At 41.6% G+C, this 60948-nt stretch overlaps 1 protein-coding gene across 2 annotated transcripts; it reads right to left on the bottom strand.

Moving 5' to 3' along the window:
- Positions 1 to 27695: 27695 nt before the first annotated feature.
- LOC133413135 (SLIT and NTRK-like protein 3) lies at positions 27696 to 59572 on the bottom strand. Of its 2 annotated transcripts, XM_061697111.1 has the most exons (7): positions 59490 to 59572; positions 50428 to 50719; positions 49319 to 49570; positions 48328 to 48443; positions 46952 to 47875; positions 44329 to 44548; positions 27696 to 30831 (listed from the first exon to the last, which is right to left on the bottom strand). In XM_061697111.1, the coding sequence occupies exons 2-7, from the start codon at positions 50650 to 50652 to the stop codon at positions 29824 to 29826; spliced, it is 2745 nt and encodes a 914-aa protein (XP_061553095.1). In that variant the 5' UTR covers positions 50653 to 50719; positions 59490 to 59572; the 3' UTR covers positions 27696 to 29823. The 2 variants fall into 2 exon arrangements, with proteins under 2 accessions (XP_061553095.1, XP_061553096.1); XM_061697112.1 differs by lacking the exon at positions 59490 to 59572 and having other exon boundaries at positions 50428 to 50734.
- Between the last annotated feature and the right edge of the window lie 1376 nt (positions 59573 to 60948).

A 60948-nucleotide genomic window follows, 5' to 3' on the forward strand; every position in this document is an offset into this window, starting at 1 on the left:
TGTACGCAATTACGTGTTTCTATTGCAAATGGTCATTAGGCACCGTTTCCACCAAGTAGTACAGTTCAATTCAGAATGGTACTACATGCGTTTTTGTCGTCTTGAAGCACCATTTAGTATTGTTTGGTTCAGTTTGTTCAGAATGGACTGCAATTTCGTGTTTGTATTGTAAAAGGTCCCGAAGCACAATTTCAGTTCAGTGCAGAATGGTAAGCGTGTTTTGGCCTTTCCAGTTTCAAGTGTCCTGAAGCACCATGTCCACCAAGCAGAACTGTTCGGTTCAGTTCAATTCAGGATGGAACACAATTTCCAGGCTCTATTATAAACGGTCCTGAAGCGCAATTTCCACAAAGCGGTGCAGTTCACTTCAGAATGTTATGTGTTTTTGGCATCTTTAATTGTAAAGAGTCCTAAAGCTTAGTTTCCACTAAGCTGTAAGTTCAGCATTTTGTGGTAAAATGAAGCTTTTTCTGTGAATCATGCGTATGAGTTAATGTTGCTTGAAAGCATCTGAATTGTTTTGACACAGTGCATGACCTTCTCCGGAGATATTCGTGCAATACGAATGTGCCAATGGAAATAACTGGCACTTAGTCACCCAAAATAACTGCTGGGAAGCCAAGCAACTCGTATTATCGTCAAAGTTGAAAAGAAAAAAAGAAATCACAACACTTCTCCACGCACGCAATGAATAAAATATGTTCGGGGACGAGCGAAAAAATACGGTTTAATTTTACAGTTTCCAGACGAGGTTCCCGACCTTTTTTCTCAACGTAATCCGCATTTGTACGAGATCCCTCGTAGGGACGCTTGCGTGACGGATTAGGAGGTGACATCAGATAAGACGACACGGGACGAAAGCATAAAGAGGGAGACAACATCTCAGATGCACGACACCTTAGGCCAAATCTGCAGCGACAGATAACCACGACGACGCAGGGCGTCGTCGCTCTGGTACGAATGTGACGAGATTCTTATCTCTTTGTTGTTGTTGACATGGTCGTCCGAGAGCCTGTCGCGCCGGTTATTGTGCTGAGTGGACCTGCCATGACGCCGCAGTAATACCATTTCATCAGTGGCGGTCTGTGGATTTGGTACTCGGCCTTCAGGAGGGACTTACCTGACTTAATTTACCTCTTAATACCACCACCATCGCGCCGCCATAAAAGAAACCGATACGATACGAAAACACCATGTAACTGCTTTTAACTGTGCCCTGTATATCATCTGGATCAGTTCAAATTCAATATTTCTCTAACTCAACAAAAAGAGTTGAAGTATACACTTTGTGTTTAAAACAACCAAATGACTTTGCCTTAAGAATAGCCCCGAAAGCTTGATGCTAACACATAATGGAAAGCGCCATTTATGGACTAACTGCGTAAATACTAGTGGTGTTATAACTCTTTAAGGAACTTCTATTTGAACACAAACGCATGCAGACTGACTATCACAATACTCAAGGGAATATATTCGTCCTCTACAAAAAAAAATTACAAATATTGCCACATCTGACTGACCTATTTAAAGTAGTAGTAGTATAAGTACTATTTTTAATTTGTGTCTATACGACTAATATTATACTGCCTCCTGGTGGCTAAGGCATACACACTGGGAGCAGCACAATTAATTGGATTGCAGCATAAAATCAGGCTGCCAAATCCAGGGGAGTAGAGGGATAAATGGCACAAATATATTTATAATGTTGAATGTAACAGTGGTAGGGATGGGTACCAAAGTCGGTACTTTTTTGGTACTACAGAGTACCGATTCACGTAAAATCAATCGTTGCAATCGATCCAGTTTCACGCCTGTATTTGCTTCCGTTTCGTAAGTGGCGGGGGTGGGCGTCGTGCGCGTAAGCTAGGCTTTAAACAGCCGAATCGAGCCGCCGCCTGATTGAAACGCTGGCAGTTTGTTTTGTGTTCCATTTAGACGCCGCGGGATGCGGGCTCGCGACGCCACAGAGGAAGCAATGTCGCGCTAAACGGACTGAGCCCTAATAAAGTTGAGCGCGGGAAATAAAAGCAAGGTCGTTTGGATAAGAGCAGAGAAACTTCAATGTACTTTCTGACCAGGTTAGGGTTAGCTGTTTATTGTTTTATTGTTGTTAGCTTCATCAAAGACGAAATTGTCTGTAGTTATAAATGTCAGTGCGAATACTTATTTGTCTATATGTGCCCTGCGATCGGCTGGCGCTTAGTCCAGGTTGTGCCCCACTTCTTGCCCAGTCAGCTTCCTAATAATGAAATGAATGTAATAGAAACTGGATGGCCCGAACAAAATGATTGCTTCTGAACTGAAACTAAAGTACTGTATCTCATTCCAGTCATATTGATTTCTACCAGGGTTGCTCGCTCAACACTGGCATGAATCGTATTTTTGTTTTAACCCCGAAAAAAACAACAAAGACGAAAAACCCAGAATGTTGTCTGATCTCATATCCTCCCGTGGACGGTATTGATCTCCTATCGATAAACAGCTCCGAGCTCTGGTTGAATGCGAAGCAGGCAAAGAGTCGGGAAGGAGGGGGAGAAAAACAAATTACAAGCTTTGCTGTTGAGATAAAAAGGAAACGCTCACCCTGTGTTAGTTTGGACTTCTGACTCTACGCTTCCTACGCACTCCGAAATACACCTTCCACTCAAATCCCATTGCTGGAAATTGACAAAAGAGCAAAAGTACATTTTTAGAAGTGGGTGCAAGAACCATCTTAAGCACATCTTTATCACTATTGCTGCTGCTTTTTTTTTTTTTTTCTGGAGCCAGAAGCCGTGTAAAGATACAGAGGATAACAGGCAGCAGAGGTCAGCAAACCACAAAATTAAAGGGGCACGGGGTTTGCTCCTGTCGAGCCCTCTCCATCCGGAAAATTGACCTTCATCCGAGTTATTTGTGCGCCATTGATAAAATGCCTGCGCGGGTTCCCCGTCAATCAACCTTCGTCCGGCTGTTTGTCGTCACCTCCTGCAAACACGGAGACGTTTTTACAACTGCGGCGTGACTTACCACAATGGTGATTCATTTAAAAGGAGAACATCGGTGGCACTTAAGACTCAAGGTCAAAACGGAGCATCACTCTTTTGCTGTACCTCTCTCTCTCTCTCACTCTCAACAAATAAGGGAGTGAAAATGCGATGGTACATGAAGTATGGAACAGTAGGTTGCAAAAGTGTGAGAAATTACAACAAAAAATGGCATGGCTGTCCATCAATGTCCCCACACAAAGACAGTTGGCAACCAACCAAACAAGCACGTCCAACGTCAGGCAATCTTATGTCTTATTAAATGATCCCATAAGATTGTCTTTGGTTCTGATGTGTGTTAAGAGTGGATTCGTCCCGATTTTAGGGTCCGAAACAGGTCGGGGCCAACAATCGTAAATATTTATTAAATTTTTAGGACCAAAAATCTTTGTGTGTGTGTGGGGAACGCCGACTTCTTCCGAGTCATGACGGCGAGAATTGTGAGGTGGAACGGAATGTAGCCAATCAAAGAAGCACCTAAGACTGAGAAATACGGAAGCGACCGCAAATGAAAACAAAAATGTCTTACCCGATGTTGTTTTATGTATAAAGGTGGGTTCCCCGGACAGCTAGAAGTATTGTCCAAAGCAAGTCGTTGTTTTGAGAACACCGCAATTTTACAATGCTCTCGGCTCCGTCAATCTTTAGGAACACTCGGGCAAATATTGGCGCGTATCCAGAAGGGTTTCTTCTTCTTCGGTTTTGTGAGATCACGTGTGATCACGTGAGACTTCGAGATCGGCGATACAACCGAATCTTTGTGTCTGGTCTGCTGTGTTGAGATTCTTGGAGCACACCACACACATGACGACCAAAACTGTTGAGACCGATTATTATTATTTTTGTAATCTTTATGTTTGGGGTCTGTAGGAGATTAAAAAAAAATCTTTTAAGGGTGGAAACATCTTTATGTGTGTACGAGGCCTAAGACACAGAAGTAGGAAATAAGGCTATAGATCGGACTTCTTCAAATGGCGGACCCCGGTCCGAACTGAGTCAAGGTCTCATCCGGACCCACGGTCAATTGCCGTTAAATGAGGATAATGTGTCATGCGGCATTTTTTTTCTCCCACTGCCAGGCCGCTGTCACAGACTGTGTACGAGCATTAAGGTAGCTCCTGTTGTGACCACGTGAGCCGATTAAACCCTTTGTTTACCAGGTTAGGGAAATTTACAGGAGAAGATTGCGGGCGGCATGGCCCGTTTCAACGTTGGCAAAGTTGACTCAGAAAAGAAGAATAAATAGACGGGCCAGTGCCTTTCTATTCTTCCGGAAGTTGTCTCAAAACCGTCGCATATCATCTGTTGCGAGACTGTGGCTTCCAAAGAAAGCGGGAACGTTAAGCAGAACTTCCAAATGAAACGCGAATCCTTCGGCCATCCACTGAAACCGGTGGCAGTTACTCGCCAGATAACCATCTGGAGACTCAAGAACAGCAGAGCCAACAATTGAACTAATGAATGTTCGCTTCGGATAGCGGGGATTTTGGGCAACGTAAACGAGAATTTTACGACGTTTCGGTCATAAGGGAATGTGTCAATGCAGCTGCAAGACTTTGTTGAAGGTGAACAAAACATTTTTTTTTTACTTGAAACGTGCATTTGCCTGTTCTGATTTATGTAAAAAGATAGGCTGTTCAGTGTTACTTGAAATTCATGGGCTGAGATGCCTGTGCTGCTTTCGAATTGTTTTCCAGCCTTTTTTTGAGTTGCCTCAAAATACAATTTGTGCTGAAATGTAGGCCTGACGCATTCGTGGCTGTTTACTAGATATTTATCATTGGTGTTCTTTGTTTTAAGATGGGATCTGTTTTAATAGTTTAGGTTTGTGTGTTTAAAAAAAACAAAAAACTGTTTCTGTCTCTTGGGAAATACATTTATTCTTGTTCATGCATCGTTGACCTTTAGTAGGATCAAAATATTAATTTATGGTGCAGGCAGATGATTTTTGTTCTTTTCTTTCATGGAAAACAAAAACATTGTAGATGCAAAACAATGTGCTGTTTTGATATTGTTTGACAGTTTGGCTACGTAATGGTATGGTGGCCGACTGGTTGGCACATCCACCTCACAGTTAAATGGTTGTGGGTTCAAATCTGGGCTCCAGCCTTCCTGTGTGGAGTGTCCATGTTCTTCCCGTGTCTGAGTGGGCTTTCACCAGGTACTCTGGTTTTCTCACACAGTCCAAAAACATGAATGGTAGGTTTACTGAAAACACAAAATTGTCCATAGGTGTGGATGTGAGTGTGAAAGGTTGTTTGTCTATATGACCCGACATCCCATAATTCAGTTTGATGCTTCTTAGTCTTGAGGAAAATGAACATTTTAATCGTGAACAATTCCCCGTCTCGTCGTAAGCAGCAACAGCGGCAAACACCGACTGTGAAGTGCGCAAGGTTTCGCTCATGAAATTTAGACATGCACGCGTTAAAGTCCAATTTATCCTCGACTAATCAGAAAGGAGATAGGACTGGCTTTGGTGCGTGTTGTCGAAACCGTAATTACGCTTTTATTGTAGAGCTGACGGTGTGTCAAATGACTTGCTCTTGAGCCAGCAAAATGCCTCATTATGATGTCGTCTTTTGTGTTGACAAATTTGGGTGACGACGAGTATTTAAAGAGGGGGCATCTGCACAGAAGGCGTGACCGACAAGGTATCACTTATTTGCCGAGCACTCGCAGGCAAAGTCCCGTCACCGGCACAACCCCGCGGTCTCGTGCTGACCTCTTAGATTGGCCTTAGCCGCTTTACTGGAATTGTTTTGGAATATGTAACTCTGGGAAAGAAGAAAAAAAAAAAAAAAAAAAAGCCCATTACTCATTTGCTCACAACTTGGCAAGACGAGCAAACAGAAGCAGAGCGACGGGACCTCAGGCAGCTGAGAGGATTCAGGAATGATGCAGAATTAGCAACATTTCTGCACGAGAGGTACAAATATCACCTCTTTATGATAGTTAATTGTTAATGTATGTCATCACTTGATGTGCAGTCTTATGCTTGTGCCACAGTGAGTCACGAGGACGTCCCATTCAACTTACACATTTTCAACAGTCCCAAAATTTACTTTTTGAAGTCCACATTTTCAGTTAAATAAAAAAAAATATATATATATATATATATAGGCAAAATTAACAGATTTACTTCAAATCCATCTGATTTAAATCGGCTTGCTCCAAAAACCCCACTTTTTCAAGATTCCCCCCCCCCCAAAAATCCTACCTTTTGAGAAAATTCACTTTTTGAGATTTTTTTATTCACCTTAAATGCCTTATTGCTGATCTGATTCAAATCATCTTTAAAATGTTCAATATTCCAAAGATTCTTTGTTTTTCAGGATGTCCCCAAATTAACGAAGTTTAATAGCATCACCTCAAATTCCCAATGTTTTTTTTTTTTTAGTTTCAACATTTGGGGAAAATAAATATATATTTTTTTGATGTTCACATTTTCAGTTTAACATTCAAGAATAATAATACCCTGGTACAGACTTAAAGAAAAACGAAATTCCCAATAAAAATCCCAAATTAGTGGAGAAATGTAACAAATTCACCTTTTTGTGTGTGTGCTTGTGTGTTCAAATCAACTTTAAAATTTTCAGCATTCCATAAATGTTTGACTTTTTCCAGAAGGCCAGATTTTTTTAAATTGAAAAACTATCAGTTACAGTTTCAGTTTTGGAATGTGGGAGGAAGTCGCAGCCCGAGCTTCAAACGCAGAACCTCGGAACTGTGAGGCGGACGTGCTCCCCACTTGTCCGCACGGTGCTGTCCACCCGCAGTTTAATGAAACACGATCGTGAGCGATTGGAGCCGAACGTCGGCATGCTTCCTTGACCAAATCTGCAATCAATCAATTGCTAAATGTCAACAGTTTTCACGGGTGTGATCGTGGCGTAAAGTATTACGTAGTTTGTTTTAATCATGTACACTAAACGAAAGCAGTGACCTTTTCACTTTGTGAAGGTGTCGTAGTGGAGATTATTCTGAGTGATTATCCAAGATGCCAAGAAGTATGCCAATTCTTGGGCATGCCAAGAAGGTTTTTTTTTTAATGTTTTTACATTTTTTTATTATTATATATTTTATGCTAAATGATAATCCTGTGTTGGGAGAGATTATATCGTTGGCATGCCTCTCATGGATAGACCCACAAAAAAAAACCTCTTTAAGAAGCCATGCCTGCAGCCAGGCAGGAAGTCTGAAACCTTTGAAGTGACCACTTTAGGTTTATTTTGGCTATTTCCAGGGGTCCGCCAAATTTGAGTTGACGGACGTCAACGCGCATGATTTGCTTTTGCGGGCCACATACAATGATGTGTCGGACCAGAACTGGCCCCTGGGCCTTGGGTTTGACACCTGTGTAAAGTTGGGCCTCACTAAATAGCAAAGAACTGATTTGTACCTGTATCAGTGATGGTTGGTGGAATTTATTTTATTTTTTTTACACTATTGACAGTGGCAATATCACCATCATCATTGTTGGCATCCTTGCTATTTAAGCGCACAAGGACACATATAACGTGTGTGCGGGATATAGTGACTTTTTTTTTCTTTTTTTCCCATTCTACCTTTCTGTTACTCTTAATCAAACCCCGTGTCGTTATTGGCCCAGCGAGAGCCCGCCGCAAGACGAGAATGGAGCAAAGCGGCGGCTGATTTATGCCTGGCCACTTTCCCTCCCGCTTTTCACACTGATTAAACGAAGTTCACCATCAGTTTTGCCAGAGCTGTAGGACGAGGCGGTTGTACTCACAAGACTCTGGGCCGGGCTGATCAGTGTTGCGTTGGTCAAATGTATTAAACATCCTCCTGTCATAAGCATAATTGTTAATATTTACTGTTGCAAAATTGTATCAAAGTTGACCTCTGGTACAGAGATGAAAAATACTTTAATAGCGCCTTGGACACCTTTTTTTTTCTATTTAATGATGGATCCATAATGTAGGTTTTTAAAACTTTGAGTGGAGTACTTCAATCCAACTTTTTTTTGAACTAACAGTTATTATTTACATGATTAAAAAAAGGTTAAGTATCCCACAATGAAGGCTGATGGGTAAATGTGTGCAATATATCTGTGATAAGTGACTTTTCAGTTCACTGACATGAAATTTCGCAAAGGCCTTGCAATGAGTTTTAAAGTGTCAATAATTATTTTAGTGACACTTTAAATGTAAAATAAGGTTATAAGTGTCCCATAATGTAAGGGTGAATGTTGGAAATGTTAGATGTTGAGTAAAAAAATAACTGTGAAATGTAATATGTAATACATTTTTTGACCAAAATTCTGTTGGTCTGCAACGATTGTCCTCCTTTGGCTTAATTGAGTCCATGTTTGAGTACGGGAAGTCTTTTTAACCAACTGGTCCTTGAATGCAACTGCAGGGCGTTTTTGTTGTTGTTGCTTTCAGAAGGAGGGCGCAAAGGGGGACGAATTCATCAATAAAATCCCTGCCCGACACTGGTGCGTCGTATTTGCAGCTCCAGTTTAATAATAGTGGGAGTAAGGGAAGCTGAGCTCAGTGCACTTTCCTCCTTTAAATGTCAAGACACGCTTGACACACACACACACACTCACACACAGACACACACACACAAAAGGACGTACATACTTTTGCAAACGTTTAATATTCATGCCTTTTACATAACCTTTACGTAACTATGGGACGTGTTGCGATGGGTGTTTGTGTCGGTCTCTCCTCTGTAGTTTCCCTCATTATGAGAAAGCTCTTTAATGTTGGCGTCCCAGTGGAGGAGAGAGAGGCTGTGTGTGTGTGTGTGTGTGTGTGTGTGTGTGTGTGTGTGCGCGCGTGTGCATACGGGCGTGCGTGCGTGTGTGTTGTTATTGCAGGGAGAAACGCTGGGGCGGGAGCCAGACAGACACTCCTGCTCATGCCGCATGATCTCGACCATGATGACGCCCATATTCGCCTTGCTCGAGTCCATGCGGGGTGCCTGCATACACACACACACACACACACACACATTGCTTACATGTAAATGTAGAAAGATGAGAATTACATGCAAACTGTGCATAACCGTTTCCCCCCCCCTCAATAGTTAGTAAAACATCCCCTCGTTATATTACAATTTTATGACAATAACATTTTCTCATAACATTACAACTTAATTCTAGTTAAATGATTTATTCTCATAAAATTATGGAATTGTTCCCTCATAACAATTATTTTTTCCCTCATCAAATACAGATTTTTTTTTTCTTATTGTTTTTGTTCCTTACAATAATGGTGCTTTTCCTCCCGCAAAAATCATGTTTTTCCTCTTAGTATCTTGACTTTTTTCTTGTAAAGTTACGACTTTTTTTCCCGCTCATTTATGATATTTTTCTTATGAAATTAGGATTTTCCACGATAAATTCCCAGTAAATTATCACCTTTTTCCTGTAAAATTTACTTTCTTCTACACACGCTCTGACATCATTCTCATAGAATTTCATCTTAATTCCTATAAAATTATATATTTTGTCCTTCAAATGTTAACTTATTTTTAGGGTTGAAACTAACGATTAGTAATCAATTAATCGGTCAATTATTTTTTTCGATTAATCAATGAATTGGATTAAAACTTTTAAAAAGGGACTACTTCCAATTGACAGTGCAGAAAATTGGACAAACATAAGTTGATCATGATTCAGTTACTGGTTCGGTCCGTAACATGTCTGAAAATAGTCAGAAATGTTGATTATTTTGCAAAGTAAAAGATGTTTGCGAATGTCTTATTTCGATGAAACAAAGATAATCAGTGTGCTTTATTATCAAAATAAATAGAATTATTGATGGCTACTGCTTTATTGTTGGAATCAATATAATTATTCGTGTTCACTGTCGGCGGCACGTTGGCCGACTGGTTAGCGCATCTGCCTCACAGTTCTGAAGATTTGGGTTAAAAAAAAAAAAAAAAGGATTACACGTGTGCACATTTGTACTGCATGTGTGTTATTTTTGAGGTGTGCGCGTGCTCTGTTTGCCACTGATAACCCCCGCCCCCAGCAGCAGTGTCAAGAGTCATTCTCTCAATCACGGTCCATCTGCTTCTCGCTGTCCGCCCTGTCTTACCTCGTCTGCTATCAGTGGACTCCATTTAAAACGGCTGAGTGGCACGCACAGTGGAGCGGGGGAGGTGAAGTGGTATCCCGAAGATCAGGAAGAATCCCGGGGTCAAGTGTGCGACTAACAGGAACATTGTGACCGTTACTTGTGCACAGTCACTGAGCAGCCAGCTGGAGCGCCAGGAGGCGTCTTGGTAGACTGCAGACCGACCACACACACACACAAAAAAAAAAAACACTGAAAAGGGAGTACGGACCCTCGATAGGAACCCTTAAAGCACTACACAGTCAGAAATACATACATATTGATGGCCTGGAAGGTGCAGATCAGTATTTTACATTGGATGCGGTATTGGACCCCAGTCCCCTGCAAGATTAATGCTAACATAGAATGGAAAACGCCATTGACAAGCTAACAGTTCAAATCTATGTTGCAGCAACGGATATTTCAACGCAAATGAGCAACACATGTAGACTGACAAAACGGGGGCTACGGCAACCATATGGACCATGAAACAATCAGATTATATCTAGAAATGCCTCTGTAAGTCGCTGAAAAACTCACCTACTCGCTGATTAATAATATGAAATAAAAGTATTACTTTGGCACCATCTTGTGGCATCTTGACGTTGAAGAATAATGTTGAAGTGAGTTGAAGAGTCATTTAGACAAAACCGTTCTTTGTCGCCGTCTCATGGAATGGAAGTGTGGAAGAAATATTTTGAAGTGAGTTAAAAAGTTTCAAACAAGAATTGTGCTTTCCCACCATCTTGTGGCATCTTGGTGCCAATAAACTATGTTAAAGTGAGATGAGGAATTTCATTTTGACAAAAATAATAAATAACTATGTTGAACTTAGTTGAGGAGTTTCAATAAAACAAATAGTTCTTTGCTGCTGTCTCGCATAATCTTGCTGCGAAAGAACTATGTTGAACTGAGTTGAGGAGTTTCATTTAGACTGAAATAGTGCTTTCCTGCCATCTTGTGGCACCTTGGTGACAAAGCGCTATGTTGAAGTGGGTTGAGGAGTTTGTTTCATTTAAACAAACGTCGTGCGCTGCCGCCATATCGTGGCATCATGGTGTCAAGGAGCCATGTTGAAGTGAGTTGAGGAGTTTCACTGAGCGCAAAACTAGCATGCAACCATTCCCAGAGCTGTTTGCACGCAAGGTGTCAGAAAGACGCTTTCCTGCACTGTGATACGCTTTCCGAGCAAAATACAAATGAGACTCGTTCAAACACGCAGGGGCACAACTCATTCAGCCAACATTCTAATCAGAATGCGCGTGGAGATGATGACTTTCTTACTAATTAGCTCAGGTGCTTTGGGCAGTCAATTATAATTAATGCAGAGGACGCGCCACACAACGTTGATTGCTCTCAATATTTCACTGTTTTGCATGCAGAAGTGATGAATTTAGTAGTTTTTATCAGGCAAGGGAACATCTCGGTATCTTCAATTTACCACAGAAGAGTACCGAAGCACAAGAAAAGGGTGACGGTTAGCATCGAGGTGGCGCACTTCGGAATTTGACCAAAAATTTAAGGGAAAACATGCCCGGAAAGACACACAAATTTTGCTGTTGTGCTTTTACTTTGGCTTTTTACTGTTTTGTGATGTCGCCACAGAAGGGTACTAGTCATGGCCAAGAGAGAAAGGGTGACAATAACCATAGAGTCAGAAATTGTCGCCTTCCGGGATGGTGCGATTCAGAACTTGGCCAAAAGGTGCAGGAAGAATATTCAGTGAAAATATTCCTTAAAATTCACACAAAGCTTTGGTGACATAGAAGAAAAGGCTCAAGCGGCAAACGGCTGCCGTGAGGTGGCAAAATTATGAGGATTATTCTTCAAAATGTGTCCAGAACATCTTACGTGAAATGAACAGCATGCAAGGGTAATTGGTAAAAATAACATTGATAAAGTGTTATTAACTAACGACATCATGGCCTGTTGTTTATGGGCAGCCGGCACCCCCCCCCCCCCTTCCCCATCTTATTATCCCACTATTGTTAATGATAATGTCACAACTGAAGGCTGTCATCTCCTTTGTGTGTGTGTGCGCGTGACCCAGCAGCATCCCCACTGGTCCGGCGCAGGGATAACACCCCCGTCGGAGGCGACACTCATTAATCATCCCATTGAAAACCCTACGGAACGCTACCTATCCGCCGTTCCTTTCTTCCTTCCTCCTTCGTCCTCTTCTTCCTCTTCCTCCTCGGCCACGCAGCGTAATGGGGTCACTGCACCCATTTAACGGAAAGGATGGAGCGTTTGTGTGTGTAAGTGTGTGAGTGAGTGGGAGAAAGATTAAATAATAAGTAACAAAGTGGGAAGGACAGTGGAGTAGGCAGCAATAATAAAAAGAGGGAGGAAATAATTACAGAGGGGGAGGTGTTTAGAAAGTATTGAGAAAATGAGGGAGTAATGGAGGATTAACAAAGGACGGGGTTGTATAAAAAAAATACCACCACCCCTTTTCACATTGTCACACAAGGGAAGGTAGATGTTTTTTTTTTTATTATTTTATTTAATTTTTTTTAAAAGCTATGCAGTCGCCCGCATAGTCATTTGAATCCGTCAAAAAACCACACACACACTTTTGTCTGCTCCAGGGTAAGCCCTGTACTTGTATGATCTGAAAACTAATGCTTTGCTAGTGTTAGCTTGTTAATTGATAAGGCTGTGCGGCCGGCCGCATAGTCAGTTGAATCAGTTTTCGACTAATAATGTAATTTCTGCACTTAATCCTACTAAACTGTACTACCAATCGTCCCCGCGGTGTAAATTGGTTGATAGGCTATTTGGCTTGTCAAGATTTGTAATCTAATGCTATGCCTTTGTTAGTTCGTTGATGGATGGATGGATGGCGAAGGCGATGCGGTTGTCCACATAGCCGTCTGAATCGGTCAGAAATCAACAGGAACACCACATTGACGACATCAAGCAACTACATCGGTGCCTTGAGATATGGCTTTACCTTAAGAATGCCCTTGCTAGCTTAATGTTCAGACATTATGGAAAACACAAGTGACTGGCTAACACTTAGCATCGATAGTGGTGGCGTTTTAGCCCTTCAAGCAACAGATATTTGAACATAAACAGTGGCGCAACAACACATACACTATATATTCTTTAGCTTCTACGAAAAATGACTAGTATTGCAGAAGCTTGCTGAGTCACAGTAGTTGTGAAACTATTCTTCATTTGTCTGCATGATTGTATAATACTGCCCCTCGGTGGCTAGGGCGGTCACACCAGGAGGAGCAGCACAATGAATTGAATTGAAGCATTAAATCATGATGCACAAACTTTCATTATTTGTGTTTTATGTAATCATTTATTACTCTGTTTTTATGAAGTACAATATTACAAAGAGCTATTTGTCTTATTAAACCACTTTTGTTGTTTTGTGTGTGGGGTGGGCATGAACTGATTAATGACATTTCCATTCATTTCAGTGAGGAAAGATTTAAGATGAGTGTTTTGAGTTCAGAGCGTGGCCGCGAAATGAAGTGAAGCCACATCTAAAGACACCACCGTACTTGTATTGGTACGTTGTTAGCTCGTTTATGGACAAAGCTATGCAGTCGTCCCTATAGTCATTTGAACATGAGCGAGCAGTCGGAACTTTTTTATGGTGGACTCTCAAAGATGTCTGAGCTCATTTCTAGGATAAAGGGATGAAGATTAGGTCCTGCAAGGCTTTTAAGGATTTGTGGGGCATTATGCATTATGGATTTCATGTTGGGCTTTCTTTTTAGCCGCCCCCTTGTTAGAGAAAGGTTAGCCGTTGTTCCGTCATGCTCACTGCTTTCCGCGGCGATCCGCGGCCCGCAAAACGTCCTTTGCAGCCCTTTGAATATTCTTTTTAAACACTTTGTTTTTGCACAAAAGTGCCCTTTACTACTTTCCTATGAGATGTTATTACATTTTTGACCAAGTGATACATAAATAGTCCAGTTTTACTACTTGGTAGCACCCCGCTGAACGTTTCGAAAGTTCAGCCCATGAAACTGGTTTCACTTAGCAATTCATTTACATACAGTAAACTTGACTAATTGGGGGGTCACTTAGATGTGTCCTGTTTTTAAAAGAGAAGCACTATAACATTAAATTGATCAGAAATAAATTCTAAACATTGTTAACGTGGTTTAAAAAAACAAACAGTTTTTACAAAAATGACATTCCCAGGTGATCCCCCCCCAAACTTTGGAACGGGAGTATATTTATACAATTGTGTGTTTTCATGGAAAACATTTAAGCATCCCTAAAACGTTTTCCCCCTTGGTCGCTCACTATGAGTGTAACGGCGATAATGCAGTACAGAAAAAGCTGCTTACAATATGCTATCATGCGGCCCAAAAAACAATTACCGTAAACATAACTTGCCCAATTACTAACGTTTACCATAAGATACCACTTTGCAACTGATACATTGTGTGGACAAGAACAAAAATTTAAATTTTAAAGTTCAGCCTACTTACTGTGTAATTACATACAGTGTACAATCCAGGCCAAGTGATGTTGCAAGAAAATTTACATTGTAACTACTTTGTAATCACACAGTAATTACCATGTAATGTCAGTATAGTTACATACAGCGTAAAAGCCTTGTATTAACAAGTTAAAGCACAAATGAAAATACTTGACAGCACGACTAATGAGAAAAATGAAAGCACATCGTAATTGTAAATACATGAAATAGCTGTTTGAATCCCTCAAACATCAGCAGAGAAGTCCTTGTCTGCTCCAAGCTAAGCGATGTAGGTGTCTCATCTGTATAATAATGCTTTGCTGTTGTTAGCTTGTTAGTGGTCGTCCACATAACATTTTATATCAATTCCAATGGAGTTGGGACGTCAGCTTCAGGACAACTTAAAAAACAAAACAAAAAAAAACATTGTCAGTTCATTGCTACATCTACAATGGAAGTTGAAACTCTACTCTCTCAAAGAGAAAACCATATATCAACAACATCCAAGCGAAAACCATAAATCAACAACACCCAGAAACACCGCTAGCTTCTCTGGGCCCGAGCTCATCTGAGATGGACTGGCGCAAAGTGGAAAAGTGTGCTGTGGTCTGACGAGTCCATGTTTCAAATTGTTTTTGGAAATCATGGCCGTCGTGTCCTCCGGGCCAAAGAGGAAAAGGACCCTTCGGATTGTGATCAGTGCAAAGTTAAAGTTTTGGAGCAACATATGCTGCCATCCAAGCAATGTCTTTTTCAGGGACGTCTCTACTTATTTCGGCAAGAGAATGCCAAGCCACATTCTCCGCATGTTACAACAGTGTGGCTTCGTCGTAAAAGCTCCACAGAACGGCAGTAATATTAGTCGTTCGCCATGCAGGATAAATAATGTATGCCTGTGAGTATTGTTATATCATCTGTATACATGTGTTGCTCCATTGTTTGTGTTTAAATATAGTTGCTTAATGGTTTATAACACCACCACATTGATACTGTTCTTTAGCCCGGCTATCGCATTTTCCATTACGTGTTAGCTTTAACATTAAGCTTGCGAACTTAAAGGTTAAACTATGGGGTTGTTTTAAAAATGCAGTGTTATTCGCTTTGTTTTTTATTCAATATATATATATATATATATATATATATATATATATATTTATTAGCTATTTTTCAGTTTGACAGTAAATTTCAACTGGGAGTGGCAATAAACAGTTTATGCATCTTTTTTTGAAGAATTATACTCTCATTCTGTTTGGAAAACTGCTGTTTGTTGGGAAGTGAGTTGGGTCTATGCTGTTGTTAGCACGGTGATACATCAGAATCAGAATCATCTTTATTTGCCAAGTATGTCCAAAACACACAAGGAATTTGTCTCCGGTAGTTGGAGCCGCTCTAGTACAACAGACAGTCAAAAAAAAGCTATACGGTCGACAGCCTAGTTATTCGACTCCACAAAAACATAAACATACCTTTTCTACTAATGACTGAATTGTTTTATTTAGGCTAATCCTACTGAATTGTACAAAGAATAGACTGCAGGGTAAGTGTGTTGACAGATTCACGATGATTAGCTTGTCAGTCAGCAGTTGTTGTTCGTTTAAATGTTTTCTCTGCATTTGAATGAGGATTAATTAAGAGTAGAACACGCTGTGAAGCTAACAAAGACGCACAGTCGCTGATATTGTGAGCACGTCGTGCTATTCGTTAACTATTCAGTAAAAAGGGAAACCATCCCCGAAATGTTCCTTGAGTTAGTTTTATGTGAGTAAATAAGTTTTTCCAAGCTACAGATTGGCTGGAGCTGTAGCTCGTGTTGCTGCACACTCCTCGTTGTGTTGAAAGCAATCGTCAAGCATTTATCTCAATGAGGAAAGCTGCATCGGCTGTGTGAATGCGCATTTTGCTTCGAGATCTATCCGAAAGGCACAGGCGAATACGTCTGATTCCTCAATTTACCAGCATCGACTTGTGCTGAATATAATGATTGACGTGTGACAAATTAGCCGACCAATGGCTGTTCAGGAAGGTGGGGCGTTAATAAATGGCACGTGTTCACAATGTCATCATTTTTTTTACAAAATTCTGCCCCAAAACCAGTTTCACTTAGCAACGTGAAATTTGTTAGTTATGTCTATTATGTTTAAAACCCTCAAAAAGTCTCAAGAACCCATGCCTGAGAAAACACAGGAACTCAGCAGTTTTTGTTTAAACAGGCAAGTTTAGGCTCAGTTGGCTCAATTGCACCCAACCAGATTATTATTATTATTATTATTATTTTTTTTTTTTTTAAATCCGCTCCAAAGCTAGATTCATTGAGGAAAAAGAAATTTTGTCTATCATAAGCGGATGCACAAAAAAGTCCAAGAACCCATTTCTGAAAAGATGGAGGAAGTCAGTGATTTAGTTTGAGTTGGCTCAATTGAACTCAACCAGATTTTATTATTTTTTATTATTTTTTTAAAATTCAGCTCCCGCAGCCAGTCTCACTTTGGTCGACGCATCTGTCATAAGCAGACTCACAAAAGTGTCTCAAAAAGCCATGCCTGAAAACACAAGAAGTGTGCCATTTTGGTTTGAAGCAGCTGATTTTGTCCAAATTGAAACCACATACAAGTAGACAGGTGGATGACGCTAGATGCCGGCAATTTGATCAATCGCCATAAAACCGGAAACTCTAATAACGAAGCGCCACAAGGTCAGAGCTTGACCAAACGTCTTGTGTGTGATGAAAGTCCCAACCCAGAAGAGATTGATGTTCTTGGATATCATCAGTCTTACCTAAGAGCAGGTCCAACAATGTCGTTGTTGCTGTCTCAATTTGTACAGCAGCAGTCACGTTTCGTCGCCGGAGCAATTAGCGATGACAAAGTACAAAATTTGTATCAGCCCTCATGAGTTCATGCGCATATGTATGAAGGAGCATGTTTGACATTTAAAATGAAACCTTGAAGGCACAGCATTGACATAATGCTTTATGACAAACAGCCAGGGACCCTTTCTGTGTTCCACCCACGTGCCTCCTCTTGGCTGTGTGTACCATCAAAAGACAAAAACAATATTTTCCAAAATGAAGCCTTTTATCTGTGGAGGGCTCTCCTCCGGTTCTCGTCTGACAAAGCCACACACACACACACAAATCAATTTCAGGGTCGTCGTGTTCCACCTTGACAGCGACGATGGCATCGAGGCGGCAGGCAAAACCCCCAGCAAAACTTGCTTGACGTGATCACTAAATCAAGTGTGAAGTGTCGCGAGTTTCAGATGTTTGATTCAATAAAAACGCCGACGTAAAAATACAAAGAGGCCCCGACGCATGAATCACACACAAAAAAAAGAAGATACATTGAATTATTTGCCTCCTCACCCTCGCCGCATAAACATGTTGTTCCAAAACACGGCGGCTCCAAAGCCGACTTAAATGTCATCGTAAATGAAGTGCAAAGTCAATTTTCAGCTCTCCCCGCTAAAAGCTGCGCTGTTTTTAAGGCGGTGATGGGAGATGCGCATAAGCATCTCGCAGGCCTCGCAGTGCTAAGGTAGCCTGTAATCTGCCTCGCTACTGACAGCACGGCGACAGCAGGGGAGCCCACCGATCCCAATTTAGGTCCGTAAACACAGTCGGGCTGCGATATGCGTATTGTGATATGTAGTCTCGTTTAGGGATGGGGGAAAAAAAACATCAATATTGTGATGTATAGTAACGTTTAAGGATGGGGAGGGGAAAAATCAATATATAGTGTTGTTTAGGGGTGTAACAAGATACATATTTTAAGATTTATAGTAACATTAGAGGTGGCAAAAACATCAATGCAGGGGTGCCTTGAGATAGAATTTTCATTTGTTCAGTGCTTGTAACTCAAAGCATTCAAATCATCTTTCCCCACTGAAATGAATGGAAATGCCATTAATCCAGTCCAGCACCCCCCCCCCCAAAGAAACTAAAAACATTTGTCATGCTTTTTGAGGAAAAATAGCACTCTATAATATTCTACTTTATAAAAGCATAGTAATAAGATGATTACAAACCACAATTCCCATGAAGTCTGGATGTTGTGTAAAACATAAATAAAAACAGAATACAATGATTTGCAAATCCTTTTCCACCTATATTTAACAGAATACATTACAAAGACAAGATATTTAATGTTCAAACTGATAAACTCATTTTTTTCATTTTTGGATTTGATGCCTGCAACACGTTCCAGAAAAGCTGGGAAAAGGGCAAGTTTACCACTGTTTTACATCACCTTTCCTTTTAACAAGACTCAATAAGCATATGGGAACTGAGGACACTAATTGTTGAAGCTTTGTCGGTGCAATTCTTTACCATTCTTGTTTCATGTACAACTTAAGTTGCTCAACAGTCAGGGGTCTCTGTTGTTGTATTTTGCGCTTCATAATGTGCCACAAAATTTCAATGGGCGACAGGTCTGGATTGCTGGCAGGCCAGTCTATTACTCGCACTATTATTACGAAGCCACGCTGTTCTACGTGCAGAATGTGGCTTGGCATTGCCTTTGTGAAATAAGCAGGGATGTCACTGAAAAAGACATTGCTTGGATGGCAGCATATGTTGTTCCAAAACCTGTATGTTCCTTTTTGAATGGTGCCTTACCAGATGTGTGTTACCCATGCCATGGGCACTAACACACCCCCATACCATCACAGATGCTGGCTTTTAAACTTTGCACTGATAACGATCTGGACGGTCCTTTTCCTCTTTGTCCCGGATGACACAACATCCATGAGTCCTAAAAACAATATGAAATGTGGACATGTCAGACCACAGTACACTTTTCCGCTTTGCATCAGTCCATTTCAGATGAACAGGGACCCAGAGAAGCTGGTGGCATTTCTGGGTGTTGTCGCTATATGGCTTTCACTTTGCATGGTAGAGGTTTAACTTGTATTTGTAGACGTAGCAACGAACTATGTTAACTGACAATGGTTGTCTGAAGTGTTCCTGAGCACATGTGGCAATATGTGTAGCCCGCATTAGTCATTGGCAAGTTTGTCAAGGAAAAATCACTCTTAACACACCCCCACACCACAGGATAATCGCGCAGGATAATCTTTTAAAGACATCTGACATTGAGCCTTTGCTGACTTAGATAAGAAGGGGAGGGGACTTAATTTAGGCCCATCTATCTTTATGTGTGTAAATCCCCTGTTGTGGCTAGTCCTGAGGTTCCTTAAGCATTTTTAGTTTGTCATCTTGTGTTGATGATTTTATGAATTAATGCTATTTTGTACTTCACTACTTGTTTCTGTATTTGAGTCCTCATTTGGATTTTGTGTATTTGATCTCAAAACCATTTTGCAAATGTTCCGAGTGTCCCCCTCCAAGGAAAATGAAAAAGAAGAAAACTCATATTTGAGAGTACCTATTCGCTTCAGGTGCTTGCTTGATCAGCAGCTCATCTTCTTTAAGCATTTCCTCCCAATTTCAGCCAGACAAGCTCCGGTAATCGGCAGGACACTTTCTGGGATGTGCGTGACGTGAAATCCCAAACGACGAGGAAATGAAACCGTCGTCATCGTCCGTTCTCCCGTTTGAAACGTCACCCCGGGCCCGGCCCCTGCCGTCTTAGCGTCGGCCCGCCGGCTTACAAGTGACACGCTGACAGATGTGCATCAGCTTACCAGAATAAACACCTTCACACAGCTGCCATTTTGTGTTCGACAAACAGCCCGCCGTCGTGTTTTTCTGACAAAGGACGTCATTAAGCAGCATACACACATACCCATTTTTAACATTTTGTTTGATTTTACTACTTTCAGCTTGTTCAGTCAATTTTTTTTTGTTTTGCTTCTTTTACTGCATAACGTTTTAAACTGAGACCACTTTTAATCCTAAGTATAAAATACCCTTTCATTTTTATTTTGCAATCCTTCAAATTCCAGTTTGTTTGCACAATGTCCAGGTTGTAAAACAACCTGAAAAAAATGGCAATTGTATATACTCTCAGTACCACTGTTTTTCTCATGTTAGTACAGTATTGTCTTTCTACCGCCAGCAAAGAGAGGTTCCAACACACAAAAAAAAAAAAAAAAAAATATCGGAGAATGCATCTCGGAGTCGGCCGCGAGCGCGCAATGTTAACCAAAATGTTTTTGGAATGTACAATCAAATAAAAATATGATGGGTGATCAACTTACCTGATGACTCGGTGAGAACGGTTTTTATATACAGTGATTTGGTAAAGATGCATTATTTTTAAAGTGCTCTATAAAGAAAGTTGACTTGGATTGTATTTTACCGTTTTTGTCCGTAACATTCTGACAATGTGAATGAATAAAGCAATATAAATAATACACGTTAATGCATTTGGAGCAAAAAAAAAAAGATAAATAAATTGAGGAGCCACTTGCCAGCCGAAGTAAATCAAATGCCAATCACTAATTCAATGAGGCTGCTGTTTGTGATCAGGTCTGCAGGAAGCCTTCACTGAAAAAAAAAAAATATTCCAAACGCATTCCCCACCACAGGATTGTTGCTAAAGATCGTCTTTGAGAGACATAGGACATTCGGGCATTTGCTTTATTTGATCATAAGGGAGGAAAAATACACAAATTAGGCCTGTTCATAGGTACTGTAGGTGTGTACTTTAGTCACCGTCAAGATCAGGGAGGAAACTATCACTCTTAATACACCCCAGGATAATCGCCCAGGATCATCTTAAGAAAAATCACCCTAAATACGCCACACCACAGGATAATCCCTCACAGTAAGATTCTTTAAAACTCACCCTAAACACATCCCACACCGCAGGATAATCACTCCAAATGGTCTTTAAGACACATCCGACAATCGGAATTTGAGTTGGGTCCTGTCAGAGGCATCCTACTACTGGAAAACCACTCAAACCGGTGTTTTGTTTCAAATAGCGTAGGCTCTCTTTTCGGCCTGCCCACCTACAGAAGCTTGTCGTCCTCTTCCTTCTCCTCTTCGTCCTCGCACAAATTAGCGAGTCCTCGGGCTGCCTTAAGCCAGCGAACGCCGGCTCGCTGATCTCTCTCCTCCCTTTTCATCTCCTCCTCGCTCAAATCTCTTCGTATCCTCTTTAGTCCACCTTCTTATCATCCTCTTCCTCTCTCATCTGTGTGTGCGTGTGTGTGTGTGTGTGTGTGTGTTTCGCCCATGCCGATGTCGTCCACAGAGCGATGGTCCCGCTACTGCAATGCAGAGGCCATTACACTATTGTGCTTGTTTACCGGCGCGTCCATGTGGCAGAGCCGATACAAGAATGTAAATGTTTACGTGAGGGGATGACCTGCTGTTTGTCATATACCCCCCCCCCCCCCCGACCCCCTCCACACCCCCAACACCAAAAGCATCCGCAGCGATGCACCACCACAACTGTGCATTTGCATTACAGCAGCAAAAAAGATTAAGCGTACGTTTATAGAGAAAGGGGGTCACAAAATATGTGATTCACAGGAACTTTCAGGGGTGGAATAAAATACAGATGTGGCAATGTATCTCAACTCGCTTCACAAGACAGGTAGACGTATAACAATACTCACAGGCATATATTCTTTATCCACCATGAGAAATTACTCATACTACAACTAACTAAGTCACAGTAGTACTCAACTTCTGTGACTCACTTAAGCCGCTGTAATATAAGGCGTTTTGCACAGAGAATAAAGAATATATGCCTGTGACTATTGTGATATTGGTGTGTTGTTCATGTGTTGCTAAACCTTTTGTGTTCAAATGCTTAAAGTGTTACAACACCGCAACTATGGATGCTAAGTCTTAAGACCATCAAGGGCGTTTTCCATGTTGTGTTAGCATTCAGCTAACGGGCATTCTTAAAGCAACGATTTGGGGTTGTTTTGGATTCGCAGTGTAATTTTCATTGTTATATGTTTAGTTTGACAGTAAACCTCAACTGGAAGTGCCAATAAACAGCTCAAAGCCTTTTTTTTTTTTTTTGAAGAATTGTTACTATCTACCAAAATGCTGCTTATTGTGAAGTGAGTTGAGTTGACTGCCACCATAGTGGTCTTAAGTTTTGCAAAAAAAAAAAAATATATATTATAAATAATAAAGACTGCTCTTTATTTGTTACAATCCCAAAAGTAAGTCAAATCTAACCTCGGTAAAGTCTTCATGATTAAATGGTGGAAAGATGAAATTCTACTTCCATTGTTTACTATGGGGAAGTAATTTAGAAATGTGGGAATAAAAATCTAATTGACCACAGACAGAAAGACCCCCCCCCCCACACACACACACACGTCTATTATGCAAAATGTCAGTGTTTTAATGAGCATTATCGTCTAATTGTCCAAAATGTCTCGAGTCATATTTTCCCTCATTTTCCAAGCGGCATTGCGGCGGCTGGAGGACGATCAGAAGGTGACGTTTGAAGTCCAAACACTTTCATCCTCCGCTCGCCCAAATGAAGTATTTTTGTTTTTCTTCCTTCCTTTTTTTTCTTCTTCCTCTTTCCTTTTCCTTCTGTGCACACACAGTGATAGGATGCTTCTGACGGGACCCAAAAACATGAAATATGGCGAGGCTGTCGGATCACTCACACGCACGCAATGTATGGTAAACACACACAGTGGTGAGTGGTCAGAGCCAGCAAGGCCTTCTCTGCTGTCCTCAACACTATCAGAAGCACGGACCAACCTAAATTGTAATATTTGTTGCATGAAATTGCATTCATTTATTCTCAACCTTGTATTCTCTTCATTTTTTTTCCAATTTATTTTGGCTGCACTGCTTCCAGTACGTGTGTGTACAAGGATGTTTATTTTTATTTTTTTATTTTGAAAAACATTAGAAATGGGACTGTTTCTTTAACCAATCAGATTTCAAATTCGCCCTCACAGGACCAGCACGTGGCCACAGATTTGTATTTTGTGTGCACGTTTTACCTTACATACCATTAGTATATCGTGGCCACGATTTAGTACATTTGTATTTTACATGTACGATATACCTATTAACACATTAAGTGCCATTGACGGATTTAGAAGTCAATTATCCATGTTAACTGGGAAGGCTGTCAGTGAAGGAGTTAATGGACTCAAATTGGTACTTTGTAGTTGCATTTTGTGCAGATGTTGTAATATTTATATTGTGGCCACAGTTAAAAAGTTTTCTCATGAATGATGTTAAATCACACAAATGTGGATATTGCTATTATATTGTAATTATAGCATTTTGTGGCCTCAAATGTGTTTCATGGGGACATTAGATTTATATATTTTATGTATTTATGGTTACAAATTAATATATTGTGGCAACACATTTGTACTTTGTGCGCCCATTCTACCTATTTAGTGGCCACAAATTTGCATTTTGTGGGCACGTTATATTAGCTGTGTATGTGTATATGTGACCACAATTAAAAGACGTTTACCAATTAATCATATTATATTAAACCCACAGATTTGCATATTGTGGCCATAATTTTGTATTTCGTGGCCCCATATTAGGATTTTTGTGTGCTTTTCTGCAGCCATGTCGGCATTGCAAATAAGAATCTGTTGTCAGTTGCCTTACCGGGATAATTAAAGGTTGAATAACAGAAATAAATAAACACTTTAAACCCACAAATTCGTATATAGTATCGACAATTTAATATTTTCTGGCCCCAAATGAGTCTTTTATGAGGACGTTAGACCTATTTTGTGGTTACAAATTAGTATATTGTGGCTACAAATTAGAATACTGTGCGCAGATTTTATCTCTATTGTGGCCACAATAAAAAAAACAATTACCACGTCATGTCTGGGGCACTGTAGAAGCGGGTCCAGTCGCAACGGAAAAAAAGAAAAGAAAAGAAAAGCAGTGAGTGTTAAAAAGCCAGGCAGGCTGCTATAATTAGTCGTTTGTCGCTTTAACTGCCGTTAAGTTGTAAGCGGACGCCTTTGTCTATCTGGATAATGGAGGCCGATGCGGCGTGCGTCAACTACACAGCTTTAGAGGATTAAGGCCGAGGCGGTGGTGCCGCAAACTCACTCACTCGGTTGGCCGCCATGTGCAAAAAAACCCCAAAACAAAACACACACACACACACACACACAGTTTTGAATGCTGTAAATGAGGAGGCATCTGAAGAGAGGCACTTACTTGAAGGGTCGCAACACACAAGAGTATAGGCTCTACCGCAGCAGCATCTAATGCAACGTCAAGAGAAGCATCTAGAGAAGCAGAACATCTAACATGTTTTCTAAAGGAGCATCTAGAATAGCAACTAACACCGTATATAGAGGAGCGGCTGTAGGAACAGAACAGCAGCAAAGACAGTTTCTAGACCCACATCTAGAACATAATGTAACAAAGTTATCTAGAGGAGCAGCTACAGAAAAATCTAGGACAGCATCAGTATGGTATATAGAGCAACATCTTGAGGATATCTGAAGGAGCACATAGAATAGCAACTAATACCGCGTCTAGAGCAGCAGCTACACACATATTTTTACAGCATCAAACATGTTGTATAGAGCAGTATCTAGACTGGAAAAAAAACTGAATCTAACAGGATATCTAGAGGAGCACCTGGAATAGAAAATAACACAGTCAAGAGAGGCTCATCTAGAGAAACATCTAGAACGTCCTTTAACACGGTATCTAGAGGAGCATCTAGAATAGCACCTAAGACAGAGGCTAGAGGATCATCTCCAGAACCAAAAGCGCAACTAAAGAGCATCTAGGTGCATCTCGAACAAGTATTTAAAAGGAGCATCTACAAAAAGTTTAGAAAAGCATCTAACACGGTATCTAGAGGAGCATAGAACACCACCTCGAGAAGCATCGAGAGCAGGTCAGAGAGAAACATCTACGACAGCATCACAGTAGCTAAAGGAGCATCTAGAATAACATCTCGAGGTAGAATCTAGAGCAACATCAAAAATGGCGTCAAAAACGCAGTTTCGGGAGGAGTATCTAGAACAACACAGAGAAGCAACTAGAGCAGTCTAGAGGAGCATATAGAGATATTTATAAAAAAAAAAAAAAAAAAAAAAAAACAGCATAAAACACAATCTCGAGGAGAATCTCGAAACATACTGAAAATCATCTAACACACTATATAGAGGAGATTTTGTAACGTTTAGAACTGTATCCAGCACAGTATATAGCGCAGCAGCTACAAAAACATTTAGAAGAACATCCAACACCACTTTTATAGGCCATATAGAGTAACATTGATAAAAGCATCTGGAGCGATCACATATAGACCAGCAGCATCCTGATAAGTAATTCTAGTGATAACATCTAGAGTGGTGGCATCCAGAAAAGCATCTTGATCAGCAGCTTCAATAGTAGATAGAGCATAGGCATTAAAAGCGATAACATATAGGGTAACATCTAGAAAGGCATCAAGTGAAGGCGGGAACAGCAGCACCTTGGAGTTGTACTTAAAAAAAGCATCTAGAGCAACAGGTGTTACTATGAAGAACGACATCTCGATCGCACGTTCGGCAGCATCTAGAAAAACGTCCAGAGCAATAGCAGAGCTGATAGCCTTTATAAATTGAGACCCAGGGAAGTCAGGAAAAAAATGAGAGGGTTAGTAGAGGAGGGAGAGTAAATCATAGGCGGAGAGAAAGGTAAGACATAAGAACGTATGCGGTACACAGGACCTTGGCCACACCATCTTACACGTCCATATCCACAAGTTGATTGTATTGATTGTGAGCTAATGTGCTACATTTCGCACATTTATCCTTCAAGATGGAGAAGAGTGTCTGAATCATCTTATACAGTCAAGATAGTAACATGATCCCTTACAACAACACCGGCGACAACAATAAAACAGATGCAATTTCTAAAATGTCTCCATTAATTTGGGGGTTTTGCCATGGAAAATGTGGAATATGGAAATATGTGGAAAGATTTTTAAAGTATAACAATTCTCAAGATGGTTTGAATGAGCTGAACATTTGACACCGGATTGGTTTGAATCGGGTGAGAATTGTGGAAAGATTGGGGCAATTTGTCAAATGGCTCTGTTAATTTGAGAGTCCTTGGAAAATATGGGCCTGGGGGCATTTTTGGAATGTGAAAACTAGTTCCCAATGAGGGTTGAACCACTTCAGATTTTTTTGTAATCGACGCTAACTTCGGGTAGACTTCGACTAATCAATAATATTGATATATTTTTTTTCAGTCACCTTTGTTCACTCACTCCCCGCGGTTCTCGGTTGCACAGGCCCCATCCTGTCACATCCGATCACATTTATATACCTTCATGGCATCAATTAACTAACATCAATTCAGGTTACACAACTGCAGGGTTCTTACCCGCTTGAGTATATCATAATAGTACATACAGTATATAATTACAAAAAAAAAGGAGGGAATGCTCTGCAATGTATTGAAAACAAATTAATCAAATAACTCAGCTAAAAAAAAAAAAAATAGGTCGATCCAAAATTTCTGCCTCGGAGTTCAGCCGGGACCCCCAAAAGAAAAAAACAAACAAACAAACAAAAAACATTCCGCTTGGAACCATGTTTGTGCCGGCCGAACCCATGTTTCACACGGACATTTATTCCAGGCGGACGCAGTGTTGGGTCAACGATAAACTTTCCCAAAAACGCATCTGTAAGTGATTTCTAAGACACTGTTCGACGTTACATTTGACGATAGACTTGCATATTTTGCAAATGACCGTGCTATCAGTCGAAATAAAGTCTAAATATATATATATATATATATATATATATATATATATATATATATATATATATATATATATATGAAAAGGTCCATACGATTGAGGCACTGCTGCTAGATTGCTACGTGAACACACAACCTGTTGGCGCCGTGTTGTTACAAGAACACGTGATTGCCGATTAATCGGGCCACAAGCTACAATCGTCATTGCGGACTGGTAAAGTCGACATGTCCACAAACTAGTCTGCTCAACCCGTAGTTCCCAATATATCTCCTAAATAAACAGCAGAACGCATTAAAAATGAAATGGTTTGAGTTGGTGAAGAAATGCGGAAGGTTTTGGGAAATCTGTCAAATGTGTCCTTTAATTAGGTGAATTTGGAATGTAAAAGTGAGGAATTTTTGTAAAGTGGAAAATAGATGTTTGGTGTTTAAAGCGGTCACACAACGGCGGTCACGTAGCACCCTTTATTGTACTTGTCGGGTCGGCGGGAAGCAGAAGAAGAAGAAGAAGAAGAAGAAGGCGTCTGAAGCAGATGCAGAATCATACTATACAGTCAAGATAGTAACATGATCCCTTACAACAACCCCCCAAAAAAACCAAAGAATAAATATATTCACAACTGCCTCTACTATTTGTAGGAGATGAGCACGTAAAAAGGTACCTTGGTAAAAGATAATCATCACTACTTGTTAGGTTTTGTCCTTTCTTTTTTTTTTTTTTTTTTTTGTTAAAAAAAAAAAAAAAGTTCTGCTTTTGGTCCATATTGGAGAAGAAAAGAAAATTCAATGAAAACATGGAGCCGAGGTTCTTGAAGAGAGCCCAAATGAATCCACCACCGCAGTGTCCTTCCATCGCAGGCCAACAGTCAAAAACAACTGAAGTACTCACAAATAAAATGGCATGTCTATCAACAAAATGGCGTGTGAATGCTAAAGAGCCGATGGTGAACTGAAAGGCTGTAGAAACTTTTTAAAATTTAGGGAATGTGGAGATGTTGGAAAAAAAAAATACTAACCCTTCCTTCCTAATCCATCTCTTTATTCAGCGACTATTTTTGATGAGAAATTATCAAACGCTAACATGCTAGCAGTTGGTATGCTAACATGTGGCAAAATAGCGACTCAAGTACTGGAGATAAAGCGATTATGTCCTGAATGACCTGAGCAGTTTGACGCTGGAATGGTTTGAATCGACTGAGAAATGTAGAAGGACTAGGACCATTCATGGAACGTCTCCATTCACTTGAGAATTTTGCCATGGAAAATGTGGAATTCTGGTGAAAAGTGGGAATTTTTAGGGAATGTCAAGAATATTTCACAAGCTGTCCTGAATTGGCAATTGGTATTTTGAAGTTGGAATGGTTTGAAGCGGTCAAGAAATATGGATGGATTAGGTACAATTGTAAAATGTCTGCATTTGTTACAATATATATATATATATATATATATATATATATATATATATATTTATCGCCATGGAAAATGTGGTTATTTGGGGAAAAATAGTTCCAAAGACGTAAGACTTCGACGCTGGAATGTTTTGAATTGGTTGAGAAATGTTGATTTGAGAATTTCATCATGAAAAATGTGGAATTCTGGGGAAAAGTGGGAATTTTGGAATGTGAAAATAGTTCCCAAGATGTCCTAAATGAGCTAAACCATTTCACGTTTGAATGGTTTAAATTGGGTGAGAAATGTGTAAAGGTAAGGTAAATTTCTAAAATGTAACCTGGAATTTTGTGGGAAATGTGGGAAATTTTGCAATACGAAATTAGATGTCTCAAGATGTCCTGAAGGAGCTGAAAATGTTGTGAATACATGGAGAAATGTGGAAGGTTTCGGAATATTTCTAAAAATGCCTCCATTAATTTGGGGATTTTGCCATGGAAAATGTGGAATTTGGGGCAAAGTGGCAAAACTCCTAAGATCTCCTGAATGAGTTGAACATTTTGACGATGGATTTGGTTTGAATTGGTCGAGAATGGTGGCTGGAAGGATGAATTAAATTTGTAAAATTTTGCTGCAGACAAGGTGGAATGATGAACAATGTGGGAATTTTGTGAATGTGGAAAAGTAGCTCCCAAGATTTCCTCAGTGAGCTCTTCAGCATTCACACAATAATAACATCGTCAGCGCCGTACTTTGCTGCCTAATACCTAATTCAACTGGAAATAAATTTAACGGGATGACATAAAATATAAACAACTCCAATTGTATTTTTTTGGGATCCTCCTCCTCCTCCACTCCGGTTGGTCATCCCATCCATCCTGTAGTAGTTTAGATAAATAGATCTGTATTCATTAGAAAAATAAGCATTGGCCACACTTGCTGGCTGCTCGTTGCTAAGGCACTTCTAGTTGTTGTTGTTTTTTCCTCGACTCTCCCGCTTTTGACATTGCGAAGTGCCGCCGCCGGTGTTCGACGCCTCCGCAACCAAAGTGCAGCCCGAGTCATCCCTCCAGGCGGAGATCCGGGAAACCGGTAATCCTTGCCGATACGAGTAGTATGCGGGACACAAAAGTGACCCAGCTTGTTATCCAGGAAGTGCGGTCTCCCCACACGGGTTCCTCGCCAGCCTCTGTACAGGAGCTCCAGAAAGGGAGTGGGCAGCTAAAACTGGTAGGAGCGGTCTAATACCTCCATGTAGTCCGGCGTGGTCATCAGCCGAGTGCCCGGCTCGCTGCCCTGCTCGCCTGCGGAGGAGGCTGCGGTGACCACGTGCGTCTGGGGCCCGGCGGAGGAGGCGGCGTCCTGCAGCTGGGCGTCCTGCGGGTGAGGGTAGCAAGGCGGCAGCCTGGTGTACCTGTCTCGCAGGTCCTGGAACTCCGGGGTGGGGAGTCTGAAGAGGCAGTCCACCAGTTCTACCTTGGGTGTGGGGCCCTGGCTGTCGATCACAGTGGGGCACAGGATGCCGTTCTCGTGGAGGCCGGGTGCGAGCGGTCCCACGGCCCCGGCCACGGTGCTGATGGGGGACGAGGTCACCCGGAGGGTCCATTCTCTGTCTTTCTCGGCCGTGGAGCGGTACCCGCCGGACGCCCCCCTTTTCTTCTCCGCGGGCTCGGGGCTTTTGGCCACCGAGATGGTGTCGTAGACGTGGTTGTGTTGGGGTGGCGTCTCAGCCAGACTGTGGTGGTGGTGGTGGTGGTGGTGGTGATGGTGCGTCCCCTCGGTGAAGATCCCGCACTCCATCTGCATGCCGGCCAGGTCCACCTCACCCTGGCGACGGAACGGCAGCTTGTCCCGCCGCCGCAGGGTGTACGCGATGAGCGCCGCCCCGGCGAAAAATGCAGACACGAACAGAACCAGAAGGCTGAGAACCAGCACCGAGAGCGGGATGGATTCCTTCCCGGGCGGGATCAGGGGACCGGGCTCCGGGTCGGGGTGGCCGAGCGGTGCGCCTCCGTCGGCCGTGGCCGTGGTCACCTCCCGGTCCTCCTGGGGCTCCAACTCTGGGCACAGCAGCTCCATGGAGAGTGAGCGCAGGTCCACGCCTTTGTTCTTTTCTGGGGAGTGGCACACCACCTCGCCCATCACCACCACGGCGCTAAGGCCCTCCAGCCAACGCTTGAGGGGCGCCGCTTCACAGTTGCACTCCCACGGGTTCTGCTGCAGGTCCACCTGGAGAAACACAGCACATAGCGGCCTCATCAAAAAAATATATCTCATAATTAGGATTACATTGATTCTGATAGGCTTATTTTCTTCCCATTGAATTTGCACTGTATATGTTTTTATTTCAGCATAAAGCAGATCAAATTTGAAGCTTTTTGTTTGTTCGTTTGTTTGCATTGAACTTGTTATTTTTCCTTTTTTTTTAAAGTGACTTTGCATTATGTTGTGATTTTTTGATGATTAAAAAAAAAAGAGTACACAATAGAACACAAATGGTGCAGCAACACATGTAGACATTTATTCTTTATCCTCTGCAAAGAAGAACTCATACTATTGCCGTACTGGTGAGCCGAGAAGGAGTTGAAACATCTAAATGAACAATAAAACCATCTGTCTCTCTTATATTGCCCCCAAGTGGCCAAGGCAAGCACACCAGAAAGTGCAGCGCAATGTTCAATCAATTGATGAAAAAAAAACGGTTTAATTATTTGGAATTGTATTTCATTATGTCAATACTACATTAGAACGTTCAATATTATGGAGTGCTATTTTTGCTCATTAAAAGACATGTTACATTTTATTTTGTTTTTTTGGGGTGGGGGGGAAATGGAACTGATAAGTGGTATTTCCAGTCATTTCAATAGGCAAAAATGATTTGAGATACAAGTGCTTTGAGTGTGGTCAGGGAACAAATTAAAGTTGTATCTCAAGGCACATCTGTACTCACATAACAAGCAACAATTCAGTTCAATTTTGAATGGTTAACCTCCTGTTTCATGGGTTTAAATGTATATATTTTTTATTTTGAAATTCAGGTCAATTTGAACCGCAGTATAACAATCAGCCATGAACATTTTTGGGTGTACAGTGTTCCCTTGCAATATTGCGGTTCACCTATTGTTTTTGTTGTTGTTTTTTTTTCATATTCATATTGCACGTGAATTAATCTATCGCAGGATTCTGAGTGTAGGCTGTAATGTTTTTGTGTTGAAATAAATGCTTCCTCTCAATAAATATGTGGTCGGTACTTCGTGGATTTCACCTATTGTGGGGGTGGTCCAGACCCTAATTACTGTACTAAAGCAACAAACATAAGGTAACTAGCAGGTTGACACCTGGACGAAATATTTTCTCCTTTATATTTAATGACCGTAAATGCGCACAAAATGAGTCGGAAGCTTGCGTGATGACGACATTTTTGTTGTTGTTGTTGTTGTTGTTGTTTTGTTTTGTTTGAAGAGCACTTCAAAATGTAAACAACGCCACTCCAGGGTCACGGAAACTGCGCGCCGGCGTTTACGGCGCGGCTATAATAAAAGCGTGATTTGCCATCGATAAAAGATGTTAGGAAGCGAGCAGACAACTTGTACGCCTCTCAAGTGTTGCCTTTAAAGCGGCGCCTTCACAAGTGCACTACAAGAGGAATCTTCCCCTTTTACAGTGAAGACAGAGCCCGTGCGCGAGTTTAAAATTAGACGAGAAAGTGTGGGCTCGTGAATCCACTTTGGCGGTCTCAAGTATCGATCGCGCATCCGTGGAAAATTCCGTTCGAGAAGGCTAAAGCAGATGAACACGGCAGTGGCAGCAACACCTCGTCTGTGTGAAAAGAAAATGTGAAAAGGGCTTTGCACAAATGCGTCATAGTGTAAGATTATGGATGCCATTTTGCCTCTTTTTTTAGTTTACACTTTTTTTTTTTTTTTTATTAACTGTATTCTCATAGTCAGACTTTATTCTCAGAAAATTTAGATTTTATTCTTGTAAAAAGTTTTTTTCCCAAATAATATTTCGGGTTTATTCTTGTGAGATTAAAACGTTATTCTCAGGAAATTGTGACTTTAGCTGTAAAATAGTAATTTCTTTCATGTTTACACTTTATTCTTATAAAATTGTGATTTAGTTTTTTCCCTTGTAATACTTAGAATTTACTTTGATACTATTACAACTTTATCGCTGTATTATTACTACTTTACTTTTACATTCTTTTCCTTTGTAATACTTAACATTTATTCTTTAAAAATTAAGACTTGAAGGAAAATGTCTTATTTTCCTTTAGTCTCATAAGATTTAAAGTATTTTTTCCACATATTTGAACTATAGTCTTATAATATTAGGACCTAATTCTCATAAAATTGAAATTTGTTTTCCCTTTATTTTCATAAAATGTAGATTTTATTCCCCTAAATATTTAGACTTTATTCTTTTACTATTAAAACCTTATTGCTGTAATATCATGACTTTGTTGTTTTCCTTGTACAATTTGCAACTTTATTTGTTTACTTTTACAACTTTATTCTTGTAAAACTCCATTTTTTCCCCCTCATAATATTCTGCCTTAATTCTAGTAACATTTCAACTTTAATCTCATAAAATTGCAAGTAGTTTTTTTTTTCTTGTAATATTGAGTTTCTTTTCATAAAATATTTCTCTCCTTCCTAATATTTACAATGTGAAATACTACTACTACTTCATTCCTGTAATATTTCAACTTTATTCTTTTAAAATTGTGACCTTTTTTTCCTTCAAAACTTTGCGTCTTTGTGTAAAATTGTGTTGTTTTTTTTCCCCTCGCAAAATTGCATGTTCATTTGTAATAACATCGTCACTACAACTTCAGTATACACGGCTAGAAATGACAAGCGTAAGCACACACGCAAACGTTAGCTTGTGCACGTGTAGTGTTATACTCCGCAGTCCCTCTACTTTGCGGCTGCGGTCTGATTTCATGGTGCCCTTAGTCTCCATTTAGATAAAATGAGTCTTCTTGCATGGAAAGGTTCCCGAAATACAGCACCTCCTCGTTCTCCAACACGGTTGAGGTTTTCCGTCTGATGCGTTCAAGGCGGCGTGGTTTTCTCCATTTCCCTGCGGTGCTACTTGTGAAGTAGTGCGCCATGTAGTCATTTGTGCGATGTCACGGCTAACTGGAGGGCAGGAGCTGGCACTTTTCCTTCCGTTTTAATTAAAGCCACTTAAAACTGGAGATTTATGACATTCAGCAAAATGTCAGCTCACTTTTTTTTCTTCCCCAAGTTTCTCCAAACTCCCAGCATAATAAGCTTGTTCAACTTTATTCTTTTTGTACTATGATTTTATTCTTTTAAAAGAGCCATTTTTTTCCTCGTAATATTTTGACTTCATTCTAGTAATATTACGACTCAACTGTTGTAGAATTGTGAATAATTTTCCTCTTAATATTATCACTTTATTTCTCATAAAATTGCATTTTTCTTCTTAGTAGCAAGTCGTTTTCATTGCTGTAATAATATGAATTTATTCTCCTAAAATAGAGGGTTTTTTTCCCCTTGTAATATTTGGATTGTAATTGTCATGCTTCGACTTTAGTATAAAAGAAATGCATGTAATATTTCACCTATTCTTCATAGTTTTTCATGAAATATTTTTTTCTCATTTTTACAACAGTATATTCTTTGCATGTTTATAGTCATGGTATGACTTTATTTTTGTAATATCACAACTTTATTCTATTTTTTCCCCCTCTCACTAGTTCTAATTTATTCTTGGTATATTGTAACCTTGTAATATTTGGACTTTAGTAATATTACTTTGTCGTAAAAGTGTGAGTATTTTTCCTGGTAACAATGACTTTATTCTCACAAAATTGTAAGCGTTTTCCTTATCGTATTTACAAAATTCTTGTAATATAACTTTCTGAGTTTCTACCCTTGTAATATACGGAACTACTGGACTATTATGGCTTTATTGCTGTAATATTAGGACTTTATTCTTGCAAAATAGCATTTTCCCCCCTCATAATACTTGGAATTTGTTCTTTAAAAATTTAGACTATTGCAACAAATTCGCTATTTCTTCTGATAATATTTTGACTTTAGTCTCATAAAATTGTGTTTTCTCCTAAAATTGCGAGTTGTTTCCCCTTATTATGGTTTTATTCTGCTAAAAAAAAAATTGTTTTCCTTTTAGCATTTATAATTTACTTTACTTTGCATAATATTTACACTTTAGTCTCCTAAAATCGTGAGTTGTTCTTGTAGTACTGCATTTCCTCCTTGTATGAAAGTGTCCATGTGAAATTGCAAGTTTATTGTCACAACTTCATTCTTGTTTTTGTACTCCAAATATTTGTAATTTATTCTTACAAAATTGTGACTTTTCTAACATTCAGCAAAATGTCAGCCTATTTCCTGCCTCTGCATCCACTTGGCAGGTCCTTTCTCCTCCCGGGCTTGCGCTCACGTTTCCATTTGTGAACATCTGTCCTCACGCTGTTTACAATCTCGACGGCCGGTCACCGAGTGGGCTATTTACTGGCGAGCCGTCAATCAAACGGGGGCTTTGAGGAGGCGGGAGGTATAAATTACGCGCCGTCAGTTAGCTCGGTGACAGGCGCTGCGTTGCGGGCGAGTTACGAGCCAGCGGGGAAAACGGCGTGTAATTAACGGTGAGGTTTTTTACTAAATTAATAGCACCAACAAAGTGGCACACACACAAAAAAAGTATTTTCTTTCCGCCTTTTTTTGATGTGGCTTGTGAGCATAACTAAACAGAATTCATAATAACACTTTGGAATTTATTTAGCCAGAATTAATGAGCTTTTTTTTTGGTCATCGTTATTATTGTTGTCATGCAACTCAGCGGGCAGTAGTAGTGTAGTCGTTACCACGTCTGTATCACAGTTGTCACTCAGGCTGTCACGACCAAATCTTTTTAGAATCGATGGTCCAATAGGTATTCCGTCGAGTACTCGCATAACTGCTGCACCCCCAATCCCACTTTTTTTTGTGTGTAATCTTTTTTTAACTACTAGCATGCATTCTATTCTCATTTATGAGGGCTGTACTTCTACCTTTCAAATGTTACTGTTGGTACTGAGTGTATGGTATAAACAGAATTTGAGACAACAAAATCAGCCTTTGCTAAATGCTTAGCATTTGTTATTAGCATTAGCGCACTAGCGATTACCATTGAGCTCACTCAGACATCATGTTATATGTACATTACACATCTAATAGTGTCTTAAAAATCACTTTCAGATGTTCCTCTTTTGTTTTTGGCAATGTTTATCAGTAGCCCAACACTGCGTCCGTCTGCAATAAAAGTCCAGGTGAAACAAGGGTTCAGTCGGCGCAAACATAGTTCCGGGTGGAACTTTTTTTTTGGTTTGCTTTTGGTCCTGGTGGAGCTTCGAGGCAGAAAGTTGGCATCAACCTATTTTTGGAGTTGACTTAGCCGAATTATTCGTCCCCCCCAATCTTAGTTGTGATTTTCTGTGTTCGAACCCTGGCTCCGACTTCCTCCCGCTTTCCCAAAGCCTGCATGTTAGATTGTAAATTGTTGTCTAAAGTCTCTGTAGGTGTGAATGTAATAAGTGTGAAATGTTGTTTTGTCTCGATGTGCCCAGTGATTGGCTGGCGACCACTCAAGGGTGTACTGCTGCGATTGGCTCCAGCTCACCCGCGACCCGAATGAGGACAAGCGCTACAGAAAACGGGATGGATGGTGATTATGAGCAGATTTCTCTCTCTTTTTTTTTTTTTTTTTTTTTTTTTTTATAACTGGGCCTCCTCTTGCCAGTCCTTGTGCATGCTGACAAATGCTCCCCCATTGTTCTTTTGAACAATGCCGGAGGGAGGCAAAATGAAGAGTTCACAACATGGCGCATGCACAAAATGCAATGTAGATGTGAAATGTGCATGATTTGGTATTTATGAAAGTCATATAATTGCGCTGAATTTTGTGTGTTTTTGTTCGCCTCGTTATCTTGCACCAGTTGTGCAAAAGCCGAATCCTTGTCCTTTTGTTCACAAAAATAAAAAATAAAAATGGCAGCTTGACAGTGGGTTAGAAGCATTAGAAAAAGTCCAAAAAACTAAATTCAGTTTAACCCATTGTCACAGAATTGGGTGTACATGTCTATCAAACGAGGATGCACGAAAAAGTCTCAAGGAACCATTATCTAAATTGAACAGAAAATTGTCCGTTTTGGTTTGAAGCAGCTATTTTGCACTAGTTAGCCCCCCTGAAAAGTTGGAGAAAATGCCCTCCACATCACTTTCACCCATCGACATGGAATTCAGTCAACATATCTATCAAAGCATGTGATGCACGAACAAGGCTCAAGAATCCATCCATCTTCTGTACTACTTTTCTTCACTGCGGTTGTGCTGGAGCCAATCCCAGCCGACTTTGGGCAAGAGGCGGGGTACACCCCGAATTGGTCACCGGCCAATCGCAGGGCACAAATAGACAAAACAAGCATTCACACTCACACCTACGGTCAATTTTGAGTCTTCAACTAATCTACCATGCGTGTTTTTGGAGTGGGGGAGGAAACTGGACAACCCGGAGAAAACAAAAATTGCCTCACACGGGATGGCCGGAGCCTGGAGTTGAACCCACGACCTCTGAACCGTGAGGAATCCATGCCTGAAATTGAAGAGGAAGTCAGCTACTTGATTTGAAGCAGCCATTTCACACTCAGTCTGGAATGTTCGAAAAACATTTGCCCCTGACCAGTTTGACCGACCGACACCATATTGGTTGGACATATTCATCAAAGCAGGACCCATGAAAAGGTCTCAATGACATCTGCCCGAAATTAAACAGGAGGATGGCCAGCCAGCTCACATGAAGTCACACACCATAAAATGTTTGAAAATATAGAGCCTGACACCAGTTTTACTGATCAACAAAAAATTTGTTGACATGTCTATTAAAGCAGAATGCAAAAGTTTTAAGGAGCCTTGCTCCAAATTGAAGTGGAACTTTTGTTTTGTCATTTTGTTTGAAGCAGTGTCGCAGTTTGATGATTACTGTGTTCCGGAGATTCGCCATGAAAATGTCGTCTTATGACATCTGTGTGTCATCTTGACAGAAAGCGTATGAGCATCTGCTTTCGTCTTCCTCGTAATGCAAAATATTTCAGACCCAGCCATCCCCGCCACATGAAATACATTAGTACACTCCACACGGCATGTCGTGAAATCTTCGCCGCCTTGGTTATAATTATATCCACGGGCATATTTTGGTAAGGCAGATAAAAGAATGTGTGGCAGTGGTGTGAAAATAAAGAGCTTTTTTATTGACGGACAACTAATCTGTTAATAGACTACAAGACAATGATCCCGTCCCAAATCAATATTAATATGATTAAGTCACGCCGCTCAACCTTTGGTTTGATCATCAAGGCGTGCTACAGCCAGAAAATTGAAAACCTTTTTGCTATAAAGGTGGAATTCCACTATTTTTCAACCCCCATGACATTGGTATTGATTATCACGACGGACCGAGCTCTCATTTCAGTCATTTTGTTCTCAAAAACTTGACAGCTAGCTAGTCGGCGGATAGCGTGAGCCTCAAACGTAACAGTCAACATCTTCATTCATTGCTCCTTCTCAAACAGATGGCACTGAAATTCACAACACCAGTCGCAGGAGATCCAAACCATGGCCATTTTGTTCACAAAAAGACGGCAGATGGCCAGTCGGCGGCTAGCATGAGGCGCTAAAGTAGCAGTCTACTTCTTCACTCATTGCTCATTCTCAAACAAATGGCACTGAAATTCACGACTCCAGTCACAGGAATTGCAACTCATGGTTCTTTTGTTCCCAAAAAGGTAGCAGCTAGCTAGTCGGGGACTAGCGCTAGAAGTGAATGTAGCGGTCTACATCTTCACCCAGTGTTATGTCTTGTAAAATAATCTCAAAACAGTCAAAGGAGATCAAAATAATGGTCAGTTTGGTCACAAAAAGTTGGCAACGTAGGGGTCTACATCTTCACGCAGTGCTCTGTCATGTCAGAAATCAGAGGACCTAAATCATTGTTCACAAAAGGTTAGCTGTTAGCCAGCCAGCAGCTAACACATCAAGCTAACATAGCAGTCGACATCTTCACTCAGTGCTCCTTCGCAAACAAACGGAGTCCACTGCAGGAGATCCAAATCATGATCCTTTTCTTCACAACACGTTGGCAGCTGGCTCGCTTTTTACGTCAGCACTGCCCCGAAAAAACTGAAACCTCGCTTTGTCATCGGGAGAAGTGTTTAGCAAAGGCGTGTTTCCACAGAAGGTCATGGATCATTTTCATCGCTCTGATAGTTGCAACTGTCGTGGAAAAAAATAAATAAAGAATTGCTGCAAAGACGCCCTTGTGAGCGACCCACAAAGTTAGCAACTAGTCGGGTGGAACGTGACAGCTGAGGAGCCATATGTCTGGATTCCTGTTTAAAACAGGCAAAATGACGCATACGGCTCTTGTATTGGATTTCATGACAAGTTTGTCCAAGCCCCTGGCAATGTAGTGGTTCACCTAGCTCACATTCATGTAGCTGGTGTGGGCTGGATTCCTGTTCAAAACGGCCAACGTTTTACATACTTGTATTAAATCGCATAACTGATTTGTTTGAGCTGCTGGTAGTGTAGTGCTTCATATAGCTCAAAGGGCTGACTCACTTCCTCTTTCTGAAGTAGACACTTGTGATTGGCTCTCTCTGCTCCTGTGTCATTCTGCCGTAGTCTCTAACATGACATATTTTTCCAAATATGACATTGAAGGTCGAAAATGAAGACAAGTACTGGTAATCAAAATGTAATTAGTTTTCCTGTATCACTGAGAGACCTTAATTGAAATAGTTACACTCCTATGACATTTTCAACAGGGTAATTGTAACGAACTACATTTCCGAAATAAATACTGTACATAGGCGACATATGGAGGCTGCTGTGGTTTTGATGAGCTTTTCTTTTGGTGTTTGTTTGCATCCCCGCCAAACTCTCTGCTGGATCGTGACCCACATATCAGCGTGAGAAAATGACACGCGTTGCCGCCTCTGCTTCTCGGTGAATATTCATGAAGTGATTATATGTACAGGCGCGCTACGCGTTTCCGTCTTAAATCTGGTGACTTCACATGGAGGCCTCCGTTTCTACTTTTGTGCGGAATTGTCACTCCGGTGGAGGGTGTGTTTATTTTGTACGCGGTCATTACCGGAGAGCGCTCCCCGAGTACTCATTTCCTCAACCGTAATCATTTCTGGCCTCGACTCAAAAGCTGAACCACTTGAGGTTTCACCCCTCCCCCCCTCTTGCTTTTGAGAGGAAAACTCGTTATGGTGACATTTAAGCATTTTCTAATGTCTTTTTGAGAGTGCTAGCGGGGAGGTGTTTTTGCACTGCATCTCTGAGTGGGTGTTAGGGTCTAATCCTGTTCTCGACGCTCGCAAAGACTCTTAAACTCGGCACGCTTATGATCGTGACAATGGGCTGATTTTGAACGGAAAGCGAACCACCGACAGAGACGGAGGTCGACGGACGCATCCATTTTGTTTTTCAATGAGCGAAAAACATCGTGGCATTATTATATATGATTCATTCATTCATTTGAATTATATTACATATATTAACACCATACAGGTAAATAACCATGTGATATACTATATCTATTTCCTATTCTTTATCTAATTACACATGCCGGCCGTATGCCATATTCCGTCAAGTGTTACGACACAGTGTAGCGGCGTTAGCGTCAGATACCGACTTGAGGGTGACCCCGAGTCGTGTCCCTTTATTTAGTCTGTTGCGTTTTTTTTTTCTCCTTGCGTCATCTCCACATCTGTCTTGTTGGTTGTTTTTTCGTTGACTTTGAAATTTGTACCGGCCCGGTCGGGCAAGCCTTTATAGTTTGGCGATGGCCCGACACAGCGGCGTGCTGGAGCCGGGCCATTGGCGCACTGTTAATATTGAACGTTGCGTGGAATGTGTGCCTGCTGATTTTAGGTAGACTCAACTGATTATGAATTTCTAAATTTTACAAAGCTTGATGTTTTTTAATTTATTTTTAAAATGTTTTTTTTTTTGGGGGGGGGGGGAGCTTTTGTAAGAGGCTGCCAAGTCCAAGGCGCCATCTTTCTGATCATAAACTGGAGGAAGCCATTTGTTCTACCGTTGAATTGTAAAGTTAGCGGCATCATCAAAACCACAATATGACTTTTGTCATCCTTTCCCTGAGCAAACTTTAAGAAAACAGCCCGAGAAGCCCCACCCACCAACCCACACTGCCTGCCTGCCTCTAAGAAACCAAAACCACATTCAAGGCTAATCCACGCCCCCACCGCACCTCGAAGAAAATCCCCACTTGGCGACATACTCGAAGGTGAAATATCTCCCTCTTCAGCATCCGTCCTTATCGCTTCATTGTGTTTTGTCACGCGATTGCAAGGTCAGAAATGCAAAAGCTTTACAGTCTGACGAGGGGGTTTGTCTTTCTCCTGATTTATTAAGAGCACTTATGCAAATCCAGTCGCTTGCAATCTTCCCCAGTGATAATACCTGAGGCACTGCCGTGGTCCCGCGTGCCACAACACAGCTCTCAGAACAACACCCAGCGCAGAAGATGGAGACAGACTGCAGCTGTGCCTCTTACATCTCGCTTGTTGTCATATTAAACAATGTTAACAGTATATTACGATTTATGTCAAGCGAAAGTGGAGCTTAAAAGGAAAATGGAAAGGACTCTTGCGGAGAAATGCGGCAAAACGGCAAGAACCGAGCTAGGCGGGGGGAATAAATAAGCTCCCTGGAACGTAATCATGCACTGGTGGTGTAGAAGTACATGCTTGCTGCGGTGCAGGTAAAAAAAAAAAAAGTGTGGGATGCTTCAGAAAGGGTATCCGGCGTAAAACAAATCACGGCCAAGAAATCATGCCGGTGACTCTGTAGCGACATATGATGGGACAAGCCGAAAGTCGCAATGGTGTGGTGTGACCACACATCAAAGTATACTGAAATTCGATATGTTGTCTCAAACAAGTCTTGCCCTGTTTTCAGTACAGTAGGTGTGTTGCCTAGAGGAAACATCACGGCTGCAACTAACAATTATTTCAAAGGACATTACTTCAAATTGACAGCGCTGAAAATGCTCAAAAATAAATGGATTATCATTCAGTTATTGGTTTGGCCCACATGTCCAAAACGTTTTCCTCTTCTTTCCGAAGTAAAAGCAGATGTTTGCAAATGTCTTGTTTTGATTAAACACAAAGATAATCTGTTGGCTTTTATGCAGGACTACAGAAATTGATAGGCTGAAATTCCAAAGATCTGGAGAATTTTAACTTAACTAATGTCTCTAACTGTCTCTAACTCTAATCTATTTGATAATCGATTGGTTGTCGATTATTCGATGATTTGTTGTCACACCACAGTCTAACCACTAGGGATAATCTTCTCGCGACATCTGATAATCAGGCCGTTAATCAAATGGTGGGCAATGGTCAACTTCGGAACAATTATTGGCATGCGTGCACCCCGCTTTAGCTATTGTCTGGATTGGAAAGGAAAAAAAAAATCTTAACACACACCACACGATAATGACTCAATCGAACTTTTGCTGACTTTAGTTTCCTGGATTCATTAAGGCTTATTGTGTTCTCTTCTACACGCCCCCCTGTTTCAATTCCAAGACGGAATCTGTAGCTCTGAGCCTTGTGACGTCCCCCGCCCAGTCGAAAGTCGAAAGGGTCTTGGGCTTCAACCCTCAAGAGACCACACCAAAGCCACGCTGCTAGTCTTCTGCCGAGCGTTCCCAGTCCTCCAGATCCTCCAGTGCCCAGTCCCCTGGGTTCTCGGCTACTTGCGCATCTCAGCCTCCTGGCTTCCCATGCGTCGCTAGCGCAGCCTCTCTGTTCCTCTCCTGACACGTCCTCAGCTCAGTTCCCTCGCTGGCTTTCACACAGGCTGCAGCAGAATCTTGTTGAAATGGAGCCTCGCCGCAGACTTAATGGCTGCCAAACACCGGATGCCCCGCAGTTGCCAAACGCCTTGCGCATCAGCGCCTCGCGGGTCTGTAGCATGGCCGTCTTACAGCTCGTGCTCTGGCCTCCGGTGCCGCGTTTGTACTCGCATATCGATTTGAAACGTCTCAACCGATTTTTCAAATGTGAGAGATCCCACGCATGACGAGGAAAAACTTGCATCCTCTAGCGTGTGGTGTATCTGTATCTGTAATTTCACAATTGTTTTCACATTGCTTTTGACTTTTACTCCCCAGATTTGAAAACAGATGTCTGTAGGTTCTACTTCTTACTTTGTCAAAATTGGCTCATCACTCCCTCCCCCCCCAACCTCCATGGATGACGACTCACGAAGCCTAATCTTTTAGAGACATCGGCTAATCGTCTCTTTAATCGAAAGCGGCGAAAAATAGTCAAATTAGGCCCGATTATCAGAATGTGAGGACTGAATATTGGGCCTTGCTAACTTTTATCCCAAAGTTTATTTTTTTAAATTCAGTCTAATGCTTCAGATTATTTTGATATTTTCTGTATTTTTTTTATTGTTAGATTTTTTATTTTTTTGTCTCGTTAAGATTGTACAACTGTACCTAATGTTTTACAGGAGACCCTCATTCTCTTCTCGTTTGTTAACATGTCCTTTTGAAAAAACATCTGGTTCCTGAGACCTTGTTATTCCTCATTCTTCGTTTTTTAAAAAAAAATAATCATCTTGCGTAATTGGTGCCAGGAAATCAGAGCCTTGAAGGGGTGGAAATATCGAAATAGCCGAAAATACGGTAACGTGGTCCAAGAGTGGGGCTTGTTTTCTGCATTTTGTCAAGCTGTAAAAATATGACGCATCTTGGCAACGAGCGTGTTAGTTTCTTTTAATCTGGTCGTCTGACATGTCAAGTAAATATACTTAAGCGCATTTGTGTGTGTGCCTGTGTGTCGTAAACAAGCGGCGGTCAGCCAATCCACTTCTTTCCCCGCTGTCACTCAAGATAATGGTTTGCTGAAAGTCGCCAGGTTGACTTTCAAAACAAAGCTTCCCATTAATTATATTTGCCATCATTTATTTAGTCTTGTTGCATTTTGGGGAACAAAAATATCCCAAAAAGCAAATCTACATAACCGAAGTTCTTTTTTTTTCTTTTTTTTTAAGCTGATTAGTCTGAATTGTCGCGTGATTTATTAGAAGTGTCGCAAGATCTGCAAAGGTCTCGGGTAATTGTCGGATTGAACTTTGTACCCATCAAAATATTTAGCAGAATTTGCAGATGTTTTGCAGAATTTAAGTGGAAGTCTTGCGTGATTTTGTTGTTTATATTATTAGCAAAAAATGTCCCATTTAGATCAATTATATTTGTGATCAATTTGTTTTTGCATTTTGCGCCATTTTGGTAGAACTCCAAAATTTGGCTGCATTTGATCATCAAGGTACTACTGCAATAGATTTGTTTTTGAAGTCTTGAGGTTTTTCAGAAATCTCGCGCAATTTAGTGCCAGTTGTTCTCGATTAATAGGTCATAATTGTTTCAAAAAGTTTTTTTTTCATCTTTAATATTTTTCAAACTTTTAATGCCAAAATGTCTTCACTGTTAAGTGTTTGAAATGAAATCCGCAGAGGTTCTTTTCTCCCCCCCTGAACTCTTGCATGACTTAGCAGGAGTTTCTTCATGAAAATGCTTAAAGTTAGGCAACGAACTGCATTAATACGCCCACAATCATCCAGCGAATAGGTTTGAACCAACCTGCACCAAGCCAGTAAGGTGCTCCAGTACGCCCTCCATGGGGAGTTGCAGCAGGTGGTTGTTCCTCAGGTTGAGGCGAGCCAGGTTCACACCGGAAAACACACCCAGAGGAAGAGTTCTTAGGAGGTTGGCGTTGAGGAACAGGAGCTGCAGGGACGGCATGGAGTCCAAGGTTCCCCGGTCCATCTCTCGGATCTCGTTGTACTCAAAGTAAAGATACCTAAAGCGGAGGAGGAGAGGAGCCTGAAAGAAGCATCCTGCAAACAATGATACATTGGAATCGATGTGTGTTTGATTCCTGATCAAACTCCTTACCTGTACGTTTTTTTTTAAGAAAAAAAAAAAAAGGGACAAAATGATGACATTTGCAAGTGGGTCGTTTAGTAAGAGCAGCGGTGGGTAAATTGCCATCTTCGGCTCTCAGCATTATAATTACATAAATGAATATTTATTGAAATTAGCCATACAGGAATTTGTTTTAACGTGCACTTTTCGCCCGCTCGCACAGCTGATCGCTGTCAAACCATAATGTGTGTTTGCGTGTGTGTGTGTGTGTGTGTGTGTGTATGTGTGTGCACGCGTGTGTCATGACGAGCGTGACTGACTCGTCACGTTAGATTAGGGATGGGCAAACTCGTGCTCAAGGGCCACATTTGATTTTGAAAAGGACAGATGGGTCAGGACATTCGTAGATGAGGTAAAAATTTATATATGTATATATATATATATATATATATATATATATATATATATATATATATATATATACATACACTACATATATAAATTTTTACCTTACTATAAATTTTTACCTTTTACCTATTTTTTTTCCTTAGGCATAAGGACATTTGGATTTGTTTTACAGCCTATTTTTCGGTTAAATTTTTGCAGTGTTCAAACAGTACATAATGCCACCAAGAATAAAAGGTTAATATTATAAGAATTAAATCTATATTTTTTAGGAATAAAACCTCTGTCTTTTTTGTTTTCTTTTTTTTGAGCACTTGGGCTTACTTCTATACAATATTTTAATGTTGGTTTTGATGGTGGTACTCGAAGCGCCGAGTATGTAGTGTGTTTTATGCGCTACTTGGTTTCAAAAGCTTGAGAAAAGCTCTAAGACAGTCACATATTTTGGGTTTGTAATTAATATATAATTAATTTACCCATTATTTAATAAAAGAAATAAATCAATAACAATAATTTAATTTACCAATTAATTAATGAGAATAAATACATTTTAATTACTAACATTAGGAGGGGAAAACAACAAAATGAACGCAACAAATATTACATGCCTCTTGATCAGGTAAATGCTTGGTTGGTCCGATTAAAGAACGAAGCAGCCCGTATGTGGCCCGCTGCCCATATTTTGCCCATCCTTGTGTTAGATTAAACTATCACATCAGACACTTTCAATCTTTACGGCCTTTCCAAATCAATAATAGAAATAAGAGTGAACTTAATATAAGTCCCGAGTAAATCCTTTTCCTTTGCACCCAAGCCGGTTAATAGAATTCCGCTGCTCAAATGAGGCCTGCTTTAAAATTAATTAGCGCTTATACACCCCAGAGTCGCTAGCAGAGGCTAACGAAAGGTTAGGATAACTGTTCTTTTTTCCATGTGCCAGTCGTTTCTCTTATATATATATATATATATATGTATGTATTAAAGATGGATAACAATAAATCTAGTTATTCACTGTAGATGTTTGCCAAAAGCGTCACCTGAACTTCCATCAATCCATTTTCTCTATGCCCCTCATTATGGCTGCTGGTGGGTTGGAACTTATTGCAGCTGACTTTGGGCAAGAGGCAAGTTACACCCTGGACTGGTTGCTGGCCAATCGCAGGGCACATATAGACAGACAACTATTTAGAATTACATTCACACCAGTCATGGACAATTGAGAGTATTCGGTGAACCTGCACCTCAGAACTGTGTAAGAAGTATGAAAGTTTTAGACTTGCCAAGTCAATCTCCAGACTTAAACCCTACAGAGAATGCATTTTGCCTGCTAAAGAGGTGACTTGGAGTAACATCACTAAACAATGCATCCTTCCTTCCATTTTTTACAGCGCTTATCCTCATTGGGATCTTGGGTGAGCTTGAGCCTAATCCCAGCTGACTTTGGGCGAGAAGCCTGTCAGTTTAGTGTCTTCAATTGACCCCATAGGCATGGTTTTGGAATGCAGAATGTAGCCGGAGTACCTGGAGAAAACCCACGCAAGCACAGGAAGAACATCCAGAGCTGAGATTCGAACCCAGAACCTCTGAACTGTGAGGTATTTATGTGACAATCGGAAAAAGTGTGTTTATATTTAAAAAAAAAAAAAGAAAAATCCCCTTTACCTCGGGAGCACATTTCGACACCTCATCAAGGAGTTTGCATGCATATGTAAACATTCGTTTATTTCCGAGTTGTCACTCAGAGCAGCCTCAGCTTGAAGCTTGCCACCAGGAGCTATGACTGACTATTGATAGCCTGCAAGAGAGAATGGCCGCCTTCCCTTTCAATCAAGCTTCAGTTGAATGCTAATCTCCGCGCAACCTCCTGGCACAGTGAAATTAATTTCCCTGTACTTGTAAACAAACCTCCAAATATGCACTCACAACGTCGTACCTGAGATTCTGCAGCCCCAGGAACATGTCGGGGCTGAGCCTCTCCAGGTTGTTCCCGTTCAGGTAGAGGCTCCTCAGGCTAGTCAGGCTGGAGAAGGCCCCCTCCTCTAGGTAGGAGATGCGGTTGCTCCCCAGATGCAGCAGGTCCAGACTAGAAAAGTTCCAGAAGTCGGTACGGTAGATTCTCTGGATCAAGTTCCCGCTCAGGTACAGCTTGCGTCCGTTGAGCGGTCGCGGCGTCAACTGCGACACGTTGAGGAAGCCGTTCTCCTTGCAGTTGACGGTCAGGCCCAGGTCGGTAATGTGCAGGTTGCAGGTGCAGCCCAGCGGACAGATGATGGGGATGGGCGGCCGGGTCTGGTAACCCGCCACGGGGGGATTCTGGTTGGGGCTGCGTGACGTGGGTGATGTCCTGGAGGGGCGAGGCTTCTTGGTGGGCCGCGGGGGCCGGTCGCGGTCCCTGCGCTCAGCGGAAGAAGAGGACGAGGACGTGGACGAAGTGTGAGTGTTTTGACGGGAGCCGTGCACCATGGAGGAGGGTTTGGTCGGTCTAACCCGCCCCGGGTGGGGGTTGGGCTTGGTATTAGGGGGCAAGTCTTGAGGCTGCGTGCCCCCGGAGGCTTTACCGCTTTCCGCTTGCAGGTCTTTATCTGGGAGCTCAGTGCAAAGCTCCTTGCGAGGGATCTCCCTCAAGTCCTTGCCGTGAAGGTGGAAGGGATACTCGCAGGTAACGTCCCCCACCACCGCAGTGTAGGGGATCTGACCCAGCCACTGCTGCAGCTGCACCGCCTCGCAGCCACAGTTCCAGGGATTCTCCTCCAGCTGGATCTCCATGAGGGAGCGCCCCACGTATTCCAGGGTCCCGGCGTACGCCAGACTCTTTAGACGGTTTCCCCGCAGGTCCAGATGAGTCAGCGACACAGATCTGGAACAGGAGCAGGAGGGAGGAGAGGCCAAGTTAAATGAATGGCAACTGCGATTGCTGAGAAGTCTGATGATGAATGACTTGTTCTTACAGTAAATGTGATTATTTCAAGATCAATTGACAATAAAGTGGGTACCCACATACTGATAATCAAGCAATGAGCATTTTCCCTCCCTCGCGATCAAAGTCAGCAAAGGCCCGAGTGTCGGTCGTCTCTAACGGATTATCCTGAGCGATTATCCTGCGGTGTGGGAGTGTTAAGAGTGGTTCTTCCTCCCAGATCTGCTCGGGAAAACAAGTTGGGGCCGAAAACCACAAGACAATCTCTAAATCACTCGACAATCGGGCCTCTGCTGACTTTGATCTGAAGAGAAGCAAAAATGCCCAAACTGGGCCAGATTGTTGGTATATGTGTATTCTGCTTAAGAAATCTGAGAAATCGAATCAGTCACCTGAAGAGATGAGCAGGCAAGACGGGGATCAGGTTGTCGTTGAGGATCAGAACCCGCAGCTTGTACAGGAACCTCAGAGCGCCGCTGTCGATGCGTTTAATCACATTGTAGTCGGCCTGCAGAGTGGGCGGCAATGTTGAGCGGTCAGCGCCAGCCAGGCCTTCTCAGCTAAACTAAACTCTATCGGAAGCACTGACCCACATTAACAACCTAATTCTAATATTTGTTCCATGAAATGGGGTTAATTTATTCCAAACAGTATATTCCCTGCATTTGGTAGGGTTTCTCTTTGTTGCATTGCTTCAGTACGTGTTTGTGGATTTTTTGTCAGATTTGTTTTCTTTTTGTCCACTCAGATTTCAGCCTCAATGTGTTGCCATGTCAATCTAATCTGCCCACGGCCTTCAGAATCATTATTGCTGGCCCATGGAACTTCAACTATATCAGCAATGGGACTGTTTCTTTAACCAATCATATTTCAAATTCGTCCTTATAGATCAATGACGTCAGCCCCGATGATGTCAGAATTTTTCCATCGGCTTAATGGTTGGTCAGAGCAGAACTGTTCAACAGGTAAAGCACATCTGTCGCGATCTACTCACAATAATACATTTAATAATCTGCATGTCTGATATGTTTTTTTTTATTAGATAAATATTGATTCCGATGACGACGAACGTGTCCCAGTTGCATGCTGTTATATTGCGTCTTTGTATAGTATTGACCGTTTCTATAACTGCAGTGTGATAGATGTTTGATTCAAAGGTGGATTAAGTTGGGTAAGCACCCACTGAAGGCCCAGATACTAAATGCACGGCCTGCCACTGGTGAGCGGCAATGTGTTGAACTTGTCAGGAAAATACAGTTAGGCAGGAAAAGCTGCGACGGCTCCATTTGACAAAGTGAGAAATGGAGGGAAAGAAAAGAAATCTCCCGGGGAGATTCTTGCACTTCTATCATTTACTGGCCGGTGACTATTTTCGCAGCCTACCTGGAGGTACTCCAGAGCCTCCAAGCCGGCAAAGGTGTCATTCCTGAAGACCTCCAGCTTGTTCTCGTGGAGGTAGAGGCGTCGCAGCTTGGCCAGGCCGTGGAAGGCGCCCACCCGGATGTCCTGCAGAGCGTTGTTGCCCAGGTTTATCGACACCGCGTTGCCAAGGTGCTGGAACCCGTTGCTATAGAGACGCCTCAGCGAGTTCCTCTGGAGGTTGAGTTTGAAAGGGCGGACCCACGACTGTGACACCTGAACGAGGCATTCGCGCTCTGATGAGTCATCTCAATAATTACACTAGCTAAGAAGAAAGCAAGCGTGAGGGACAGGATATTACACATACAGGGGGTTCTCGGTTTAGGGCGGATTGCCGTCCCTTCTGCAGCGAAATAACCCGAATTTTATGTAAGTCGGAGCATGCCATAGTCTATCACCAACTTACTATCGCACAGTAGTAACATAGAAAATATACAATACATATTTTTATGAAAAACACTTCAGGCCATATAACAATCCATTGGAAAAAAGACCAAAAAACCCTGTAATTGCAAGAAACAACACATTTTTACAATTATTTTTTGAACCGATTCTCCTCTTTATTAAGTAAAATGTATGCTCTGTAGGGTTTCAGTCTGGAAATTGACTTGGCCAGTCTAATACCTTCCAATTCTTGGGGGAAAAAAAACACAATAAATGAAAATATTAGCTGAAAAATATTTATAATTAGAATAAAAACAAATATTAGACAAAAATTGACGAAAATAATATTAAAAATAATGATGACAATAATGATTACAAGTAAAATACTAGACAAAAATTACAAAATAAGAGACAAATATATAGAATATAAAAATACAAAACAATCGATGATAAACTAATATAAAATAAATAAAACATTTGAAAATATTAGACAAAAATACATATTAAAAAATACACAAGAAAAATATTGGAAATACCTGATATGTGACAAAAAATTCTAAAAACAAAAATTATTAGATGGAAAATAGACAAATATGAGAAAAAATATATACCACAAAAATGTAAAATAGTGAAACAAAAATACAAAACAAAAATACAAAATACTATACATATAAAATAGGGCTGAGTACCTGGCTGCCGTTGGTGAAGCCCCGGCCATCGCAATGCACGTGCAGCACGCCTTCTTTGACCTCGCACGCGCACGGCTCGAAGCAGGGCTCGTCCACTTCCTCCTCAGAGTTGTCCACCAGGGGCGTGTGCGTGGAGGTGGGTGTGGGGGTGGGTCCGCTGTGCGACGCTCGGGCCAGACCCGCCGCCGCGAACCCCAGGGCCACGGCCAGGGTGACCCACTGCATCCTCGCCGCACCGCTTCTCCCAGCTCAGCTCAGCAGCCCGGGGCGGCGGCCCGGCGTCGGCCCCTCACTGACGTCCGTACGCCGCATCCAGCGCGACAAGGACACAAACACAGTTAAAAGAGGGCAAACAGCAGAGCGAGGCAGCTCGGGATGAATCAGATCGATGATGCGTCACGAGCATACCGAAGCGCACAATGCATGTAAGATCACAAAGAGCGAGACGCCCTGGGGCCTGCGGGGAAGGGGGGGGGGGGTGTGGGGTGTATTGGGAGCGACTGGAGTAACGAAGCCCGAGCAGGCTAATCGGACATATGGCATGACATCTGTGAGATTTTTGACAAAACACGCTTGCGTTGTCAAACCAGAGCCCGATTATACCTGGTATTATAGACAGACATACGGGTACGACTGTACTGAAGACTCATCTCCTCTCTCGGCTTCTCAGTACTGCAGTAATATTAGTCATTCTTCACAGAGGATAAAGAACATATGCCTGTGAGTATTATATTATCTGTGTGCATGTGTTGCTGCACCATTTGTTTTCAGATACCGCATAGATGCTAATTTGTTAGCCCGTGTGCCTATGGAGTTACCCATTGTATGTTACCAATAAGGTAGAGGAGGCTATGTGGTTGTTTGAAACACATAGACGCATTTAGTTGTCTTTGGTTTATGTTTAGTTAGACACGTTTGTTATTAAGTCGGGTCACTCGTTTCTCAAGGCACCATTGCATGTAACTCCAAGGTCGAACGCCGAAAGTATGTAAAATGCCGAGTTTGACCAATGTTAAAGAGAATGGGTGGAAAAATTGACATTTTATTGCTGGGTGGGTGGAACGGTGAACTAGTGATTAGCACGGGTGCTTCACAGTTCTGCGGTTCGGGGTTCGAATCTCTGCTCTGGCCTCCTTGTGATTAGTTTGCATGTTCTCCCCGTGCTTGAGTGGGTTTTCTCCGGGTAGTCCGGCTTCCTGTTGATTTCACTGAAGATTCTTAAATTGTCCATATGTGCAATGGATGGATATGGATTTTGGATGTGGTTGATGGATGGATAATGTGTGGATGGATGGATTGTTTTGGGGGTTACGCCTTTCAATACTCCTCTATTGTAGGTAAAAAAATCTTCTCTGTAGGGTTTAAGTCTGGAGATTCACTTAGCCAGTTTACCACCGTCCACGTCTTGCCCCTGATGAAGTCCTTTAGTTGTTTTCGCAGTTGTTGTTTCACATCACGTTGGATTATCGTTTAAACCGCTGCACTGACTTTGAAAACGCAAACACGTGCGCCCGTTTCACCTGCAGATCAAATTGTATAATGTGCTTTTTCATTTTTTTTCAGGGGCGGGGTCGAGGAGAGTCATGAATATATTCATCGGCGTGCTCACATGCCCGCTGAAGCCGAAATGTCACGCGTGTTTTTTAATGTATGCAGTATGAATATGGGCGAATGCAAATGGGATTCATAATGCCGCCATCTAATGAACAGCTCCATTTAATAGCACGAATGGCAATCAGGGAACAGAAAGCGAGAAGAGAAAAAGAAGGAGAAGGGGGTGCCGTCATCTACATCAGTGTTTCCCAACCTTTACTGAGCCAAGGCACATATTTCACATTAGAAAAATATCTCAGCACACCACCAAAATAAAACGTCCCTAAAGGGATATACAGTGATCCCGCTGAAGTTTTTTTTCTTCAGTTATTTTCTGGAAAACCCAGATGAACGGCAAATATCATCTCAGATGTTTGATCCATGAATGGACCGGTGGATTTCCTGATTCAATTTGAATTGCTATTTGAACGTCTGTGGTCATCATCAGGCATCGTCACCCCAAGGCCAGTACATCGCTGAGCTTAAAATGTCACAGTGGCAACAGGTTTCAACGGCGATTTATAGAGAATGAAAGAGTCACAGAAAGGCATACAAGTGGACATATGTGCAAATGAAGACAAATATATAATTTGCCGTTGAGCCTCGAGAGAACGGCAAGCTGTGCAAAATGTACTGAAACGTTGAACAGTTGGACGTGTGCGTTGAAAAGTTTAGAGAAGGTAAAATTCAGTTCACCTGGGAAATTGTTGTGCATTATTGGGTCATCCTGGAATCCCTAACTTTTTATGATTTGTCTTTTTCTAGGAATGTTGTACAACACAACACTGGCAGACATTTATAGAAATATATAATATAATTGCATATTGATTTGGATGTCTTTCTAATTGGGGAAAATCATGAACATAATCTGTCTTCATATAAATGAATATAATTATGAATAATAACATTTTTTTAAAGGTCATTTGAGCAAATTTGGTATTTCGGAAGTGTATATCAAACTGGTAGCCCTTCGCATTCATTAGTAACCACGATGTAGCGCTTAGTTCCAAAAAGGTTGGTGACCCCTGCTGTAGATATGTAATTTGCAGTACACAAATAATTCTTTGAATGTGGTAACTTCAAAAATAGGTCGACGCAACATTTCTGCCTTGAAGTTCCGCTTGAACCCAAATCTTTTCTCAAGACACCATTTGCAGGTGAAAGACAAAACATTTGAAATGACCTATTATTGCCAGAGCCAAAGAAGTCCACTTTAGAGTTATGAATGGGGTGCATCCATCAGTGATTTTGTATGATAACGATTAGGTACTGAAACTAAGAACTTTTTTTGTTTGTTTGTTTTTTTTAATAATTTTTTTTGTTATGTAGTTGTAACTAGTGTCCATCTGTTTTTTTTTGTTTTTCTTTTGTATTCCGCCAGAACCTCGTTTGCGCCACCGTCCATGTTTCCCACGGATATTTATTGTAGATGCACGCAGTGTTAGGCCACCAGTGAAAAACGTTGCCAAAAACGACAGAGGAGGGTCTGTAAGTGCTTTGTTAAAAGACACTGTTAGATGTGCAATGTACATAGATTTTTGACCTAAAATGGTCATCGCTAGCACGCTAATGCTAATCGCGATTGCTAACCATTTAGCGTCAGCTAGGTACATCACAAAAATGAATATAAACCGAAATGGACGAGGTCATTGGATAGAGGAATGTTACACAAATAAATTCAGCCCTAGTTTGGGTTATGGATTTTATGCTGAAAATGTGCTGTTATTTTCTGCGCAGAAATCAATGTAAATCATGAGGAAACTCATGACCGAAACCGTCACTCTTTGGTAGAAAAAAATGCCCGGATGTTTCTCATTAATTGACACGCTAATGTGATGTTTAAACAGGCCATTCAGAATTTTCAATGGTGTCTGCTCGATCAGTCTCATTTTTAGGGTCTAACTGAGAGCAACTGCATGGCCGGAATGACTTCAAACTTCACAGAGAACAAGAAGAATATTAGCAAATCAAGGACATGTAGGTTTCAAACGTGGACAAATCCTATGAACATGTGCTTTTTTATTTCCAAATCGGGGAACATTTTCATCTTTGTCAGAACCACAGAAAATCTCAACCAAATTGAAAAATTCCAAAACGAGGTGGTAAAGGGATTTCCCAACAATGTAATCTGTAAAGCGCAAGTATTACCTTGCGCGAAACAATGAGAAAACACAAATTTGGTGGACCTCCACTAATTTTACGTGCCCGATTTCTAGTAGAGCGAAATGGAAAGAAAATGGCTGCAATATTTCTAGATCAGCTAATCAGCTAATGTACACAGAATTTATGATACTCTCAGGACCAACATATGCACTGTGACAGACGTCCATCCCTTGTAAATGAGAATAAAATACATGTTAGTATTAAAAAAAATAAGGGGAGGGGGCAATTACTTGATTACTCGATGGAATAGTCGATAGGATAATTCTCTTCAATTCTAAAATGATTAAATAGTGACATCCCTAGAATCTACACTGTTGGGATAATGAGGTGGTAGAGTGACAGCCGCTTCAAGAAACAAGTGGAAAACAAACAGGAAAAAGGTGCTCAGTCATGGTCACCAAAACACTGCGGAGACGCTTGAGTCTTTGCGGGGGCATCTTTGCTCTCAAGTCTTAATGAGATCTAAATTGGATAAAGCATCTCGACGCTCGCAGACGGCGTCGAGCGCTGTCACGCGAAATGCAATAATGATCCTGATGGCGCGGTGGCTGTAATCATCCAGCAATAATCTAGCGTCGGGGCCGTCGGTCCAGGAGGTAGCGCTGGAAATATCAGCGCCCGGGAGAGGAAGCGCAATCACAGAGATGATTACGACGGGGAAAACAAGGGTTGGATGAGGGGACTGAGGAATGGACAAAACAGGGGTGGGCAAACTACTTGCCAGGCCATTCACAAATTGGTTAAAAAAAAATAATAAAAAAACTCATTTTAATTCTCATTTTTAATTCTATTATTCATAGTTCAGAATCAATTCACCACTTATTTAATGACATAATTTTGCGTTATGACAAAACAGTACATTGACGGAGCGTTGAAGCTGCTCCACGGAGTCCCGCCACCTCGTCGGCGTCGTGTTTGTTGCGCCACAGGCTCGTGAGCTCAAATAAACTGAGAAAGGAACGAATCAGTTCACGATGTGGTTGCATTCAGTACGTTCACTCATAAGATTTGTTCGTTCGTTTGAACGATTTGTTCGTGAGCGACAACGCTAACGACAACCCCCCCCCCCCCCCCCCCCCCCAAAAAAAAATGCTTGGTACGCAAAAGCGCACTAACACACTTCAACCAGTTGCACACCTTGACGTCACTTATGTGCCCCCCTGATGATATTGTCCGTCGTTTCTCCATCGTTCGTCTTCAAATATCTGTCGCTTAAACAGTTAGGCTCACCGCGGCTATTGACGTTAGCCCGTTAGCATTGAGCTGGAGGCGTATTTCTAAAGACAAAAAAATGTGTGGTTGTTTTAAACACACAACGTGTAATTGTCTTTCTTTTATGTTTCATTTGCCAGTAAACTTCAACTGGTAGTGTCAGATAAATGTCACCGGGTACAAAAATGGGAACTGTCGTGCAGTACTGTGAACATAGCCAAAGAGTCACTCCGTACGATGAGAACTCTCGGATTGAAGCGGCTGAAATCTGATATCGATTACATCCTAACACTTACTCTCGCCCTGTTTGTGTGTTTGTGTGTGTTCAAAAAAAAAAAGGTCAAAAGACACACAAAAAAACAGCAGGTTGCCAAGCTCTCCCGACACAGGTAGCGAGCTGCGTGTGGATGAGCGAGCGCTTTCATAACAAACGGCTGTAATGCAGCATAGCTCGCACCACAAATCCTGTAAAAGCATGAACACACACACACACACACACACACACACACGGGAAGACTTTTGGATGGGCTGCCGAAGCCTCACACGTACACACAAATACGGCATTATCTTTTCAAGCCACGCACCCACTTCTCGACAGAGTTGGCGCACCCCCTCTCTGCCGTTTATAGGCGATAAAGGCATTATGTTTTTGGTTGGCCACCATTAAACTTTTCATCTCGCGCACCGCCTGGAGGGTGGACCACACACACACACACACACACACACACCACTGTTCGGGAATCCCTGGTGTAGAACTGCATTCCCCAAACGTTTCCTGACAAAAACAAAGCTGTCAGCGAAGGCATCATATACCGGCATTTCCAGATAACTATTAACCCTTTATTGCTCACTGACCGCTTTTTGTCAATGTCTTTATGTCTCCAAAGTGTTCTCTGTCAATTGACTGTCTGTTGTCGTACGAGAGCGGCTCCAACTACCGGAGACAAATTCCTCGTGTTTTTGGACATACTTGGCAAATAAAGATGATTCTGATTCTGATATTTAGTAGGCTGCCATTATAATTTTTAACCCACACTACGTGTTGAATAGCTAGAGATGATTTTGTAGTCGATTCGGACGTGATTGTGATTGAGACAGACACACAGATATACTGTACAGGAGACTCGGCTCCTCTCTCAGCTTCTCAGTACGACAGTCATATTATTCGTTCTTCGCAGATGATAAAGAATATATGCCAGTGACTATTGTTTTATGATCTGCCAATATGTGTTGCAGCATAGTTTGTGTTCAGATATCCGTTGGCAAAAAGGGTAACAACACCGCCTCATACTGTAGATGCTAATTATTAGCTTGTGTGCCTATGGAGTTTGCCATTATATGTTAGCATTCAGGTAGCAAAGGCTTTGTGGTTGCTTTAAATACACACAAAAATGAAATATCGCTCTGTTTCTCTGTTTCTATTTCACTTGTGCTTTTATTGCATTTGAGGATACACTTGCGTGTTTTACAAGTGACAGTGCTACCACTCTCATTTTTGATCAAATATTTCCACACACTTGTATCACAGGCCAGCCAAATACATTGATGTTGGCGGGTGTTGCGTTTATGCTGAATGAAGTTTTCATTAGCACACAGTTGTTTTCGACTTATTTTTTGCTGAGAAAGGATTTTGTGCAGAAAACTGTTTTTTTTGTTGGTGTTATAAATGAAAAATGTTGGGGTTTTTGTTTTTCCGCAATGTTTTCTGGTTCAAAAATCAACAACAAAAAAAAGTTTTGATTATGTTGGTGTTTCATTTGAAAATTGTTCTCTGTTTTACCTAGGGCTGGGCGATTAATGAAACTTCAATCCTGATTTCGATTTTGCTTCCAACGATCATAAAAACATTAGAATCGGAGAAAAACGATTAATGTGCAGCGGCGTGGGTTGCGTATGCAAGTTCCTGTGTTGTAAACGCAGCCTGAACGCACCCTGCGTTGCTTGTAGCAAGCGTGTGACGCATGTTCTTCTGCCTTCCCTGAGCATGCTTTAAGCTGTTTATTGACACCCCAGTTGGAGTTTACCGTCAAACTAAAGAAGAATTACTCACATTGAATATTTAAATGAAAGACACACATCATTTTACAAATCGCCACCTTATGCTATCAGTCAATGCAAAACGCTACAGACGGGCTAGATAACATTAGCATTAGATCACGGGAGGGATTTACCTTCAAATAACAAATATTTACACACACACACACACAATTGTTCAGGTAAAAGAAAAAAAAACTTTTCTTTTTTGGTTTGAAAAACTACCCCAAAATGTTTTTGCTGAGAAACGTTTAGCCTTGTTGAGAGTGTTTGTTGGTCTCTTGCCGAAGTGCTGTCCCACTCCAATTTCATTGTTTTGTCTCTTTTTAATGTCCCTCTCTCCTGAGGACTAACCCAAGCAAGCTTGGAAAAAAAAAATCATGACGCTGTTAACAATAAACAAGAATTTCGTGCAGAAAACAGATTTTTGTTTTTGTTTGTTTTTTTGTTATATATAATTTTGTTGTTATATATAAATTTGTATGACAGCATGGTGGATGATTGGTTAGCACATCCGCCTCGCAGCTCTGAGGACCGGGGTTCAAATCCCAGCCCCGCCTGTGTGGAGTTTGCATGTTCTCCCTGTGCCTGCGTGGGTTTTCTCCGGGTACTCCGGTTTCCTCCCACATCCCAAAAACATGCAGGGAAGGTTAATTGAAGACTCTAAATTGCCCGTAGGTGTGAATGTGTGTGTGAATGGTTGTTTGTTTCTGTGTGCCCTGCGATTGGCTGGCGATCAGTTCGGGGTGTACCCCGCCTCTCGCCCGAAGATAGCTGGGATGGGCTCCAGCACGCCCGCGACCCTAGTGAGGATAAGCGGAATGGAAGATGAATGAATGAATAAATACATTTGCATTTGGATATTTTCTGTTCGAGCGCCACAAAAACTCATTACCCCCAAATATTTGGAATGTTTGGAAAACGAAATTGTCCTTTTCAAAAATGTGTTCTTTGTTTACACATCAATAGAAAAATACTGTTTTTTTCTGGTAATTGTTGAGGTTTTTCTTTTTTTTTTAAAATACATTTTCATAGTTTTTCCAAATGTAATTTTTTTGAAGAAAATGGCTTTTCATTAATTTTTTCCCCCCAATCTTTTTTTATTTATTTATTTTTTGCTTTTTATTTTTTAAAAGAAAGTGTTTTTGGGAGCGAAAACGAAATTTTGTTTTCTTTTGTTTGTTTGTTTAGGTTTTGTTTGACACTGTTTGGGGGGGGGGGGAAATCATCAAATTTCCTTGATTCATTTCTAACAGTGATTTTGTTTGTTTGTTTTAAACAACATAAATGACTTTTCTTTGTTTCTCTCGAGGAAAAGCACACTGCGTGCCACCCGTGCACCACACTTTGGGGATCCCTGTGGTGGGTCAACTTGCCCCGGAGAGTTTTTGACAAATTGGAACGCTGTAGAGCCTTGTTTAAAATCCCCGTTGGTCATTTGCCGTCGTGTCGTCCCGCTTGTATTGTTTTGTCCGTCTTTTCGCCGTCCCTCTCTCCTGAGGACTGACGCAAGCGAGCTCTGGAAATGACGGCCACTTCGCTTATTCCACCCGGCATATTATTCCTGTCACATAACTCCGGTGTCTACCTCACTCCACACACAGGCACCCCCCCACACCCCCTCCCTTCGTCCTCTCTTGTCCGTCAGAGTAGCCTGGCAGTCGGCTTCTGCATACTCCAAACGCGCAACTGCACTATCAGGCATCAACAAGCACCCCTCCACCCCCCCATCTCCACCCTCACCATCCCTGATCAATGGCATTGAGAGGGGAGGAAGAGGAGAAGGGGAGAGTTATCGCTCTTATCATCCAGCATTAAAAGAAAAACCAATTAGCCAAGCTACAGTATACAATGGCATGACCAATTACACAGCCAAGTCATTAGGTCATTAAGCGAGCCTATTAGCACACGTTTAGCGGACGACCGATGGAAATCCTTTGCTGTCCAATCACCCCCCCCCTACCCCCCCCCCCACCCCAACGTTGTCTCGCACGTTCACGCAACACACAGACATAAGCATGCACGGCATCTAAAACAATAATAATAAAGGAAATACTCACTCAGTCCTCCACCAAAGAATCAACGAACGGCCGAGAGACTTTTACAGGCTGAGTGTCGACATGTCGTTCACATTCAGCCACACTCTCCTGCATGCCTCCCTCTCCTCTCTCTCTCTCTCTCTCTCTCTCTCTCTCTCTCTCTCTCTCTCTCTCTCTCTCTCTCTCTCTCTCTCTCTCTCCTGTGGAGGCGGACGAGGGAGGCAGGGAGGATGATGATGAGGAGGCGGAGGGGGGGAACGTGAGAAGACTGCAATGAGGAAGAGGATAGAGAGGGAGGGAGTGAGGTGAAAGCTTTAGGATGCAGGTCCGCTTCTCCACAGCGCAGCCCGCGGGAGCTGCGGTATCGGACAGCCGGAAGACCGAAGAGCCTGCGCATCGGACGATGAAATTATTAAAACAAAAACAAATCAAGTAATAAAAGAAAATCGAGGGAAAAAAATAGTCAGTGGCAACGATGGCTTACCTATTCGCTGTTTTTGTGCTCAGGCCAAAGCCATGTCTAGTGTGAAAATATTGCTTTGGCACCATCTTGTGGTGTCTTGGGGTCAAGGAACTGTGTGGAAGTGAGGGGGGAGGCCATAGCCTTGTCTAATAGAAAAAAAAGTGCCTTACCCCTATCTTGATTGCCCACTATTTCCAGGAGACCTAGTGAGCCAAAACGCAAATAGCTAAAACCCCGCGAGTCATTGACAAAATATTTTTAATTTTCTATACAATGGTGAGATACGAGAAAATTAACTTGAAACTTTGTCGTGATACAAACTAGCACATGGCCGATTAGTTTTTTTCTCGAGTATGCTACAGAGCTCCACCACTAGCAGCAGAAAACTAAACAACATCCAGCCACCATCAATTCACATTGGTTTACTTGCAAGAAGGACAATATCACTTAGTGGCAGTAATGCGCCATTAAGCTGTTTAGCCAACCACCAATAGACACCACAGAAGAAGAAGAACGAGGAAAAAACAATACATTAGTGACATGCAGTCATGTTTTGTCCTCGCATTTTCCGTGTTTGCTGGTTATGTGGAGAGATGATGTTATTACAAAGTGTTTTTATACAGTGCAATACTGTTGAGTGGAAATGTTCTTGTGAAAAATAATGTTTAAAAAAAAAAACTTTTAGTGTTTTGGCTGGAACGGATTAAATACATTTCCATACATTTCAATTGGGAAAAAGAGGAAAAGGACCATCCGGATCGTTATCAGTGCAAAGTTCAAAAGCCAGCATCTGTGATAATATGGAGGTGTGTTGATGCCCATGGCATGGGCAACTGCTACATCTGTGAAGTCACCGTTAATGCTGAAAGATACATACAAGATTTGGAGTGAAACATGCTGCCATCCAAGCAATGTCTTTTTCAGGGACGTCCCTGCTTATTTCAGAAAGATGATGCCATGCCACATTCTGCACGTGTTACAACAATATGGCTTTGTAGTAAAAGAGTGCGAGTACTA

The sequence above is a fragment of the Phycodurus eques genome, chromosome 14, assembly GCF_024500275.1.
Source record: "Phycodurus eques isolate BA_2022a chromosome 14, UOR_Pequ_1.1, whole genome shotgun sequence".
Taxonomy (NCBI): Eukaryota; Metazoa; Chordata; class Actinopteri; order Syngnathiformes; family Syngnathidae; genus Phycodurus; species Phycodurus eques.

Coding starts and splice junctions, on each gene's coding strand:
- LOC133413135 (XM_061697111.1), bottom strand. CDS start 50,652: ATGCAGTGGGTCACCCTGGCCGTGGCCCTGGGGTTCGCGGCGGCGGGT. Junction 48,444..49,318: donor AGGCTCTGGAGTACCTCCAG/GTAGGCTGCGAA, acceptor CCCACTCTGCAG/GCCGACTACAATGTGATTAA. Junction 44,549..46,951: donor CTGGGGCTGCAGAATCTCAG/GTACGACGTTGT, acceptor CCTCCGCTTTAG/GTATCTTTACTTTGAGTACA.